Source organism: Sminthopsis crassicaudata, chromosome 6 (assembly GCF_048593235.1).
Source record: "Sminthopsis crassicaudata isolate SCR6 chromosome 6, ASM4859323v1, whole genome shotgun sequence".
NCBI classification, from domain to species: Eukaryota; Metazoa; Chordata; class Mammalia; order Dasyuromorphia; family Dasyuridae; genus Sminthopsis; species Sminthopsis crassicaudata.
The window spans coordinates 227,012,887-227,084,975 of record NC_133622.1 but is presented as its reverse complement, the minus strand read 5'-3'; positions in this window follow the sequence as shown (position 1 = coordinate 227,084,975).

Below are 72,089 nucleotides of genomic sequence, written 5' to 3'. Positions count from 1 at the left end.
AAATTAAGATAAGAGAATGCTAAAGTAATGTAAGGAAATTGAAATTCTGCCCCATCTGTAGAAATGTGGGAAGCAGCAACAAGTGTGGGGACCCCGCACAATCTTGCCCAAACTACTCCCCCACCCAGATTGGAGGAATGGGAATGCAGTAGGGGTCAGGCTTCATGTTCAGTATTCCCTGAGCCTGGACACCTGAAATTACCATCAAAGGGAGATCCTGTCACCAGTCACCTAAGCCATCAGCAGGTTCTGTTCAACAACTGCCTGGGAAGAATATGGGTACCTCTAGCAGCACCCCGCATGGTAGTGTGAGGTGAGAAAACCAGTCAGCCTCTGAATTTTCATAAGCCCACCATTCACTGTTTTAGTCATGGATAAATATTAATTATATAATTTATGACAAATTATTTTATCTCTGATCAATTTTCTCATTTGTAAAGAGAAATAATATTTTGTTGTAAAGATCATATCATTGCAAAAGTTCTTAGCATAAAACAAATGCTATATGAAACTACTATATTTTAAACAATTGCTTCATGTTTGATAACTTTACATAGGTTTTTAGATGTGCCCAACATACAATGTCAAAGGAATTTTTTAAAATTAATTTTATAATTTTAATATTTTGATAGTACATATGCATAGTTATTTTTTTTTACAACATTATCCCTTGTATTCCCTTCTGTTCCGATTTTTTCCCCTCCTTCCCTCCACCCCCTCCCCTAGATGGCAGGCATTCCCCTACATATTAAATATCTTATAGTATATCCTAGGTACAATATATATGTGCAGAACCGAATTTAGTTGTTGTTGTTGTTGTTGCTGCAAAGGAAGAATTGGATTCAGAAGGTAAAAATAACCTGGGAAGAAAAACAAAAAATGCAAACAGTTTACACTCATTTCCCAGCATTCCTTTTCTGGATGTAGCTGATTCTGTCCATCATTGATAATTGGAATTGGATTAGCTCTTCTCTATGTTGAAGTTATCCACTTCCATCAGAATACATCCTCATACAGTATCATTGTTGAAGTGTATAATGATCTCCTAGTTCTGCTTGTTTCACTCAGCATCAGTTGATGTAAGTCTCTCCAAACCTCTCTGTATTCCTCCTGTTGGTCATTTCTTACAGAACAATAATATTTCATAACATTCACATACCATAATTTACCCAACTATTCTCCCATTGATGGGCATCCATTCAACTTCCAGTTTCTAGCCACTACACAAAGGGCTGCCACAAACATTTTGGCACATACAGGTCCCTTTCCCTTCTTTAGTATTTCCTTGGGATATAAGCCCAGGAGTAGCACTGCTGGATCAAAGGGTATGTATAGTTTGATAATTTGGGGGGCATAATTCCAGATTGCTCTCCAGAATGGCTGGATTCTTTCACAACTCCACCAACAATGTATTAGTGTCCCAGTTTTCCCACATCCCCTCCAACATTCATCATTATTTGTTCCTGTCATCTTAGCCAATCTGACAGGTGTGTAGGGGTATCTCAGAGTTGTCTTAATTTGCATTTCTCTGATCAATAGTGACTTGGAACACTCTTTCCTATGAGTGGAAATAGTTTTAATTTCATCATCTGAAAATAATGTCGAAGAAATTTTAAAGGAGCTCTGGAGCCCACTAAAGAGATATGTCAATTTTAATCTATTTGAGGTGATAGTGTTAACTGAGATTTAAGAGTCTGGGAAATTTAGGAAAACAAAAAAGCAGTTTGCTACTACTTTAAAAACGCTGGCATCAGCAGGAGGAATACAGAGAGGGTTGGAGAGACTTAAATCAACTGATGCTGAGTGAAATGAGCAGAACCAGAAGATCACTGTATACTTCAACAACAATACTGTATGAGGATGTATTCTGAGAAGTGGAAATCTTCAACATAAAGAAGATCCAACGCACTTCCAGTTGATCAATGATGGACAGAGGTAGATACACCCAGAAAAGAAACACTGGGAGGGGAATGTAAATTGTTAGCACTAATATCTGTCTGCCCAGGTTGCATGTACCTTCGGATTCTAATGTCTATTGTGCAACAAGAAAATGATATTCACACACATGTATTGTACTTAGACTATATTGTAACACATGTAAAATGTATGGTATTGCCTGTCGTCGGGGGGAGGGAATAGAGGGAGGGGGGGTAATTTGGAAAAATGAATACAAGGGATAATATTATAAAATATATATATATATATATAATTAAAAAAAAAAAAAAAAAAAAAAAAAAAAAAAAAAAAAAAAAAAAAAAACGCTGGCATCAAACAGCCTGCTTTTGAGTCATCCAGAGTCAGACTTCTGAGTGTCCTGTCAGTAAAAACTGGCACCTCAACCTTTTTCCTAACTCACAAAAGAGAAATGGTTTGTGAGAAATGGAACATAACCAATTGGCAATTCTATTTGTTTAGAACATTTAATCAGAATTTAGGGAATCTCATTAAATAAAGTTGTCAATTTAAAAATCTGTTCTATCTCAATTTTAAGAATAGTCTTTTCTCCCTAAAACAAAAGGGAAATTTATTTAAGGGAAGAGAAATTACAGCTAAGACTATTTGGCTATTAGGAAAATTCTAAAATTGTTAACTAAGTTATTTAGGGTTATTGTCATGATGTTATATCTAAAATTGGTAATTACTGTGTGTGGAACAAGAGGGATGAGTGAAAGCCTTATCAGTTCACCTCCAAGTGCAACACCTTTTCCCCTTCACAGAATGATGAGAGATATCAAACAGTACAATCCATGAAAACAATAAGAAAGTTGGGATGTACAACAGTAAGCTCAGCCCCTTCTCTGGGATCTCTGTCAACTCCCCTTAATTAATAAGCTTGCCAGTTTTATTGAAATCATCAGGGTAAGTATGGACTTCAGCCCTGAGAAATGAGCCTGTTTAGGATCTGTAGTTTCTAAACAAGGAATGGATTTACTAAGAATCTATAAGCTTGTATAATGATTGATCATTTGTACCAGGATAAGTTTAAAAATATAAACATGTTAAACAAAACTTCCTATTTTAAATTAATGTATCTAGCCCTAAACTGCAGTTAATAGAATTTGCTATTAGAGATAAAATCTCTTGGGAATGTAACTGGTACTCTTTTCAGTTTTGAATTTTATCCCCTGATCATTAAATCAATTATCCACCATTCCAGAGAAATGCCATAAGTTACTCAGAGGGATTCTTTCCTGAACAGTCACAGGTGGATGTCTTATCTGGGCAAGAGTTGGAAGGACAACCTTAGCCTCTGTTTAAGGTGGGGTTCTTCTTATTCAGTTTCCAAGTTCTGTTTATTTGTTTCTCTATTGATTATTCCTGAGTCTAAGAGGTGGATGCCTTATCCTGTCATGTGTATATTCTCAGGCTTCTGAAGCCTGAAGGACCTGTTTTGATGATATTACAATCATGTTGCTGCTTTTTGCTCTTATAGCAAATTTCTATAATCAGTAATTAGGGAATGGTCAGTAATAGCTATAAGCCAAATACATGTATCCCATAGGCTACAATGGTTTTTGTACCTTAGATTTTAAGATGCTTTCTTTTACAAACCATTGCATAAAAACTCACACTTTCTTTTTGTCTTTGAAGGGGGAAAACCAGGGGAGCAAAACCCCTATCAATTAACATGGGTAGTCCACTCCATAACATGGAGGTAGCTCAGGGCTTCCATGACAACCCCCACATATTTGGACAGGCCCTGGCTATCCAGTGTGTAGATGATATTTGGATCTGTAGCCCATCCTGAAAGGCTTCTCTGGCTGAAGCCATAAAAAACCCTTAATTTCCACCTCCCTCCCCAAAAAAACACACACCCAGGGCTAAGAAGCATTTTTGTCTAAAGGCCCACATTCCCCATCAGTCTGTTAAGTATTTGGGCCGTAAATTAACTCCCACTTCACTTTTGCTCACAGTCTAAAGGAAGCAATCTTATCACTCCTTGAACCTTCCTCAAAAAAAAAAAACAGCTGTGTACTTTGCTGGCCATGGCTAGATTTTATACCTACTTTAATTATTGCCAAGTCCCTCTATGATTCTATTCCAGGTCCTGACATGATTCCCCTCAAATAGTGGCCTGGATGAGGCAGAGGCTTTTAAAAAGCTAAACTAATCTCTTGCCCCAGCCTTAGCCCTACTTAAAGCCTTTTAAGCTGTACATGGAAGGAAGGTGGGGCCAGGTCCTAGAGTCTCTACTCAGTCTCTGGAACCCTATCTCAGACCTCTTGCTTGCTTCTCAAATAACTTGGTGTCTTTGGGGTGACCCTTCTGCCTTAGAGCTACCTGCCAACATCCTTCTAATTGAGGAAGCCTCTAAGTTCACCCTAGGCCAACCATTGGAGGTTCTAACCGCTCACCAGGTTCAGAGTGTTTTTGTCCTTACAGAGTTTTAGAATTGGGGAAAGGAATAATAATGAACATCAATACTGACTCCAAATACGCCTTTTAGGATTTTGGCGGCTCATGGAGCTATATGGAAAAAGGGGCATTCCATACAATAAACATTATGGTGCTTGGACCATAAGTCATCTGAGCATTCTTTTCATTGTGTATAATGCCACACTATTCTACCCATTACTCCTATTTCTTTAAGAAGACAAGAGCAGGTATTTTAGGGAAATATTTTTTCATATTCAACCTAAGAAAAGTTGTCTACATGAGAGACATTCAGGGTAGCTTTGCCTACCTCCTCCTCAGTCTTCCTCTGGGTGGGAATCCTGGCTATTGTCCCTACTAACTACTATACTAAATTGACTTTTAACTATTCTTTTTTTTTTTTTTTTTTTTTTGCTCATATTTGTCCCTTGCATTTTTATTCTACTTGTGGTATTTGTTTCCTCCAGACTCCAAGCTATGAACTTCCATCTACTTGTTCAATGTGAATACCATCATTCAGCACCTCTCCACAAACACTGCTGCAACAATCTTCAAGTCATGTGCCTCTCCTACTCAGTCTGGATCCCACTAGGCAGGGACAGCTCTACACCCCTTGTCAGCATGAAGCAGCTTTAGAAGATGAGATCTATATCTCCTTGTTCCAAATGAATTTGGGGGTTCAAATTGCTTGAGAGGAGAAATGAAAGAGTATAACTTCTAGGGGAGGCAGCACTAGGGAGATCCCTCTGGCCTTACAGTGTATTGTTTTAACAATCTGTCCATCAATGATTATAAAAAATCTCCTGGCCTATGAATATAATAATAATTCTTCCCTTAGACTTTAGTGAAGATATATTAATAACCCTGAGAATCTCTAACCTTAGAGTACTATTGTTCTGATAATTTTGCCTGTCAATGATTTTAAAGATTTCTTGGACTTAGGATAGTCCTAGATCTGCTAGTCAGTGATAACCAAATTCCTGAGACAACTCCTCAGTTTTACCTCTAGGCCATAAAATTAGCATAATAATGGCACGAAGAACTGGTTAAATGTGTCTCCTTGATTATGATTCTTTGTTAAACTCTTTTGGAACTTGCTCCACTTCAATTGACATTACAATTACAATAAACTTTGCCCCTTGACTTTGAGATGAGTTCAAGCCTGCAAATTCTTTTGACACACCTCATGACATTGCTTGATTACCCCCAAACTTTTGGGGTCCACTTCCAACCTTAACACTTGGACTGTTATTAATATTTCTCTTAGTGACTTGAATGAAATAAATGATGAGATGTTTATGAACTGTGTAAATGGTACAAAGCAGAAAGGAAGATAGAGTTGTAATTCAAAATAGATTTTTACCAACTAGAGTGTTAGGTTAAATTCAAGATAGGATAAGTAAAGATAAAAGTGTAGTTTGTTTCCACTTATACACAAAAATCTCAATTTTATAAAGAGACATGATTAAGTAACAGTTACTTTGTTGTTGGAATTTTAATGTTTAGTGAATTTTAGTGAATGTGAATCAGCATGCTGTAACAGGCACCAAAAGCTAATATGATATGGAGGTACATAAAGAGGAAAATATATCTGGGGATATGGAAATTATAACACTACCATCCTCTGCCCTCTTTTCATTAGATGTGGAGTATTCTATTTATTTCTGAATTGGAGAATATTTAGAGAACAGCAGCCAGGATAGTGAGGGGTTTGCAACCACGATTTCAAAGGACCAATTGAAGGAACTGGGCAGATTTATTTATAAAAGACTCATAAGAGTCATGATAATTCTCTTCAAATAAATGAAAGTCCATCTTGTGGGAGAGTGGTTATACTTGTGTTATCTGAAAGCCAGAATCCAGAGCAATGGGTAGAAATTTGATTGAAGCCAGTTTACATTTGATGTCAGGAAATGTCTTCTAACAACTAGAGTTGTTAAAAATTATATTGGGTCACCAGTAGAGATATATTTTCCTTCCTTAGAAAATTTAAGTAGAGGGTGAATGATGAGTTAGTGGCTATATTATAGAAAGATTTGGGTTGGATCTGATGTGTGATTGCAGACTCTTGTGACTCTCAAATGCTTTTATTCTGTGAGAGGTAGTAGGTATCCCCCTCATATCTGAAGTTTTAAGTAGAGGCTGGATAGTTACTGCATAGGTATGTTCTAGATGAGAATTTAATTTAGCTATACAGTGTGGGGATTAAAATTATGCCATCTATAATAAAAGGGAGTGAGTCAGAGTTCTGTACCAAGGGCACTTTATTAAAGAATCTATGTCCTTTTAATGAAGGGGACCTGATATCTTACTCAGGATCTGAGATACCACCTTCTCTTGAGGCTATATTTTTATAGGATTACAGGTATGCTACATATAGAATGGCAATTTAATTGGTTAACATATAATTCATATGCTAAAACAGAAATACAAACAGGGTCACAAATTGGATGAGACTATCACAATCAGTGACCAAATTGACCATAAGGTGGTCAGTGATCATAAGATAGTCACCTGCTCCTATTGGACAAATGATTGGTCCAGAGGTACAAAAATATTTTGTGGGATTTTTCAAGTAGTTGTAATCTCTGCCCTGCTGGGTTTGGGCACTCTCACAAGGCAAAACAAAAGTAGAGGGCCTTTACATAACTTTTTATAGTTAAGCAAGTGAACTTAGAATCTGAAGTTCATGACTCTGGAGCCTTATAAACAGAAATTTGATATGATGCTATCAGATTGATTAATGCTGATTAGAATAGAGTAGGGGTCCAAATTAATTACTTCTCTCAGTGGGCTGGTCTAAATAGACTCTGATATCCCTTTTAAGACCAAACATTATGATTTTTACTTGAATATGAGTTTGTAGTTAAGATCAGATACATACATTTTATAAGCTGAGAAACAGATACGGTAGAAGATAACAGATTCTCACTCAAAAAAGTTTTCATTTGAAAATTGAATGATGGTTTTCCCAGGATTTTGCAAAGAGCACTTTCTCATCAATTACAGCTTAGGTCAGATTGCCTCAAAACAGGATTAAATTGGAGAGAAGCAACAGAAGGAGGCATATTAATATTGAAAAAGATCAGGAAAGTCTTCTTGTAGTAAATGGAATGTTAGTTAGCATTTGAAGAGATCTAGAAGTCCAGAAGTGGGGATAAGGAGGAAGAAAATTCTGGGAATGGGTAAGAAATTATAATTTGTTTTCAGTAAATATTTGATTTGAATACCTATCTTATATACCTATCTACACAGGGTCACATAAAAATTTCTTGAGTGAAAAGGAGTCACAAATGGAAAAAAAAAAAGTTTAAGAAGCCTTTTGTAGAGTAAGGTATAACCCAAAAGTCATGAGGAGGGTAGGTTTCAAAGAGCTTTGAATTACAAATATAATGTTATATTTTACCCTAAAGGTTATAGAAAGCTAGTAGATTTTATTGACTGAACAATGGGATGACATTGTCAAAGATGTTCTACAAATATCTATTAATATCTATGAAATATTAGATATTAAATATTAATATTAGATATTAATATTAGGTATATCAATATAATATATAATAATATTATATTAAGTATTAATATTATATATTAAATATATATTAGTATCTAAACTGAGAGCTGAGATGATGGAATTAAGGAGGTGGAGAATTGAGATAGGAAATTTTATCATAAAGATAAAATGATCATAAGATATCTCATTCTTATCTTCATTTGCTACTTTACATTAAACTTATAGATATTTAGATAATCCTATTAACCAACAGATTAATTAATCAACAATCATTAAGTAGATGCCTACAATGTACCAGTCACTTTACATTCTATATAGAGACAAGATGTTGATTAAAAGGTAAATTAATAAGTAAAAATTGTGTATCTCCTTTCCTTCATCCACATATTTATATAATAATTATTATTTTGGAGGAAGAAGTATAGGGTCCAGGGGATTAGAAAATAAAGCCTCATGTATGAGATATAATTTGTTTGACTTTATCTTTACTTGAAATTAGGAATTCTGTGTATAAATAGCAGAAGTGAAAATTGATTGTTTTTTTTTTCTTTTTTTCTTTTTTTTTTCTACCAAACATGATGGAAAATTTGTTCAAATGCTGAGAAATGAGAATCGGAATGTTGTATGTGAGGAAGAGAAAGAAAGTTATTGTGGTTGAACTTTGATGTGTGTGAAGAGGATTATGCTATATCAGGTTTGTAAAGTCAGATTGTGAAAGACTTTCAATGCCAATGCAAGTGATCTATATTTGCATGGTCACTGGGGTAATAAAAACCCCAAATAAGTGGAGGTCATTGTCAAGTGAAACAGAAGGACACAGTACTCAGATTAATGAAAGAAAAAAGACAGCTAAAGAATATATTCAATTAGAAAAGAAATCCAGCCAAATTGCCTATCAATCAAGTCTTAGTTCCATTTTAATATAATAAAATAGCATGTTCACTTTGGACACATGCAAACTTGCTTAAGAAAACTGATGTAGTTTCAGTTATAGTTAAACATATACTGTTAAGCAGTATGCGTTCAAATAAACACTTCCTAGCTTTTATCTTCAATGACCCATCAGTTTTATGAAATCGACTTTCTACAGTGATTTCCCCCATGAATTAGAAAAATAAAACATTATGTAAATATATGTGCAATTAGGAAAAAATATTAGCAATTATCTCCTAATGACTTGTATATCTCAATTTCAAATTTTATTATCATTTTAATATTATAACAAATACTTATGTTCTTCCATCAGGAATGTGACAAAAAGGTTTAAGGATTTAAATCAGCTGTCCACATTTTTCTTAAAAAAAATGTTTTTATGTGTTAACTTTTTTTGGTTGAAACTTTGTAAGTAAAAATACATTTGTTTTTCCCTCAAAAAAATTTTTTCATCCTGTCCCAGAGTCTATGTTACCTTAGAAAATACAGTAGAGTAAATAAATAAATAAACAATCAAACAAACAAACAAATAAATAAATAAATAAACTAAGAGAACAAGTTTAGATCTTTGGAGAAAGGAAGAATTTATGACCAAAGAAGACTTAGAAAACATTATGAAATCAAAATGGACAACTTTGATTAGATTAAATTTAAAAGTTTTTGCACAAACAAAACCAACAGAATCAAAATTAAAAGAGAAGTACAAAGCTGGGAAAAATCTTTCTAGCTAGTATTTCTGATAAAGGTCTCATTTCTAAAATAGATACAAAAATTGGGTCAAATTTATAAGAATATTAGCCATTCCACAATTGAAAGGTCAAAAATTAATGAACACGTTGATTTTAGAAAGGCCTGGAAGGATTTACACTAACTGATACTGATCAAAACAAGCAGAACCAATAAGGAGACTGACTATAAATCAACATGTGCTACGTTCATTTCTTTTTTCTGTTTTTTTTTTTTTAATCTCTCCCATGATTTTTCCCTTTTGCTCTCATTTTTCTCTCTCAACACAATTCATAAAGCAATATATATTAAAATAAATACATTTACTAGAAAAACAAAATACAGCAGATTTAAGTGATGTGTCTAACATACAAATTATATATATATATATACATATATGTGTATATAGATATAGATACAGATATATAGATGGATATGTACATGTATGTGTACATATACATATATATGAAATTTAGCAAAATTTAGCAAAAAAAATTATTAAAACATTGGGGGAAATGGTTGTATGCAGTGCTTCACACCTATAAACTAATGTAGACTGTTGTTTTCACATTTTTTTTTTTGGTCATTGTTGTATTAAAGAATTATGTCCTAAAAAATCAGTTGTAGTGATGCAATTTGCCTGCAAACAGCAGAATCTTTTGGATGCCTTAAAGATCAATAAGAATCTCATGGTGGAAACAAAGAGGCTATAGTTTATAATTTCATTTTATGCAGAAGTAATATGAAGTATTATAGAGAGAAAAGTTTGAATGAACAATGCATGTCATGGGCCACTTATCTGGATAGCCACGGATCGTGCTTTATATGCCATCTAACCAACACCAGAGAACAAAGGCTACTCATGTAAGCATCTTGTCATCTACTTTTCTACTATAATTAATATGCTTATATCTATCTATTCACTTTTAGAAAAGATACAATAATGAATTGTCTTATATTTTCATTCACAGTCTCTCAGACTAAAATTCTGACTCTGAGACCTAAACTCTCTTATGTAACACAACTCTATTAGAATCCAATATTTTTTGAGAATAAATACTTGTTCTCTTTTATATCTCTTAACACCAAGGATGAAGCCTAGAACAGAGTATGTTAATAAATGCCTTTTCATTATTTCACACTCTCCCTTCCTTTCATCTTTCACCCTCCTTTCCTTCCTTTCTTCATTCCTTCCCCCCCTTTCCCTTCTTTCCTTTCTATGATACCAGTGAAGAGAGACTAACACAAGTATATCTCAAACTACTCAGAGGACAGGAATAGACCTCAAATAGATGGCACCTAAAATGCTGAATTGGTTCCCTGTGATGTATCTATGGGAGAATTAGGACATGAAGAAGAGCCTAGTATGAGAAGATGTAAGTGAACTATATTTTACATTGGTAGAAGTACCACAAATTTATGAGAGCACTAACTACAACAGAGTTTTCAACAGAATTGTTAGATTACTGTCTTTATGTCTCTAGTGATTAGCCCAGTATCTAACAAGTAGGAGATGTTTGATAATGCTTGCTAATTGATCAGTACATAGCAAAAGAGTGCAAAGTATCATTTCTTTATTTCTGGACCAGTGTCTTTCACAGAGGCATACATAGTGACATAATATGTGCCTACAACCCAATGCCTTTACAAGAAACCAACTTATTTCACAGTAAAGTTTTTGGGAAAGAAATCCAGTATACCTTGGAGTGATGGGATTATTGGCTAGCTGAAGTTTGCTAAAGAAGTTGAATAATGACATTTATATATTCATTAGTGAGGGAGATAATTTTTTTTTCCATTAGTTAACACTTTAGTATTCAGATTAAAAAAAAATTAAAACAGTCATTTTAACTTTCTCTATTTTCAGTCTAAGTTTCCTAAATTCATCAGACCTTTAGTATTGGTAATCCCCTAATTATTTCACTAGTCATCTCCCTTGTTTAACCCTTTTTAAAGCCCACATTAAATCTGCTTTTTTTTCTATCCAGAAAAATTTGATTATATTTTAGATTAGCACTGATTGTTTAAGCAATTATTTCTCAAAGAATTTGTTTCAGAATGTCAATTTCTTAAGAAAATCTCCAAAGAGGACTTTAAAATGCTTTTCTGATAGGTTCCCTCACAATTTAATTGTAATTAAAACTTACGTGGAAAAAATTACTGGACAATACTTAAAGAGGTTACTGCCATTGACCCTGTTGTAGTAAAAGTTCACTCTGATGACTTATAGATATATTTATAGTTCTAAAAGACGTCATTTCAATTTAAAGACCTAGTGCAAAGAGGAAATTGTGATAAAAGTTGAAATCCAACAAACTTGCTAATTTTTTCATGCTCTACATAGAGAACAAAAGTTGCTTTGGCAATGCATTAGAGACATGGATCTATAGTTATTCATTCTATTGCTGACGTTTAGGAGTAGATTCAAGATGGCAGAATAGAGAAAAATTCAGTCAAGCTCTCCCAAAATTTCTCTCCAGACAATTTTAAAATAGCACTTCATATTGAACTCTCTAGTGATTGAGCCAACAAAAAGTCAGGATGAGACATTCTTCTAGTCTAAGATAACTTAGGAGGTCAGAGAAATCTATGACAAAAGAGTTAAGGCTATCCTGGAACCCATTTGAAAGAAACACTAGTGATGATACTTGTTGATAGTGACAGAAGCAGTGGCATCTTTGAGAGTTTTAAAGAGAGAAATCAAGGGAACCTGGCAAATGATTCGAAAGTAATTATAGAAAAAACCTATTATGGTACTGGATGAAGAATCAGATGCTATAATGCAATCAATTGTCTATGCTCACTTCTAGGCCATAATTTAAGGGCAGAGGAAAGCTCATTCAGTCGAGAAAAAAGTAGTAGTTCTGAGGAACATTACCATTTTTTTTTCACAAGGGATTTAGGACCCTGAGAAATGATGACACTTCTGGACTTAATAAAGCAAAGGGGCTTAGAAACAGTATCAAAAGTGATCCTGAGAGACCATGGCCCTTCCTGAGTAGTCCCCACATTTCTACCAATTTGGAAACATCAAAAACTGTGAAACATGCAGAAATTATTGTGAAAACAGCAGTTTATATGTTTTTAATTATATGAAATTTTCAATGTGGTTTTTCTTTGCATCTCTAATTGCTGGTTAGCAAGATATAGAAGTGTTGTTTATTTCTGTTGGTTTATTTTATATCTTGCAATTCTGTTAATTGTTTCTTTGAGATTTTTTTAGGTGATTCTCTAGGACTCTCTAAGTATGCCATCATATCAATGTCTGTTTTTATTCTTTCAATTTCTTTTTCTGATTTTATTGTTGTTATACCTTGCATTGCTATTATAACATTGAATAACATTGGTGATAGTGTATATTCTTGTTTCACCTATGATCTTATTGAAAAGGTGTGTCAAATTTATCCCCACTGCAGATAATGTTTGATCTTGGTTTTAAAATAAATACTACTTATATTAAGAAAGACTATGCATATGCTTTCTAGGGTTTTTCATAGGAATGAATAGTATTTTTACTAGAGACTTTTCTATTGATATAATCATAAAATTGATTACTTAATTACCTATGGTTCCTGTTAGCAAGATGTGGTTTCCCTTTTATTCTTTTTTAATTAAGACTTTTTTTTTGTTTGTTTTTTCTTTGTGTGCTTCTTTTAAATTCTTAACTCTTTGTTTGTATGTTTCAAGTCTGTTTCCTATAAACAATATACTCTGGCATTGTGGTTTCTAATCTAATCTGCTGTTTTTATTTTTTGGGGTGAATTCATTCCATTCACATTTATAGTTGTGATTACTAACTACATTTCCTTCTATTCTATTTTCTTCTGTTTGTCTTATTTTTTTATATATCTATGCTATCACTCATTTAAAGTCTGTTTTGCTTCTAACAATTGGCTTCATATCTGACAAGACTTCCCTATTTCTTTTGTCCCTTTCCCCTTCTACTTCTCTGTTGCATGGTATAGATTTTTGTTTCCAACTGAGTCTGTGCATATATTTCATTCTTTGAACCAATTTAAAGGTGAGTGAGGTTCAAGTATTGCCCGTCCCACCACAATTTTCTTCCCCCCCATAAAAAAATCTTCCTTGGGAAAGTCTTTTATGTGAGATAATTTCTTTCAGTCTTCTTGTCACATCCCTTTACTCTCAAATTATCCTTTTTTTCCCATCTATTTCTTTTTAAGTGCTGCTCAATATACTTTTTCTTCTTTACCCTCCTGATAGATCACTTTCTTTTCCTCTGTCTCTCTCCCCTCCTCTTTTCCCCAACCTGACCTATTCTTTCCTCTTCTTCCCCTCGGTTTTTCTTTCTTTGTCTAAGATTATTATTATTTTATTAATGTGTAGAATGCCTAAAAGTACATGACAATTCAGATGTGTAATTATTTATATTGTTAATGAATTTTCATGGAGACATTAAGAGGTGAAAGAACTCATCCCAAATTACGTAGTACCTAACATCTTCAGAATGTTCTAACTCCAAGATCAACCTGCTATCAATGAAGTTCTGATACATTTCTACAGCCAAAAATGCATACTTAAAATAAGTAAAATTATCAGTAGTTGATAGATGATAGTTGGGACACAACAATCAGTGTGTAAGCAATGCACACACACTTCAATATGTATATTCAGAAAAAAGTTAATTAATCTATATATCATGTGTCAGATCTTAAAACCTACTTCCATCAGTCTATATTTTCATCTTTATCTTCATTTTTTTTTCTTTATCTAGATTTTCTCCTCTACTATCAAACAGATTTCTTTCTGCTTGGGGAAAGGGAATGCATGTCTAAAATTCCAAGCTGTAACTTTTTCCAGAGTGGACACTACTATGACAGAATAAGTGATGCTCATCATCCTCCTCAATTGTCATCTGCCATCCTCCTTTTCATTCAGAACCAATGAGGAAACAGATTGGTGAAGTGCCCTTGCTCAGTGTCACAGTAATCAGAGCTAGGATTTAATGCTAGATTTTCTTGTTCCAAATTGACTTCTCCTCCTTTATACCACACTGATCTTTCTTTTGTTCATCTTCATCTTTTTCTCTCCTCTAACTTTTTTTCTTATTCCTTCTCATCCTTTTCTGTTACACCCTTTTCCCAGGACATTTTTGTGTTGGTGGTGGTTGTGGTTGGCTTTTTATTTTCTGGGAACTGATTGCATAAAATAGGCAGAATACCTTTGTTCCAAGTCTCCTGGATGCATCCTTGACTGCATCCTGTAATTGACATAATACTAGAATTCATCTGATTGAATTTGACCACATTTCATAATATATCCAGAATTTGGAGCCGTAGTAAAAGTAATATAAGTGAAAATTGGATGCCTAGTGTAATGTGAATTCCAAATAAAAATAAGAAACTTTTGTCATATTTATTAAATTGGTAGTTCCTATTTAACACATGGTTACATTGACTGGATGACATTACTTTTCTGTAAATCATATTTAGCCTTGTTAATAACTTTTATAAAAATGAGTTAAATAACTTGAATTATGAGGAACAGTTCTACTATGGCATATGAGTGCATTGCCATTAAAAACTCATAAGCCCCTACTGGTAAAATAAACAAGATCTGAATTCCCTTTGAAAGAATACATTATGTTTTCTTCTGAATCTGAAAGCTCAAGATACCTGGGAAGAAACCTGACCTTCAAAGCTTTCCAACTTAATTTCTCAGTCTATAGAGGATGTATTTGGTTAGGACGCCACACAGATGAGGTTTCAAAATGTTAGAAATTTCTCAAATTAAACCAATTCTCCTACTGAATTTTCTTTACACCAATTACACAAAAGAAATCAGCAAAAAGTCCCAGAATTATGAAGTTATGGGGTAGGATGTGGGTAGACACTTAGTATTTCTGTTTGGTTCATTTTTAAGAGGACAAATAATCTTGAATCAATATTTTATTCATTTATTCAACCAATAAACATTTATCCAGTATCTAATATATGCCAGTCTCTGTTATGATCTGTATTTACAAAGACAAAGATAAACAATTCCCTGAATTACAGGACCTTCTATTATGTTGGGAGGAAACAATGGGTATGAAGATAAATAATTCAAAATATATGCATAATATTATTTTGAGGATTAACTGGGAAGATAAGCAAAAAGAATCATAAAGGAAGGGTCATTTGACGTAAACTTTTCAAAAAGCTTGATATTCTAGTCATATCAGTTTACCTCTTGTTGGGGACAAAAATAGAAGTCATAAGATTTGGAGCTCAAAAGGGTTTGAGAGCAAAAAATCTAACTCAGGCCCATAAAATTTAAGTGACTGGCCCAAATTAGAGACAGTTAACAAATAGCATGCATTTTCTCTGACTTTAAATGGTGAGTCCATGGATGTTGCTGAATTAAATTTAAAAAATGATTAATTTAAATTAATTTTTAAATGTTTATGTTTGGTTCTAAGTTTTCTCCCTTTCTCTTATTTTGTTTTTGGGGGCATTGTGAGGCTACATATATATATATATATATATATATATATATATGAAGTTATGTAAAACATGTTTCCACATTAGCCATGTTGATCAAGAAATAAAAGGGGAAAAAAAGAAAGCAAATATGCTTCAAGATATATTTTAATCCATCAATTCCTTCTCTAAAGTTAAATAGCAGTTTCATCATGAGTACATTGGGATTGGTCTAAATCATTGTATTGATAATAGTATTTAAGTTTTTTACAGTTGATTATCAATTATTGATTATAATATTGTTGTTACTATGTGTTCTAATTCTGCTCACTTTACTTTGCATCAGTTCATATAAGACTTCCCAGATTTTTCTGAAATCATTCTCATCATTTTTTTCCTTTCATGGTAGTATATCTTACCAAACTATTACACATTTCTGGGGGTGGATACAAGATGAGGCAGTGAAACCAAGAAGCTACTTGATTTCTCCCAATATTCCTTGAAAACCACATGAAACTCTGAACACTCTGATGGAATGGAACCATTCTCCACTACAAGACAGATTGGAAAAACATCAAGAAAGGTCAGTCTTACTGAGATGAAAGGGGAATTCAATCCAGCTCAGAAAGAGTCTGGGAAAGCCAGTGAAAGGATCTTAATCACAGCACATCAGCAATTAAGAGCCTCAGTCCTGGTTTAGTAGAACAGTAAACCAGTAGCTTACTCCTCAATCCCAGCTCAGAAGGAAAATTTTGAGAAATCAGGATTTTTTTTTTTTTTTTTGGAAAGAGCAGATAAAGCATACCTGCACACACATAGGGATCCTGTGCTCAAAGCCGAGATTCAGAACTACATAGGAAATTTAGAATAAGACCTCCTTTACCCCAGGAGCAGATTTGGACTTTAAAAGTTGAAAATAAGAAGAAATATAAAAAAGGGAAAGAAAAGGAGCAAGAAACAGAAAAGAATCTTGAGCATAGACAGTGTCTATGGTGACAGGGAAAACCAAAATACCAACTCAGATGAAGATAAAATGTTCACAGAAATAATCTCAAAGAAATATATGAGCTGGTCTCAAGTCCAAAGAGCTTCTTGGAAGTGCTAGTAAAAGATTTTAAAGGTACATAAGAGGAATAGAAGAAAAAATGAGAAAATAAATGAGAGGTATGCAAAAGAGAGTCAACAGCTTAGAAAAGGAAGGCAATTCTTTAAAAGATATAATTGGCAAAGTCAAAAAAAAAGGCACTAATCAAAAGAAATCAATTTCAAAACCAATTTATTTTAGCATAATTAGAAATATTTCAGGATTGGAATTAACTAAATTTAAAAAGAGATACAAGAGCTAATTGAAGAGAATCACACATTAGAAACTAGAATGGGGCAAATGAAAGAGAGAAGGGGGGAGGATAATAGAGATAATGGGTGGGTTTTTTTTTAAAGCACTTCTAAGAGAAGAGAAGAGGTGATAGGAGAAAAGATAGTGGGTGAGGTGGCTTAAAAAACCACTATTAAGGATAGGATGGAATGAAAGAACAAAATTATTTACAGGGGGAAAATGAGATGGAGGGAAATATAGAGCTGGTAATCATAACTGTGAATGTGAAGGGGATGAACTCTTCCATAAAACAGAAGTGAGTAGCAGAGTAAATTGAAAAAAAAATCCTACAATATGTTGTTTACAAGGAACATATTGAACACAGAGAGACACATAAAGAGTAAAAATAAAAGGTTGAAAAATAATTTATGTTTCAGCTGAAGTGAAAGAAGCAGGGATAGTAATTCTGATCTCAGATAAAATGAAAGTAAAAATAGATCTAATTAAATATATTAGGAAGGAAAGTACATTTTAATAAAGGGTAATATAAACAATAAAGTTGTAATGATATTAAAGGTATAAGCATAAAATAGTAGCGTGTACAAATTCCTAGTGAATATACTAAGCCAGTTCCAAGAAGAAATAGACAGAAATAGAGAGAAGAAATACAATATTAGTGGGGAATCTCAACCTTCCTTTCTCAGAATGAGAAAAATTTAATCACAAAATAAAAAAAAAAGAAACTAGGGAGGTTAATACAATCCTAGAAAACCTATACAAGATGGAGTTCTGAAGAAAAATGAATGGGGACAGAAAGGAATATACATTTTTTCTTGGCAGTACATGAGACCTACAGAAAATTTGTCTAAGTACCAGGGCATTAAAAAACCTCACACTCAAATGCAGAAAGGTCAAATCGCAAAGCAAAATATTATATTCAAGAAAATAACCCCATACAAATTATGATCATTTTTTATATTACTGACAAAGCCCAATAGCAAGAGATAGGAAGAGAAATTACACTTAAAAAAAAACTATAGACAAAATAAAATATTTGGATTTCTATCTGCTAAAACAAATTCCAAAACTATATGAATACAATTACAAAATACTTCTCACATAAATAAGGTCAGATCTTAAAATGGGGAAAATATCAATTCCTCTTTTGTAGGTTGAGCTAATACAATGAAAATGACAATTTCTGTTTCAATCCATCTACTTGTCTATAAACCTAAATATAGAAATATAGCATTCATTTATCTCAACTGATTCATTTTATCAATGACTGAAGGCTGGACAAATTAAGATACTTTCTCAAGGTTATTGGAGAAGGATGTTTAAGATATAATATTTGAACCCAAATATTTTGATTCCAGTCAGTTCTATTATATCATATGTTTTCATGTATAACAAGTATAATTATTATTATCTTACTATTTTAAGACAAACTTTTCAGAAAAAATGTTGCAATAGAAAATATATTAGGTTTCATTTCTAAGGAATATTTGAAGCTTAGAGAGGGAATATGTGTGTATTGTGTCTCTGTGTTTGTATGTATATATGTACATATACACATGTATGATATTGCATTTGTTCTAATTAAATATAAAAATAATTTGTAATATCCATTAGTATCCATTCTTTATGAAATTTTGAGCTTCATTTTTTTTCTTCCTTCTATTTCCCCTCCCCAAGTTGGCAAGCAATCTGATATAGGCTATACAGGAAGAATCATATAAATATATTTCCACATCTGTCTTAGAGCATTGTTTGCTGAAAAGAGATAAGATATTCATACTTGATCATTGTATAATGTTGTTATTACTATGTATAATGTTCTCCTGGTTCTTCTCACTTCACTTTGGATCAGTTCATATAAGTCTTTTTTTTTATTTTTTTAATTGATCTGCTCATTATTTCTTACAATACAATTTTTTTAGAAAGGGTGTTTGTTATTACAGTATTGGAAGGCAAGTAATAAAAAACAATTTCCATTTTGTAGTTGAAGAAACTAAGCACTCCAAAGGTGAAATGATTTGTTCCAAGTTGCACATACATGCACACACATGCACACACACACACACACACACTCATATCCCTCTATTGGAATTGAAATTTTGATGTGGTTCAATATTCCCTCCTTCCTTATTACAGTACCCCAGTATCCATATTTTACATGAATCTATTTCCTTTCATTGATACAGAATAATTTTTAAAAATTTATATTTACATAGAGTATTGCAACTTTCATCATGAACAACACTGTATGTATTTAAGGTATAGGTACTTTTACCTATACTTTATATAAATACCTATATATAGGTGTACAAGATACCATATATTTGAGGTATAGGTACCTTTTTATATAGGTACTTATATAAAAAGTATAAATAGTACTTTTTATAGTACTTTTATTCAGGGTCACAAGTCTAAAATATATATTTGCAGGAGTACCTACTTAGAACTTCATTTGTATAGTAACCCATTTTTGATTAATTTTTGTGATTATTTGTTATGGACATTGAAGGATTAATTATCTTGCTCTCGACCAGATAGATATGAGTTATAAGTTGGACTTGAATTCTGGTTTTCAGGAACCTTAAGGTCAGCTCTTTAACTATTGGAACAATCACTTTCACATTTATTTATATATATAATTTGTGCATTATCACACACTTCATTGTATATGACAAAACTATATAAATAGGTAAAATATATCCCAGATCTGGCCCAAGATGGTCCTCAAGAGCCATCTTATCTGACTCCCTCAATTTTAAATGAGGGCTACTTAGCCTGAATTAGTTTAAGCCTAAGAAATCTATTGTATTTTTTTTCAACTACACATAAATATAATTTCCATAATCATCCTTTTCTTTTTTAATTTATTTTTATTTTTTTATTAATTTTTATAATTATAACATTTTCTTTGACAGTACATAGGCATAGGTAATTTTTTTTTACAACATTATCCCTTGTACTCCCTTCTGTTCCAAGTTTTTCCCCTCCTTCCCTCCACCCCCTCCCCTAGATGGCAGGCATTCCCATACATATTAAATATCTTATAATATATCCTAGCATAATCATCCTTTTCAAGATTTTGAGCTTCAAATTTTTCTCAAATATGGCTCCAAAAGAAAATTAAGACCACCAAATTCATCCATTGAACCCAGTTCTTCCAAATCCATTAAGACAGATTAAATAAAACTTTCAAAATGAGTCATATAATGTAGGTACAGTTACAATAAGTTATCAGAAACTATTATTTGCATTTTCTATGGTAATAACACATCACTAAAGGAAGGGAGGGGCATGTGCAGCTTCTGAAATAAGATTCCTTACTGGATGACCATGACCATATGTCAACCTATTCTCTCTTCCTTTTCATGATGATATCTTCTTGGTTTCACGTGTACTAACAGAAGCACCTAGGTAACCATAGGCATCCATATATCCCAACATGTGAAAAGTGATTGCATGAAATGAAGAATCAAATCAGATTGTCACCTCCTAGCCTGGGTGCATCTTACATTCCTTAGGTTTTCTCCTGCCCTGATTGACACTCTGTATACTAAATTGCTTCAGTGCTTGAATTTCTTTCCCTGATTATAGCCTCAAGACACCCCCTGATAAATGAGTATGTTCTAATTTCCAGAGGCAAACATTCTGATAATTAAAAGAACCCTCTGTTTGTGCAATCCTTATTCAGCAGTGTCACAGAACTGCTTTTAAATTAGGCTTGGAGCTTTAAAATTTATAGGCTTATAAATACTGTTATCCAGTTTCATGTCTGGAGTTATAAATCCTTTTTCATTCCATATCTCTTATTTAGTTTTCAGTTTACCCAGATTTCCATATCCTTTAATAGGCTTCTATTCTCTCAGAATTACTGATTGTAGGGTCTGTTTAAAACAAAAATATGCATCTGAAAGAAACCTAATTAATGTCACTGAATTCACCTAGCAACAAGTTATGTTTAAATCATAAATCCCTGTTCTTAAGATGAGGAGGTGATAAGTAACTCATTAGAAATAAAAGACTGACAACATCTTGAAAAAAAATGGAATATGTATTGGAGAGAGTACTGTCAGTCAGTTAGTCAATCAGCATTTGTTAAGTGCTTTCCATTTTTTCTGAAAACCTTAAAGTTCTAAATAAATGCTACTTATTTTTAGATATTGTGCTAACAGCTAAAGATATAAAGTAGGGCAAAAATAATGCTCCTGGGGAGATCACTTTATAAAACAGGAATCTGATGAAGAGTTAGAGCAAAGTGGGACTGTCACTAAGCAGCTGGGTAGAGCAATGGATTGGAGTTGAGAAGATTCATCTTTGTGAATTCAAATCCAGATTTGCTCACTATCTGTACGGCCTTTGTCAAGTCATTTAACCCTGTTTTTCTCAGGTTCTCCATCTTTAAAATGGCCTGGGGAAGGAAATATAAAACCACTGCAATCATTTTGCCAAGGAAACCCCAAATCGATCTGCAAATTTGGATATGACAAAAACAACTGAACAACAAGAAAAAAGACTTCTCTCATTCTGGATGCTATGTCTCTTAATGCAGTTGAAAACTGTATTTCCAATCATTCTTTGACTCTCACATCACATTTTCACTTGACATATTCAGCATACAGTCCACAAACATTTCAATATATGTATTTTAAGATGAGTTGCTGTCTAGCCATGATTCCTTTATCTTCTATTTCTAAAGCTGATTTTTATAACCTTAGTTTAACGATGCAATTTTGTTAGATTCAGCTCAGTGCTCTAGACAGTTAAGATCTTTGTGGATCTTGACTCTGATATCCAACATGTTATCAGTCTCACTCTGTTACATGTCACCTTATCATTTAATAGGCATGCTGTCTATGCCTTCATCCAAATCATCCAAATCATTGAAAAAAAATAAGTAATATAGAACCAAGAACAGATTCCTGTGGCACCCATACTAGAGAACTCATTTCAGGATTATATTAGATCATAATATAAGGTAATATGATATGAGGCAGCTAGGGAGTATGGTAGATAGTGACCTATCTAGAATTCATCTTCCTGAGTTCAAATTAGATCTCAGATATTAACTAGCTATGTGAACCTTGTCAAGTTATTTAAATTGTGTTTGCCTCAATTTCCTCATCTATACAATGAGCTTGAGAAGGAAAAGGCAAACCACTGCAGTGCCTTTGTCAAGAAAACTCAAAATAGTTCAGAGTCATATATATGACTGGAAAATGACTGAAGAACAACAAGAAAAATCTCATAGATAGTGAAAATTCCAAAGTAACTCCTAAATTATGAACCTGAGAGTCTGGGAAAGGTGGGGTGGAAGAGGGCAAAATTCAGAGGAAAAAGATATTTCAATTTTGAACTGCTATCTACTAAAAATCCAGTTCAAATACTTTGAAAGACAGTTTAGGGATCCCAGATTCAAAATCAGCAGATTGTATGTGACAAAATAGGTAGATTTATGAATTATCAGCATAGACATGATAATTATATTTTTCTGTATCTTTTCCTGGGTCTTCATCTAGATCATACCCTCTACTATTATCACTAGGTATTTCTCTCAGATTCTAACTTGGGACCTCTTCTTCCTTCATATCATTTCACTTGATGATCTCATCAGTTCCCATTATGAACCATTATACCCATTTCCTGAGAATAGTAATAGATATGTGATGTAGAACTTGGGCATTTTGATTTTGAACTGCTATCTACTAAAAAAAAGTATACGATGGAAATGAAAACATACTAACCATTCCAAAATGGGATCATAACACTTAAGTGGAAAAACAGCTATGGTGAGTAGTCATCATTTCATTTAATTTGTTGCTGTTTATTTTCTATATGCAAATGATTATTTGTTGTTTTAAAATTTCATAATGTATGTGATTTATACATTTATCTACATATGCACATTTGTGCAAGAATATGCATTTATCTACATATATATGCATGGATGCAGGCTAAATTTCACCTATATGCTATATGTATATACACATACACACACAAACATATGCATACAAAAGTTTTTACATTTATAATTTTCTCCCTGAAGAAGTATCCTTTAAAAATATGACAGTATTATTATATGATTTGACTATATCACATTATAAGAGTAATAAGAAAAAGAGAAATAACTAAAAATAATTATCATATGGTATTTTAAAATTTTTTACATATATTGAATTATTTGATCCTCTCAACAGTTTTGAATGACATGTGATTTTATTACCCTGATTGAAAAACTACTGATCTTGAGAGATGTCAAATAACATACTAAGTATGTTTTCAGAAAAAAATGAACCAATCATGAAGAAATATTAAGAAAAAGCCAAAGGAGCGCTTTCATAGATATACAATGTCAAGGGATCCAAATGTATATCATCTTAAAACATCTCCAAACACCTGCATGGAAACTAGCAACTTGGCACATCAAGAAGATTCACTATGAAAAGTTCATTAGGGAACCATAAAAGGACCATGCAGAAGAGTGCTGTAAGGATGGTTTATGATCTGTATCACTGGGGAGAGTCATCACATAAATGGAGAAGAGAGAGAGAGAGAGAGAGAGAGAGAGAGAGAGAGAGAGAGAGAGAGAGAGAGAGAGAGAGAGAGAGAGAGAGAGAGAGAGAGAGAGAAGGATGAGGATGAGGACGAAAAGGAGGAAGAAGAGTGGAAAGAGAAAGAGAGGGAGGGAAAAAGTGAGGGAGGAAGGGAAGAAAAAAGAAATATAGAGGAGGATGTGGCAGATAGCTATAATTGAAGTCCAGTAACTTCTCAGAGGAGAAAAAAATGGCTACTTATGATCCTTAAAAACTCTCCCCAACCCTTTGACCTAGCAGAATTTCTACTGGGCTTATATCTCAAAGAGATCTTAAAGGAGGGAAAATGACCTAAACATGCAAAAAATGTTTGTGGCAGCCCTTTTTGTAGTGGGAAGAAACTGGGAACTGAGTGGATGACCATCAATTGGATAATGGTTGAGTAAGCTGTGGTATTGGAATATTATGAATATTGTTCTGTGAGAAATGACCATCAGGAGGAATTCAGAGAGGCCTGGAGACCTACATGAACTGATGCTGAGTGAAATGAGCAGACCCAGGAGATTATACATGGCAAAAAAAAAGATTATACGATGATCGATTCTGACAGACATGACTCTCTTCAACAATGAGATAATTCACATCACCTCCAATGATTTTGTGATGAAAAGAGCCACTTGCACCCAGAGAGAGGACTGTGGGAATTGATTGTGAATCACAACGTAGTATTTTCATTTTTTTGTTGTTGTTTGTTCAAATTTTATTTTCTTTCTCATTTTTTATGGTCTGATTTGATTTTTCTTATGCAGCAAAATAAGTGTATAAATATGTATGCATATATTGTATTTAAAATACATTTCAACATGTTTAACATATATTGAACTACTTGCCATCTAGAGAAGGAGTGGGGAAAGTGGAGGAAATTGGAACACAAGGTTTTGCCAGGATTCGTGTTGCAGAATTGTCCATGGATATGTTTTGAAAAATAAAAAGCTTTAATAAAAAATAAAATAAATGAAAAAAAAGTTTTAAAATTTAAAAAAATAAAGTTTAAAAAAAAACCTCTCCCCAATAAGCAGGAATGTCTCCTTCTTTTGAGAGGTGAGGAATCTCAAGATTTTAGAGAAACTATTAATCCTTATTCAGACAATACATTTACAATACATATGGTTAGCACACACCTTTCATCATCTTTAAATATTTGAAAATATTTGTCATAAGCAAGAAGGATATGAATGAAAGAAAGCAAGTGGGTAATATATACTTTATATAAAAGGCAACATTGTCCTTTAAATTCAAGATATCAAAATGAAAAAAGGTTGGGTTTCTTCTCACTGAAATTCTTCAAGTACATGTTGGGTACCACTTGTTAGAAATATTGTAGTGAGAATGATTTTCCAGATAGTACATTGATCTAAGTATGCACTGAAATCCCTTCCAGCTATGAGATTTTGTGATCCTGTGATATAGTTGGCTAGTGGCCTATACTTGAAATGCAAAAAGCAAGATATCCACAACTTTTCTTCCTTGGTAACCCTGCCCCATATAATAATGTCTGGGCTAGCTCTCTGCAGGGCCTCAGGATCAGTCAGGGTCAGGATCAGTCAAAGTCCTTGGTCTTTAGGAGGAAAAGTGAAAGAGGCAGGAAAGCTGCCACATGGCTTGTCACAGATGGATCCTGGAGTCTGGAGTCTGGAGCCTGAAGTCTTCCCTGCTGAGCGTGCTGTGGTAGAGAAACTCTGTCTCTCCCTCAGCCCTCCAATCCTTCCCTATGATTACCTCACCATACCACATTCAGCAGGCACCAATCTTGAGGAGAATCATCACATCACCATATCATCTAAATATATATTTATAGAAGCATTATATCACATTGAGTAGGTACTTAGCCTTAAGTACTCTGCTGTTCTGGATTCAAGAACACCTTTTCAGAGTTCTAGCCTTCAATACCATATAACTTCACTTCTTTTTTTTTTCTTTTTATAATTTATTAATTTTATAATTATATTTTTGACAGTACATATGCATGGGTAATTTTTTTTAGAACATTATCCCTTATATTAACTTTTCCAAATTTCCCCTCCCTCCCTCTACTCCCTCCTCTAGATGACAGGCAATCCCATATATATATTAAATGTGTTACAGTATAGCCTAGATACAATATATGTCTGTAAAACCAAATTTCTTGTTGCACTGTAAGAATTGGATTCTGAAGGTATAAGTAACCTGGATAGAAAGACAATAGTGCAAACATTTTACACTCCTTTCCCAGTGTTCCTTCTCTGGGTGTAGCTGTTTCTGTCCATCATTGATCAACTGGAACTGAATTAGATCTTTTTTGTGTTGAAGATATTCACTTTAATCAGAATACATCTTCATACAGTATCGTTGGTGAAGTATATAATGATCTTCTGGTTCTGCTCATTTCACTCAGCATCAGTTGATGTAAGTCTCTCCAAGCCTCTCTGTATTCCTCCTGTTGGTCATTTCTTACAGAACAATAATATTCCATAACATTCATATATCATAATTTACCCAACTGTTCTCCAATTATTGGGCATCCATTCAACTTCCAGTTTCCAGCCACTACAAAAAGGGCTGCCACGAACATTTTGGCACATACAGGTCCCTTTCCCATCTTTAGTATTTCCTTGGGATATAAGCCCAGTAGTAGCGCTGCTGGGTCAAAGGGTATGCACAGTTTGACAACTTTTTGGGCATAGTTCCAGATTGCTCTCCAGAATGGTTGGATTCTTTCACAACTCCACCAACAATGCATCAGTGTCCCAGTTGTCCCACATCCCTTCCAACATTCATCATTATCTTTTCCTGTCATCTTACCCAATCTGAGAGGTGTGTAGTGGTATCTCAGAGTTATCTTAATTTGCATTTCTCTGATCAGTAGTGATTTGGAACACTTTCATATGAGTGGATATAGTTTCAATTTCATCATTTGAAAATTGTCTGTTCATATCCTTTGACCATTTATCAATTAGAGAATGGTTTGATTTCTTATAAATTAGAGTCAGTTCTCTATATATTTTGGAAATGAGGCCTTTATCAGAACATTTAACTGTAAAAATATTTTCCCAATTTGTTACTTTCCTTCAAATCTTGTTTGCATTAGTTTTGTTTGTACAGAAGCTTTTTAATTTGATGTAATCAGAATCTTCTATTTTGTGATCATTAATGATCTCTAGTTCTCCTCTGGTCATAAATTCCTTCCTCCTCCACAGGCCTGAGAGGTAGACTATCCTCTGTTCCTTTAATCTATTTATGATCTCATTCTTTATGCCTAAATCATGGATCCATTTTGATATCTTGGAATATGGTGTTGTGTGGATCCATATCTAATTTCTGCCATACTAATTTCCAGTTTTCCCAACAGTTTTTTTTTTTTCAAATAATGAATTCTCATCCCAAAAGTTGGTATCTTTCGGTTTGTCAAACACTAGATTGCTATAGTTGTACCCTATTTTGCCCTGTGTATCTAATCTTTTCCACTGATCGACTAGTCTATTTCTTAGCCAATACCAAATGGTTTTGGTGACCACTGGTTTATAATATAGCTTTAGATCAAGTACAGCTAGACCACCTTCATCTGACTTTTTTTTTCATTACTTCCCTTGAAATTCTTAACCTTTTGTTCTTCCATATGAATTTTGTTATTTTTTTCTAGGTCTATAACTTCACTTCTAACTGAATTATATCAGTGCATATAATTATGATTTGTTGTTTTCTGTATTTTTAGCAAAGCATCCACTTTTCTAATGATACTGGGAAGAGCATCAAAAATTGGTTTTCCTTATACCTGGATCCATTTAAACTTGATTTATTTAATGAAATTAACTTTTAATGAAATAAACTTAATTATGTAATGAAAAAGAATAAAATGGAAATGAAAACATGTTAACTATAATAAAATGGGATCATAATACTTAAATGAAAAAGCAGCTATAACATAATAGTCATAATTTCATGTAATTTTTTTTTCTGTTTACCTTCTATATGGAAATGATTATTTGTTGTTTTAAAATTTCATAATATATGTGATTTATACATGCATCTACATATGCAACTATGTGTAAGTGATCATCAATAAGATGAAAAGTTAAACAGCATAGAAATATTTTACATATATAAAAATAGGATCTATAAAAATTGATATCAGACACTATTTAACATGAACCAAAAGTTATAAGACAATTATTATCACTTACAAATGACCTCTGCAAGATATTGCCCAAATCCCAACTGAAGCAATTCTAGAAAAACAGTTCCCTCTTATGTGTCTTTACATTTTTATTTTTTTAACTCGGCATAAAAGATATCCTATATTGCACCATTGCTGAATTTTTCTAAGACCAGGCTATGAAGTTTTTTTTTTTTTTTTTTTTCTGATCAATAATACTTTGCATATATATAACTTTTTTCATTGAAGTTTCTAAGAAAGGTTTATAAAGAGCAATTTGCCTAAACCCCTGTGAAGTATCACAGAGGATGCTTCGATAATGAAGTACCCAGCAGTGCAGTCAATGTGAAGAATGGGAACCTAGGACAGGGGCGTTTTAGGAAATAGAAGGAATAGTTTGGTTTTTTACCCTTTGATTCTCTCATTGACCTTTCATATAAAGCTGGAAAATTTATCAACTTTCTATTTCTTTTGCCTCAACTAATTCCAGCTGTTTGCTATTTCTTGTTTTTGTTCAGTCATGTCCAATTCTTTGTGACCCCATTTGGAGTTTTCTTGAGAAAGACACTGGGTCATAAATCTTTTTTCAGGTGAGAAAACTGAGGCAAACAGGGTGAGATAACTTGCCCATTGTCACACAACTAATAAGTATCTGAATCCAGACTTGAATTCATGAAGATCAGTCTTTCTGATTCCAATCCTGACACTTTATGCTTTAGGATAAAGTCCTAAATCCTTGCTACTGCTTTGTCTGATGTAATCTATCTTATATATCTAATAGAGTATCTAGTAGTAATGACTAAAATTCATTAATAATTTTCTAAGCAGATATTAATATGAACAACAATCTATACTGGACTCCTGAGAACTAAATTTCATTATTAGATCACAGTTTATTCCCTATCTAATACACAAAGAAAGTATTTACAAGGTGCTTTACAAAAATTCTATGATTACTAAGTGTCCTGGAGCCAGATCAAACCAGCCCACAGGAATTGATTATTAAATTTTCATAAAACATCCACAAAGTATTATAAACCAAGGATTGTTTCATTTCTTTGATTGTTCAGACTTTTTTTTTAATGGAAGAAATATTAAAAATGCAGATTAAATTAAAAAATATTGTACATATATTCCTCCACCACTATATCTAGTTATTAAACATTCAACTCACAATTCCTTCCATGTGACCATTATTCTAATTAAAATATTGTTCTCCAAAAAGTAGAGAAAGGTTCTGGTGCCCTGACTACATTTTATTAGTTCCTGATTTGGCCCATCTAAGATTCTTACTACTTTCTATTTGTAATAGTTGTTTGTGGTACTGCCCTCTAAGTTCTAATTTCCTGTAAGAGAGAAGTCTTTTTTTTTCCCCAAAAAACTAATTTTCATAGAGGAGAGTTTAGACATATCCAGAACCCAAAGTAGGAATACCCTTTGCTCTAGTCAGTTTATCAGATTCAAAGGTTTTCACAGGTTCTCTCCAATGACTCACTCAGGTTGGTGAGTCACCCATATATTGGGGCTGGTATTTCTTTTTGAGTTCTATTATTGATGTTTATAAGATCGAAAAAGGCTTTCCACCCACAGTGATAATAACAGTCAATTTTCACCAAAAGTAAGAGGAAGACTGTTCACTCACATGCCCCCAGCAGCACAATCAGACAAGAAAATAGGATGGATGCTTCCCAGGGGGAAGACAATGCAGTTGTTAGGAGTGGTTTCCTGGATGTAAAAGTGGGAGTGATTTTAGAGAGAATTTCTGAGAGAGGAAATAATTTTGTTGGATGTCTTTTTGCTAGAAGAAGAAAGAGGTATGGAAGATACTTTTTGGGGGTCTGTTGGGTAGTTTTGTTCACATGTCAAGGGAATAAAGATAAGAAAAGAAAAGGGAAAAAAAAGCAGTAGATTACAGCCAATGTATCTGTGTAAATATCTGTATGAGTAAACTGGAACAACATTTTAATAATTTTATTTTATGTCATTTTCTATCTTTAGAGTAGGCCTTTTTGTAGCAAAGGGTATAAGCTATGGATCTCTCTGTAGCGTTACATTATGAATAATGTATTAACCTGGATTCAAAAACAGCATCAAATTTCTATTAGCTAGACAAATCACTTAACTAATTTGGATCTTAATTTTTTTTTTAAAATTTTAAAGTGAGGAGAATAGTAGTATCCAATTAACAGTATTCTTGTGTGAATCAGGTAAGATAATATATTTAAGATGTTATGTGAATCTAAAATAGCAATTTATACTCCGAAACTTTTAGTAAAATTTTAAATTTTAATGACTTTATAACTATAAATGATATAAACTTACTGAAAGAAACAACTAAAAGGTTACCTGTTTAAAATTTTAAAACATGGATTTTTTTGTTATCTTGTAATAAATTTATTTATTTTTTAATTCACATTACTTTATGAATCATGTTGTGAGAGAAAAATCAGAGCAAAAGGGGAAATCCAGGGGAGAGAGAAAAAAAAATAGAAAAAAGAAGTGAACACAGCATGTATTGACTTATATTCAGTCTCCATAGTTCTTTTTTTCTGATGAAGATGTCATTTTCTGTCCAAAGTCTGTTGGAATTGCATTGGATCACTGACCCATTGAGAAGAACCAAGTCTTTCATAGCTGATCATCACACATTCTTGCTGTTGTTGTATACAATATATTCCTGGCCCTACTTGTTTCTCTCAGCATCAGTTCCTATAAAATTTTCCAAACCTTTTTAATATCACTTTATTCATCACTTTTTTATAGAACAATAATATTCCATTATCTTCATATACCACAACTTGTTCAGCCATTCCCCAGTTGATGGACATCTACTCATTTTCCAATCTCACAAAAAGAGCTTTTACAAACATTTTTTGCATATGTTGGTCCTTTTTCCTTCTTTTAAGTTTTCCTTGGCATTCAGACTCAATAATGGCACTGCTGGGTCAAAGAGTGTGGACAGTTTTATAACCCTTTGGGTATTCTCCAGAATGGTTGGATCATTTCACAATGCCAACAACAATGCATTAGTTTCCCAGTTTTCCCAAATCCCCACTAACATTTATTATTATCTTTTCCTATCATTTTAGCCAATCTGAGAGGTATGAGGTGATATCTCAGAGTTATTTTAATTTGCATTTCTCTAATTAATAATGATTTAGAGCATTGTTCATATAACTGGCTTTAATGCTCTCCTCTGAAGATTGTCTGTTCATATCCTTTGACAATTTATTAATTGAGGAATGATTTCTATTTGGATAAATTTGACACAGTTCTTTATATATTTTAGAAATGACACCTTTATCAGAAACACTGGCTATAAAGATGTTTTCCAGTTTTATATTTCCCTTTTAATCTTGTTTATGATGGTTTTGTTTGTGCAAAAACTTTATAATGTAATAAAAATTGTCCATTTTGCCTTTCAAAATGTTCTCTAGTTCTTTGGTCATAATTTTTTCTCTTCTTCAAAGATCTAGTAGATAAATTATCCGTTGTTCTCCTTATTTGTTTATGGTATCATCTTTTATGCTCAAATCATGCAGCCATTTTGACTTTATTTTGATATGGGAAGTGAGATGTACGTAGATCTGTGCTGAATCTCTGACATTATTTTCCAGTTTTCCCAGAAATTTTTGTGAGTAAGTCTTTTTAAAATTTAAGATAACCACTATTGTGTGTGTGACTATAAGTTTCTGAACTTTATAAAACTTTTCACCAGATATTGTTCAATGCTTAGCACTGAATTTTTAATTCTATCCTTAGAATCAACCAAAGGATGACGTTTTTATGCATAGATGACAGCACGATTCTACAAGAAAGCTTAATGGAGATATATTAGATAACTGAGATGACAAAGTAATCCAATGGCTCAAAAAAATGTCATCTAGAAAATGAAATGAAAACTAGAATTTATGACTGAAAATTCATATTTTTTTCAAAAAGTCAATAATTAAATACTAAATTATATTTTTGCAATTTTATAACTTTCATATATATGAAGTTATGAAAGCTTAAAGTTGCAGTAAGTTTTGGGAAACATAAAACTCTGCCTCCACTTTTTATCTTCCTCCCTCCTTCCCTCCTTTCCTTCCCTTCCTTCCTTCCTTCCTTCCTTCCTTCCTTCCTTCCTTCCTTCCTTCCTTCCTTCCTTCCTTCCTTCCTTCCTTCCTCCCTCCCTCCCTCCCTCCCTCCCTCCCTCCCTTCCTTCCTTCCTTCCTTCCCTTCTTTCTTCTTTCCTTCCTTCCTTCTTTTTTTGTGTGTACACCAACTGTATAAATATATACAATTGGTAAGTAGATTTATTCTCTAGCAAAACCAAATTTGTTTCTCTCCAAGAAATCATATTCTTAGGAAAACATTAATAGAATTAAACTCTGTACTGATCCCTTGGGAAATGAATTGTCTTTATTATGGCTGACTATGGGAGCCCTTTTAGGTGGATTTCTGCATTGTTTATCAACTCATAAGTGTGATTTTTGTTTTCTGCATTCTTGCTATGGATAAAAGGAAGAGTATCCTTGCATCAAACTTTTATAGAAACTTGGAATAATTGAATGGTATCTAAGAATTTTATATTTTTATTTGTGGAGGCCTGAAAAAGAACAAATTTCTAAAGGAACATTTCTAAGGTTGTATAAGCAACACAAAACAGAGTGATTTTGTGAATTTTTAAAGGATTTGATACCAACTTGTAGAACTTAGTTATAAGTCACTCACTCACTCACACACACAAACACACTTTCAGATACATACACATACACACAAAAAATGATTCATATATGTATGAGATGTAGAGGAAGGGAGGATTGGCAGAAATTTGTGATTTCATTAATATAAGGAGAAAATTCCCTTCGACATTATATATCATCAATTGTGGATATTTTTAGAATTCTATAACTTACTTCTTAGGCAATGATTCACCTAAGGCTGAACCTTCTGAATTAGAAGCAGACCTTTTTTATTAATTGTTTAATTATAATTTTTGACAGTACATATGCATGGGTAATTTTTATAGCATTATCCTTTGTACTCCCTTCTGTTCCGAATTTTCCCCTCCTTCCCTCCATCCCCTCCCCTAGATGACAGACAATCCCATACATGTTAAATGTGTTATAGTATATCCTAGATACAATATATGTGTGTAAAACCAAATTTCTTGTTGCACAGGAAGAATTGGGTTTAGAACATAAAAATAACTTGGGAAGAAAAACAAAAATGCAAACAGTTTACACTCATTTCCCAGTGTTCCTTCAGTGGGTGTAGTTATTCTGTCCATCAATGATCAATTGGAACTGGTTTAGCTCTTCTTTATGTTGAAGATATCCACTTCCATCAGAATACATCCTTATACAGTATCATTGTTGAAGTGTATAGTGATCTCCTGGTCCTGCTCATTTCACTCAGCATCAGTTTTTGGAAGTCTCTCCAAGCCTCTCTGTATTCATCCTGAGAAGCAGAACTTGAGGTAAACTTTGCTGAGGCTGAGGCCAAACTTCTATTCCCTACATCCCCTTCGTTTTTTCCAGACTTCTGCCAAACAATAGCAATTTCCCAGAATACCTTTTCCCGGAAGGCCTTCCACATTGATTAGATGGTTCTGACCAGAATTTCTGTTTAAAAATGGCAGACAAGTAAGCCTTATAACTTAACTTTCTGAGGAAGGTACCTTTGTCTTTGTCTTCCTTCTCCTTTATAGATTCTGATCATGTTAGTTCCAATATTAGAATGTAAACTCTTTGTTGTGAGGGGCTGCTTTTCTCCCTTTATCTATATTCTAAGGGTTTAGTATGCTTAATACATTTCATAGTGAAAAAATAGTCACTATAATAGCATTTTTTCTTCATTGCTGTTTCCTATGCTAAATTCTACCTAAATACATTAATATATTTTTTCTCAATTCATCTTTTTTTAATCAATTTTTCTTCTTCCTATTTCATCCATTCAAAAAACAAAAAAGGAAGGAAAAACAAATCTCCTGTTTACAAATAAATATAGTTAAGCATAACAAAATCCTCCATTCACCATATTCATTTACCAGAAGGTAGTTAATCATGAATTGTTGTTGTTCATTGTATTGATCAGCTCTCTACTTTTTTTCAAAGAATCTAGGTAGATTAATCCACATCTTCGGGATCATATAGAAGAGACTTGTCTACTTTGTAGAAGTTTTAAAGCAATTTAGCCATCCAGGCACAAGATAGAGCCAGCCCAGATTATTAAATGAGTTAGCCTTTATGTCTTAGAAATCAGCAAATGCTATGAATCAGAGCTTGACTTATTATTCTATTGTCTATATTTAAGAAAGTTATGGAGAACATGTTATTAATGGAGATTAAATTTCAAAATGTATATGCTGGTCACTTTTTTCTCCCTGGAAAGCTGGTTGTTAAAATTTTACCAACAAACCTTGGGAAATATTTAATCTAAGCCCAGCATTATGAAAAATTCTACTTTTCTTCACTATTCCATAATCCATTTTGCTTGGTTGAAATGAACTCATTTAATTCATGATTAGAAATTTTAGATATAACCCTTGAATTGCAATTGGAGATGGATGTACTACATTCATAATTCATCCATTCATATACCCATTCATTCACTCATTTATTGACTAATATTTATTGTTGGCACTTTCTAACAGTTCTTTTGGAACCATAATTCTTTTTGTTTCGGTTTAAAACTGCAGCAAGAGAATGAAATAATATAAAAGCCTGGTTTTGATTTGCTGGTTCTGACTTCACTCAGGGAAGCATTCTGTCACTTTCTTTCTAAACACCTTTAATGCATTTACATCACCAATGATATCCAAGGTCATCTGTCTCTCTACAGTCTCTCTTCTGACAAGATTTTTTCCCCCAGCAGTTCAGCCAGCGGTGAACAGTGCTAAGGCTCACACCTCACCACTATAATTTAAAGTGTTAATTGGAAAAGACTCCTCTGACCTTGAGATTTCAGTTATCCAATGATTTCTGACAGTAAGAGCCATCCTTGTCTTTCCAGATTAGTAAACATAGAAGTAAAATAGAGGTGGGGACTAGGATGAGAAATAAAGAGAAAGAGAATATAGATAAGGAGGAATAGGAACAAAAAAAATATGAACAAGTAATTTAATGAAAATAGATGATAATTAGTCATTCCACTTCTAGTGGGTTTAAATTAAGGTTCAAAGTAGTTCTGAACAAATGACAGAGTCTGTGTCCAAATTTTAGACAAAAAGGAAACTGTGACTTTTATGATGGAGAGGATTAGCTAAATCAAAAAGCACTAAGGATGAAAAGAAGGGGCTATGAAACTTCTTCTTAATGTGGAGGTCACACAGATGACCCCCCAATTCTGAAAGTCAAATCTTAATGTGGGTTCAAAAGCAAGAGCAAAACCCTTTTAACATGTAAGGGAATAGGAGGGGAGCAACCAATCAATGAAGCCAATAGAGAATGGGATGACATGAAGGGTGCTGTGATAACATTGCCCTCTGCTGGTAATCCTGTCTTGATTAAACCAAGTAATCCATGGTATGGTTCCGTACCTAACCAGGAGGCAGGACTATGTAGATTCAGGAGAGCTTGGAAGGAATTAAGAGGCATCCTTACTACTGCTGGGATTTAGTTTAGAACCCTAGCATTCACTCTAGGTGGCAATAACCTTTGAAATTCACCAAGCAAACAGGATTATTGATGAAACTAATGAGAAAAGTTGCCAGGCAATGGACTTCAGAGATCAGCAAACCCTTTAAATCCCTGAGAATGCTAGAATACTAGCTAATGATTTGGAGTACTTTACTCCTTGAGGTTTAAGGGGATAAAACTCATCTTTGTGTGAGTGTTTTCCACAGTAAGGGTTGCGGAATGCTCAGGCTTGTGAAGTTGATGCAGTAGCTGGAACCTGACTGAGAGAGATCTTGGCTAGGCTTGTCTGTGAGTTTCAGGCTCTTAGTGTACTGTGGCTAGAAATTCTCCCTGATATAGAAATGTAATAATTATTTTGGTCATAAACACCACACATTAAGTAACATAAATTCGGCAGAATAACTATAGTTTGTTATTGGGGTTGTGATTGTTTTTATTTTTACTTGTGTCTGTGCAGAAATCAAAAGTCTTTCTCACAGGTAACTATCTAGCTTGAGCTTAGACATTTTTAGTATTCTCAAATACATGACACGTAAATGAATTTGAGCCTGAATAAAAAGTTATTCAAGTAGATGAGCTCACTGTTGTCTAGTTAGCCCATATCTGAGCTCACTGTTGTCTAGTTAGCCCATATCTGAGCTCACTGTTGTCTAGTTAGCCCATATCTCAGCCTATAACAGTGGTCCTCAAACTTTTTAAATAGGGGCCAGTTCCCTGTCCCTCAGACTGTGGGAGGGCCAGACTATAGTAAAAACAAAAGCTCACACTCTGTCTCTGCCCCTCAGCCCATTTGCCATAAACATCCTCAGTGGGCCACATCTGGCCCACGGGCTGTAGTTTGAGAACCCCTGGCCTATAATATGCACAGGCAGATGCAATAGTGTGTATGTATATGTTTATGCATACATATACATATACATATATGATTTCTTTGTACTATATTTTGACCAAAATAATATTTTGTTTCCCTATATGAGATAGAGCAGTTGTATTCTCTGATGATATTTGATTATCCTGTAGTAACACTTGTTTCTATTAAACCACCACAACAGTCCCCCAAAAAAAGGTTCCTTTTGAGTCTATGAATTTTGGACATGGCTTGTGGACTTCTATTTCCCACAGTGCTTGGGTTGACCATGGGATATGGCAATCATCAGGTGAGACATTGATGGTTATGGCTGTGTTACATAAGGCAAGAGATATGAAATATAGCAAAAGCTATAGAGATTATGAGAGTCCCATTGGGAGAGGCTATCAATGGGGCTATCGTAAAGGTTCCCCAAGGTCGGCAATCACTTTAGTATCCTTGTGATTCTGGAACTGAGGAGTGAAACTTCTGAGATAATAGGGAACCTCTGTAGTTTATTGGGGGTAGGTAGGTAGCACAATGTATAGAGTGCCAGATCTGAAGTCAGGAAAACATGAGTTCATATCCAGCCTCACACATTTACTAGGTGTATGACTCTGGAGAAGTCATTTAACTCTGCTTCAGTTTCCTCACCTATTAAATGAGCTGGAGAAAGAAATAGCAAACCACTCCACTATGTTTCCCAAGAAAACCCCAAACAAGATAAAAAAAGAGTCAGAAAGAACTAAAATTAATTAAAAATAACCAATAATTTATTGAATAGAATGCTGACCAAATAAAACAGGTCAATGATGAGTGAAAATTATTTGCATTGGGTTACAAACTCATAGACTAAATTATAAATATTCTGGGATTGACATTCCTCATTTGTAAAATAATTGTAAGTGAACTTACATTCTCTCAGATACCTTCTATCTCTAATCTTCTGTGAATCAATAATAGTTTTGGGATCATTCCATCTGAGAGCATTATGAGCCATTCATACATCCTAATGAATTCATTTAACCAGATACCTTACTTTTTTTTTTAAGCTTTTTATATTTATATATATATATATATATATATATATATATATATATATATATATATATATATATATATATATATATATATATATATATTTTATTATATATATATTTTTTATAATATTATCCCTTGTATTCATTTTTCCAAATTATCCCCCCCTCCCTCTATTCCCTCCCCCCGATGACAGGCAATCCCATACATTTTACATGTGTTACAATATAGTCTAGGTACAATACATGTGTGTGAATATCATTTTCTTGTTGCACAATAAACATTAGAATCTGAAGGTACATGCAACCTGGGCAGACAGATATTAGTGCTAACAATTTACATTCACTTCCCAGTGTTTCTTCTCTGGGTGTAGTTATTTCTGTCCATCATTGATCAGCTGGAAGTGAGTTGGCTCTTCTTTATGTTGAAGATTTCCACTTCTATCAGAATACATCCTCATACAGTATTGTTGTTGAAGTGTACAGTGATCTTCTGGTTCTGCTCCTTTCACTCAGCATCAGTTGATTTAAGTCTCTCCAGGCCTCTCTGTATTCCTCCTGCTGGTCATTTCTTACAGAGCAATAATATTCCATAACCTTCATATACCACAATTTACCCAACCATTCTCCAACTGATGGACATCCATTCATCTTCCAGTTTCTAGCTACAACAAAAAGAGCTGCCACAAACATTTTGGCACATATATGTCTCTTTCCGCTCTTTAGTATTTCTTTGGGATATAATCCCAGTAGTAGCGCTGCTGGGTCAAAGGGTATGCACAGTTTGATAACTTTTTGGGCATAATTCCAGATTGCTCTCCAGAATGGCTAGATACCTTACTTTTAATTAGCAGAAATCTGTTCCCTAAAACAATGAAGAAATCACTTTTTGTTGTTGTTTGGTAAGGAGAAAGATTAAGGTAGAACATGTAAATACAATATAGAGAGGGAAGTCTTGTACGAGAAACCACATGCCAGGTCTATAGGCAAACAATATCTTGTGGACATGGCAAGGAAGTATCAGGTGGGTTCAAGATGAACAAAAAATATGGGCTGGCAATACAGAAAAGTTTTTTTTATCCCCATGGACAATCTAATCTATTTAAGATAAAACCTTTCTCATATTTCAAGTTTGTTCTGTTATTAGGAAAGTATGTATTTATCTTAAAAGGAGTATTATTTAGTTCAAGACAAAATAGTCATGTTTTGTTTTTAGTTTTTTACAAGTGCCATGGAACAAAGCTAACTGTAACGTCAAAGGAAATACAGAAACTGTATTACAGATAAGTTCTGACATTAATCAGTTATGTAACCTTGTGGATGTGCCATGATTTCTTTGAAATTGTTTCTTCCACATCTCTAATATAAAAGGAAAAGGGTATGTGAACCTCCTTTCAATGGGAAACAATATGGTATCGTGAATAGAGTACTGAATCTGATGACATGAAACCTGGTAAGTCTCCTTCTGATACTTATTATCTGTATAATTATGGGTAAAACTCTTAACTTTTCTGAAGCCTCAGCTTCCCCACTTGTAAACTGGGGATAATAGCATCTTTCCTGCATACTTATTGGACTATTGTCAGCCTGAAGGAAAATGTGAGAGACATATACATGCAAACATACAAATATGCACACAGAAAGAGAGAAACAGAGACAGAGAAAGAGATACAGAGATAAACACACAAAATACATACATTCATACATATATGTGATATGTGTATGTGTGCATATAACTATGCAAATCTTAAAAGCTCTATGTGAATGTCAGCTTTTGTCATTGATTTCCATGATTCTTATGATTGTATCTCATGTTGTGCAAAATGAGGAAGGAAATTGCCAAAATATGTCTTTTAAGAGTTCTGTTCCTTCCAATTCCTATGAGTATTTCTGTTTCTGCTCTTAAACTTTTATAGATGCTCCTAAAATGTTCATTTTGCTAACCTCTGGCTCCAGATTGAATAAGAAGATTTATGAAAGTGCCCAACATTCATATTGCTGATGGATGTTTTCCCTGTTTAATGATCACTCAAGCTCCAGGTGTAATAAGCCTAACTTTAGCATCACAAGATCATTTGAGCTTTGATACCATGAAATTACATTTGTGTCTATCTGTATATGTGTTTTAAAGAAGTTATTGTATTGTCTAATTTATCATTACCAAATGGGAAACCATAAAAAAGATCATTCTCGTTTTGATTTATACCTGCAAGCCAAGGGAATTAGATGAGTTTTGAAGAAAATTCTCAAAATTAGGCAAGGCACCCAGAATGAAGATAAGAAATGAATTGTGTTCACATCTTTAAAGTGTATCTTGTTCACTAACCCAAAACAGTGTTACTTGTCAAAATACTTCTTCCCTCCTTCCCTTCTTTCTTCCTTCCCTCCCTTCCTTCCTTCCTTCCTTCCCTCCCTCCCTCCCTCCCTCCCTCCCTCCCTCCCTCCCTCCCTCCCTCCCTCCCTTCCTTCCTTCCTTCCTTCCTTCCTTCCTTCCTTCCTTCCTTCCTTCCTTCCTTCCTTCCTTCCTTCCTTCCTTCCTTCCTTCCTTTCTTCCTTCCTTCCTTCCTTCCTTCCTTCCTTCCTTCCTTCCTTCCTTCCTTCCTTCCTTCCTTCCTTCCTTCCTTCCTTCCTTCCTTCCTTCCTTTCTTCCTTCCTTCTTTCCTTCCTTCCTTCCTTCTTGTTTCTTTCTCTTTTTTTTTTTCAGTTTTATATATAATAGAATGCTTGAAAACCTTCTACAAAGAAAAGATTAAAGGCTATCTCTGAATCTTGTCTCCATTTTAAAGCTGTAAGCACAAAACTGTTATGGCTCTTAGGACAAGGGGAATTGATCTAAGTTAATTACTTATTGAAAAAAAAAACCTTTAAAAAAGAAAACAGCTTATATTTGATTTTCAATATGGTACATATATTTCAATATTATTTAAGAAGGAGTATATTTCAGTTGGAAAAAATTAAAGAGATAAAGAACAAAAGAAGGAATGAGGCAGAAGTATGATGATGAAGGTAGGGTTCTGGACTTGAATTTAGGAAAACCCAATTCCAGTCCTGAGTCAGGCATTCACTATCTCTGTGCCTCTGGAAAAATCACTTACATTTTCTAAGTCTGTTTCCTCATCTGTAAAACTGCAATTGAAAAATCATTGAAAAATGTGTAAAAATGAGAATCATCATTATGAAAAATTAGTAAACTACTATCCACCAAAAAAGAGCTAGAAACAATGGAAAGAAGTTGCAAAGAGTCAGACCTTATCTTTATCTAAAGAAAAATTTCAAATGTGCTTGTTGAATAGTCTGAAAAAAATGCATGCTTGATAAAGAAACTCCAATTATAGCTTGGATTTGTTGATCACTGATGTCCCTTCAAATTGTGATATGCTGTAATTTTGAGATAGCAAGTATACTGAACTATTATTATACAAAATCAGCTTCCTAAAATATTATAATAGGTAGTGTTTATTCTGGTAGAAGCAAATTAAATGTGACTTGCTAAGCAATACAAAATAAAAAAAATATTTTAAAAATATTAATGAAAAATAAAATATTTTGGTAGATATATAGCTGACAATAAAACTTTGGAAACTTTAGTTAGTTAAATTAGATTAAGTTTTACTTATAATATGTATATTTAACATAATATAGTCAATTAGATTTTGGAATTCCCAAAAGTTATTAAGAAATAATTTAAAATGTAACAATATTTACTTTTTGATAGAATGACTGGATTTTTATATTCTCCTATTTTATCTATTTTTAAATGAAAGAAACATAACTATTAAGTATGATATCATAATCCATAATTTCATGGTAGTCTCACCTTTATTACACTCTAATATATTGCCTCAAAGTCCAGTACTTTATTATCAATTGTTTTCTTATTTTTAATGTATCAATAGAACCTAATAGATAAAGAAAAATCAGAAATTATAGAACTCATTTACCTAGAGATAAATGATAAAACATAAATTGCTTAGATACAAACATTGTATTTGATAAAAATAGTTGGGGATTTTAAAATTATGTGGTAAAAAAGAAAAAAAGAAAAAAAGAAAAGAAAGGATTAAATGTTACACCATAGAGACAGCTAATTTGGGATAAAGACTAGAACTATGACTTCATCAAAAAAACAAAAACAAATAAAAAAAAAAAAAAACTCCTGAATCAATTCTCTCTATTGAAGCCAGTTCATATCTTAATTGTTACTTATAGTCTTACATCACATAGTCATAAAAAATTTGAAGTGGGTTTATGATCAGAATAATAAATTGCACACCTTAAAATTTATATGGCTGACTTTTCATGCACCTTTAACAATTAAAATCCACTAATAGAACATTGAATGGAGAAAATTACAAAAAGTATAAAAATATCATTTTGATTAAATGAAATTAAGGAGTTTTGATGCAATCATAATTAATGCATCTAAGAAAATAAAACTAAAAAAATGCATCCAATATTTTGATAAGGGTCTAATATTATACTCACACACATAGTATGTAATTATATGCTTTTAAATGTATAAAAAAAACAAGAGTATAAATTAAATATCTTTAAGCTTTCCCCTCCTGCAGAAAACTGATAAAGATAAAAAAGATGGGAATAATCAGTGTTGGAGGGTGTGTGGGAAAATCGGGGATATCAGTTTATTGTGGATAGATTTAGGGACCATTCCAATCATTTTAGAACACATTTTTATATTCTAAAAAAGAAGTAAATAAAATGTCCAAACAATCCATAAAAGGGATATGATGTTTACCCTTTGCCCAAAGGAGTTCTATGGCAAAAAGAAAAGTGCCAAGTGTGTGTATGTGTGTGTGTGTGTGTGTGTGTGTGTGTGTGTGTGTGTGTATACAAAAGATGTTTTGGTATATATATATATATACGTGCGTGTGTATATGTGTGTATACATATATATATATATATATATATATATATACATATGCCAAAAAATATTTTATAACATTTTCAATAACAAAAAAACTAGAAACAAAGGAGCTTCACATCAACAAAGGAATGGCTAAACAATTTTAGCACAAGAAGGTGAAATTTTGACTCATAACACAAAGTATCAATATATTTCTTTGTATACAGGATTGATTGAATAACTATCAAATGATCTGGTGATTAAATTTGAATATACTGTTTTTGGCCTAAAAACACCCAAACCAAAACTAATCAAAATTAATAACTTTAAATACACTTTTGTTGTAGGCATAAATAATAATTTGGATTCCAAATACCTGCTACCATTAATTTGAAATTTTCCATTTAGAAAACTATGATATTTCTATTTATTTATTCCTTTGGTTCCTTAATTTTTTGGCTTTCCTTTCCATTCACTTTCATGTAGATTACTTTTTTTATTTCCAAGAAACCTCTAACTTACAATCAAAGGGAGTCTCTGTCTTTTTTTAGTGGGGAGTAAGTAAGAATTATAATCACCTAGAGCACTTCTGGGATTCAAAATGGCAGAGAGATGCACATAATATAAAGGGAAGGAGCTGGAGCAAAATCTATTATGCTTCATCTGAAGTTTTGAAAAAGAAAGGAAAAAAAAGAAAAGAAAAAAAAAAGAGTAGTATCCTGATCTCAGGACAAGGAGAAGCAAAAATAGATCTAATTAAAACAGATCAGTAGGAAGCTACATCTTCTTAAAAAACAATGAAGTTATATCAATACTAAATATATTGGAATTTTCTTTTTTATTTCTTTTTTATAAAGCTTTTTATGTTCAAAACATATGCATTGTTTTCAATATTCTTCCCTGCAAAACTTTGTGTTTTAATTTGTTGTCTTCCTCCCTTCCCCACCACCTCCCATAGATGGAAAGAAATACGATATATAAACATGTATAATTTCTTATATATATTTTGACAATTATCATGATACACAAAAACAAAATCAGTTCAAAAAGGAAAAAAAATAAGAGAAAACAAAACTCAACAAATAACAACCAAAAATAGTGACAGTACTATGTTGTGATCCACATTCGATGTCCACCTGTCTTTCTCTAGGTAAAGATGACTGTATCACAAGACATTTGAACTAGCCTGAATCACCTTGCTGTTGAAAAGAGCCAAGTTCATTAGAATTGATCATCATGTAATCTATCTAGTTGTTGCTGTATACAATATTCTCTTGGTTCTACTCACTTAACTTAGCATTAATTCATGTAAGTCTCTCCAGGCCTTTCTGAAATCATCCTGCTGGTCATTCCTTATAGAACAATAATATTCCATAACATTCATATACCATAACTTATTTAACCATTCTCCAACTGATAGGTATCCACTCAGTTTCCAATTCCTTGATACTACAAAAAATGCTGCTACAAATATTTTTGCACCTATGGGCCCTTTTTTCCTTTTTAGGATTTTTTTGGGATATAGGCCCAGTAAAGATACTGTTGGATCAAAGAGTGTAGCTTCCAATTTCTTAAAGGAGAACTTAAAAAATTGCAAATCCATAACCAAACAAGAGGTAGAGAGCAGCATAAAATGTAAAACAATTTTGATTATATTAAATTTAAAAACTTTTGCAAAAACAAAGCCTTGTAATCAAAATTAGGAGGAAAAATAGAAATTTGAGAAATAATCTTTACAATAAGCATCTGGGATAAAGGTCCAGTTTTCAGATATAGAGAGAACTAAATCAAATATATGAAAATGCAAATCATTCTCTTACTGATAAGTAGTCAAAGTACACAAGGCAGTTTCAAGTACCTTAAGTCATTTTTGATTAGAGAATGCACCACAAAAAAAAAAAAAAAAAAAAAAAACTCTAAAGTATCACTTCAGATTGGCAAATATAACAAAAAAGGAAAATAATAAATGTTGGAGAGGATATAGGAAAATTGGAATACTAACACATTGTTGGTATAATTGTGAACTGATCCAACCATTCTGAAAAGCAATTTGTACCAATAACCAAAGGGCAAGAAAAATGCAGAATCTTTGATCCAGCAATAACATGACTAGCTCTATATGACAAATAGATCATAATAATAGATTTAAAAAGAAAGAAACCACATGCACAAAAATGTTTACTTTTATGATAGGAAAATTTTGGATATTGAATGGATACCCATCAAATGGAAAATGTTGAAAATATGACAGATGTTTGTCATGGAATGCTATTGTGCAATAAGAAATGATGAACAGACAGATTTCAGGAGAAAAAAAATTGGAAAGACTTACAAACTCATGAAAAATTAAATGAGCAGGACCAAGAAAACATATACCATATTAGCAACATTATGTGATAATCAACTATAAGTGATTCAACTGTTTTCAGCAACATTATGATCCAAGCGAGTATAACATATATCAAATTGCCTACTATTTTAGGAGAAGAAATAGGAAGGGAGAGAAGTGAGAAAAATTTGGAACTCAAATCATAAAAACAAATGCTAAAGGTTTCTTGATGTGTCACTGGGGAAAATACTATTTAAAAAAGAAGAGAGGAAAAAAAAGAATCACAATAGCAGATTTAAGCTTGATAATTGTACTCTATACAAAGAAATTGCTTCTAAACATTCTATTGTTCCATTTGTTGACTTAAGCATTCTAACTCTCCATTAGGAGAACTGTGTCTCAGATTCCAGTTACTGTTCCTCTCTCATTTCTTTTGCCTCCTTTTTTAATTAAGCCAGCAATTTCCATTGCTCCTGTGGATATAGGATGCGACTCTTTCCACATTTTATAAAAGCCTATAACTTTTAATATCATTTTGTGAAAGTCTGTAGAATTTCTCCTGACATCTAGAAGTAATTTTGGTGACTTAAATTAATAAGAGATTAAGAAAAAAAGGCTTTTTTATCATTCACATCTGAAATTTCATTACTTTGTAATTACTAATGGAAATAAAATTCATTGGAAAACAAAAACCCAAATGATATTTTATTTGCTTGTGTGCATAAAGAATTATGTAAACTATATATATTTAGAAATGGCAGTGCATATTAATCAATAAAAGAAGATATATTAGCAGAGAGAAAGCCCCTATAAATATCCTCGATAAATGCATTATTCAGTAAATGAATTAATGACTATTTGCTACCATTCCACCTGAGTCTACTTGTAGAATGAATGTACTGCATTTACTGCTATTAATAATTGAAATCAGTGAGTTTATGGAAGGCATTTTTTTTGCCTTTGGGTAGGGATGTCAACAAGAAATAAACACAGGATTTGTTTTGGAAAGCTCTGCAATTTGTAAGAGCCTGGATTGCTTATTGATGATCTGACTGACAGAATTCCCATTTTTCAGTAGTTTGAGGATAAGGGAAAGAAAGCAAATATGCAAACAGGAGATGAGAGTCAGGCAACAAGACTGAAATCTCTCTTTTCAAAAGACATATGCTTTGTCCTCAGCAGTAGCAGGAGAGATTAATAGGATCTGCTGTAGTGAATACACATATCTTTAAGAAGGGAGAGAGATGTATATTTAGGCTCTACATTTAAAAAAATGGACTTTCTTAAACTTAAGTTTTATTCCAAAGTAATAGATTTTTCTATAACCAAGAAAAAAGAGAGATTACTAATCCCTGCTTACCTCTCATTTTCCATTATCTCATTTTAGTCAAAATGTAAGTCATAGTCTCTAGTATTCTCTCTAAAATATAATATTCTCTGTTGGGTTTCCTTGGGATCCCTGGAGGCAGTCTTCATTTCAGTTCAGTAATCACCCCAAATGCAACCAGGTGTTAAAAGTCCAAATCCTTTATTGTGTTTTTCTGAGTCTTGTCTCCTTTCCTGCAGCCCAGTTACCTTTTTTATAGTCCAGAGTCCAGGGGTTCTCAAACTGTGGCCCGCAGGTCAGATGCAGCCCACTGAGGACATTTATGGCAAATGGGCTGAGGGGTGGAGACGGAGTGTGAGCTTTTTTTTTTACTATAGTCTGGCCTCCCACAGTCTGAGGGACAGTGAACTGGCCCCTATTTAAAAAGTTTGAGGACCACTGGTCCAGACCCTTTATTATTTCCTTCCTGGGGTTGGGCAGCTTTCTGGAGAGCCTTTCAATCTAGCCTTGGTTCCGTGAGCGTGAGCTCCCACCTGCCTTTTCTGGCTTCTAAATCTCCCCGACTTTCAAGAGATTGTGCTTCAGCCTCTAGCCACAACAAAGGTGGAACATGGAATGAATCCGTCTCAGCCTCCAAGAGCTTCTAGGGAGTGTGTGTCTGGCCTTGAGAGCTTCTTGCTTATATGCCCCACACTGAGTATATACCAATCATTAATTCACTTGGAAACCATTATTTGTTGTAGAATTAAATCAGTGCTAAACTAGATTGAACCATGTCTCCTCAATTCCACTTAGTACCTTGTTTCAAGTTCTGTCCCATAACAATAGTCACCTATCTCAGAGCTATTTGTTATTTTTTAACATTAAAAATTCCATTAAAACTACCCCATTAACAAATATAGTTAGTAGCTTTTAGGAGTGTAGAATAGGATTCATTTAAAAAATCCTTTGCTATCTGAATATGCAAGAGGAAAGTAAACACCCATCACTAGCACCAGTGAGCAGGAGTTTCTCCTATGGTCCCAAGGAAGGAATTTTTCCTGTCATTGTAATGAGGTCCTGGATAATTAGGTGAGGTTGGCAGAGAAAGCCTGAAGTACAGATAAAATTACTCCATGAAGCAAACAAGCCCTAGCACTGATTGGGAATCACCTCAATTTTATAGTCCCACACTCTATGGAAGTCTTAGGTAACCCCAAATTACTGTATCCAATCAGAAAACTAAGTTACGATGTCAAACCCTGAGGTTAAATTTATGCTATAAATCTGTCTATGACCTGTGCATTCTTTGTTAAAATCCCTTTTTAGCCCACTATGCTATGTCTCATGGAGTCTTTTTTTCTCATCTTCTCTCCCATGCCTTTCCTTATTCCAACCTTTCCCCATGCCTCATGTTATCTCTCTCCTAATTACAGCTAACTAACTCTTTCAGGGTGCTAAACTTCTCTATAGATTTAGCCTGCCAGGAGAACTCCCACCTCATAGTATATTTCCCTTCTCTTGGTTAATTGTAAGTTTCACTGGGGAACTTATCTTTTCCATTGCTAATTGCAAAAAATACTTTCCTTGCTAACTGTATGCTTTACCAAACCATTCCATATTTACCATTCCTAGTGTCTATTTTATCTCTTTTATCCATAACCTCTTCTCATAAATAAATGTACTTTTGGCAAGGAGAAAGCCCTTGTGAGTTTTTCACATGGAAATTGCTCTCCTAAATATCATCATTTGGTTCTCCCTTCAATCTCCCCAATAGCATGAAAGAGTAAGGACTACAAGCACTGGAAGCAGAATTGTCCAGGGACTTACACAGAACTAACAACAAGAAGTGAAGAACAAAAAGCAAGTTTTCTAATCAGCCTATCAGGAAAAACTGGGAAAGGAAGTGATATTTGAATATTTGAAACAGACTACAGTCAGTGACAAATTTCTCAGTCAAAGAAACATTAAGAGTTACCATTCATCTAGAGATAAAGACTGAGCTCATACTTTCACAATTGTCCATATTCCTGTTGTGGGAAGTAAGGACCAAACCCCTCAATTGGGAATGAAAAACAAATCTCTCTCTCTCTCTCTCTCTCTCTCTCTCTCTCTCTCTCTCTCTCTCTCTCTCTCTCTCTCTCTCTCTCTCTCTCTCTCTCTCTCTCTCTCTCAAACTAGATGTATGAAAAATCCAGAGTTGTGAAGTCCTGGCTTCATAATGTTTATTAGCAAGTCTCTGCTGAAAATCATGTTACTTTACTTTATTTCAGATGTCTAAAATAATGAATTTAGGAAATGAATAGTCCAGAATTATAAAGGGACAGTAAGAAGAGACAAGGGGAAAACCTTTTGAAGATGAAACCATTTCTTCTTTCTATCCACCTGGAGCTTTGCACAGTAGTCTGTCCAGAACAGGTCCTTACTAACAGTAAATTGATGTTAGAGATCATAGGAAAATAGATTCAGAGCTGCAAAGGAACTTAGAAGTCATGGAGTCCAAACTGCTCATATTGTAGATTAAACAATCAAGTATCAGAGAGGTTACATAAATGACATTGTCAGGGTCATGCAAGACTAGCAAATATCTAAGCTGAGATTTCAGCTCATATTTTCCTCATTCCAAGTCCAGAACACAATTCTACCATATTGCTTCCAAGGAAATTGAATTTGGGAAATTATTTCTGATTCCAATTTTCCCCTTGCCTTCTTGCATGGAATCGACTGAATCCTTTAAGATATTTTGGTTTTCAATCCTTCATCAGCAAAACTTGTATCATATTAATTGCTCTCCCTTCCTTCCAGGATTATGGTGAAGATCCCTCAAAATAATGCAAATATATAGTTATTCTAAGTGTAAACTGGAGTCAGTCAATAAACATTAAAGGTCTATAATATAACTGCTCTAAGAATCCAAATAAAAAAAAAAAAGAAAAATATTCCCTGTCTTGAAGGAGCTTCTAATTTTAGTCAAGTGACTGACTAGTTTATTCACCCTATTTCCAGATCACAGGGACATCTCCACTGAGCTTATGACCAGAGTTTCAAAATGTAGTATGCTTCCTTCAGTGCCCCACATTGGGCGCCAAAATGTAATGTTTGGGCTAGCTCTCTGGAGGATCTTGGGATCTGCCTTGATCTTAGTGGAGGAGTGCAGTAGGCAGGAGAGCCACTAGGAGGATTGTCAAAGATGGAATATCTCATTTCTAGTCCTCTCAGCCCTTAAATACCTTATTGTAATTACATTATTATCGCATACTTGATTATATCTAAACTAGAGAACCATGACATCACCATGCTAAGTACTAAGTATATGTATACTAGAGAACCATCATGTCATTAATTCCACTGAGTTAATACCTGTTGTAAGTATCCTTGTTTCAAGTATACTTCTCCAGAGCTATGACCCTTTATATTACCCCACTCCATCTACATCCTTACAGTTTGGTATCTAACAGAGAGTATTCACTGCTAACAAGTTCATCAGGAGCCCAAGACCCAAGACCCACATTATGATATATCATTGGAGAAACATTTAAATATATAACAAAGGAAAAGTTCAAAATAATGATTTTCCATTTGTAATATTTTTTAAAAATCTTGTAAAACTAGCCTAAAATAATAGCTAGACTTTTCCTGACAATATGTTTTAAGTACTATTTTAGCTACCAGCTCTTTGTTGTTATTTCATTATATATCCCCATCTCACAACAGTAATAATTCCTGTTTTGTTTTTTTTGTTTGTTTGTTTTGTTTTGTTTTGTTTTGTTTTTCAAATTGATCACATAGATCAGGGATGTCACAGCTCACAATGCCATGGATTTAGAATAAGGAAGATTTAAATTAAAATCCTGCCTCACATATTTACTAGCTATCCTATTGTGCATAAGTAACTGTACATAAGAGAACTGACTGTTCTTAGTTTCAGTTTCCTCATTTGTAAAATGCAAATTATAATAGTACCTCCATCAGAGGGTTGTTATGAGAATTAAATTGAATAGAATATGCAAAGTTCTTTGCAAAATTTAAAGCATTCCATAAAATTTATTATTGCTATTATTATCAATTATTTTATTGTTAGTATATCATAACCCTTTAGAGGCTTGATTAAATTTATGAACCTCTTCCAGAATAATGTTTTTAAATACATATTATTTCATAGAATGTTTAAAAAGTAAATTATATTAATATAGTTATGCTTTTTTTAAAAAATCATTTTTATTGTACCTCTGTGTATGAGAGAGACAGAAAAATAGAAGAAAAAATTTATTAATCATTTATTATATGGTAAACAGTATTTAAATTATTGAGACTATAAATCCAACCAATTAAGACATGTTGTGTCATCAAAGAATTTATGTTTCAAAGGAGAAAAACAGCACTGGAAATAGAATGCCACTGAAAATAACATTGTAAGCTTTAACATGATCTTGGTAGATTAGACATTGCTAAGGATCTTCCAAAAAGCTAATATTACCAAATAAATTAATCAATCATTATTTTATTGTTGTTAAGGGATAAGTGATCAGAGAATTGGTCTCTGAGCCAGGAAGTACAGAGTTCAAGTAATATCTTTGAAATACTTTTTGTTTTGTTTTGTTTTGATATTGGATGTCACTTATACTCTCATTGATATAGGTAACAGAGTAAAAGCTGCAAAATAGCACCTATTTGCATGGGTGAAGGGAATTTTCCCATTTGAGATATTCCATATACCAATTAAATCATAGGTCTAAACCTAATACCACCTTATACCCCCAACTCTATACTTGTTTGTTTTTTTTGTTTTGTTTTGTTTTGTTTTGTTTATTTGTTTGTTTGTTTTGACTTACTTTAAAATTGGTAGGTGGTAAAGTACTTAGAGTTCTTTGCATAGGAATCAGGAAGACCTGATTAAAAATCTCACACCAGGTTCTAAACACATAACAAGTACATGATAAAAGGAGAAATAAATCATCTCTTTTTAATGTCAAGGAGGCATAGTCTATGCTATCACTGGCTTCTCCAAGATTCCAGAAGTGAGAAAGGTCATTTTTGCTAATGGATGTTCTACAAGTAAATTCTTACATGCACATATGTTAACCAATCATTGTAACATGAAGGATTTCTATTTTTGTTCCACCTCATACTACATTTACCCCACCAACATCCAATTACAGGAAAAATTGAACAGAATTACTTTGCTTTGATCCACTGTTGAGATGTATAGCCATCAATTACCTTATACATATTTATTTCCTCTCTTTGGTGAGATGACAAAGTGGTTGAACATTTGGCCAAGAACTCTTTTTTTCTTTCTCCTAATGGAAGGAGGTTTTCATTCATTTTCCAAACCTTCCCGGTTAGATGCTTCTTTATCCACGTTGACCTAAAACATAAATCCTGTTCAGCTCTAAGGGGACTGTGATAAAAGCATCATCTCATACTGAATGACCCTGGGAGAAAGTAAAGGTAATGATTTAATTTGACAGTGGGGAAGACCAAAGTATCAATAAGTCAGACAACACTTTGCTATGTTGAGATATGGTTTTAAGACCCCCCTAAGAATAGAAGAATTGTCACTATGATTCAGCACAGTGATTCATCTAGCCTATTAATGTATATCTACTATAAGTACCTACAAATATTTTATGTACAGTAGTTAGACAATGCATTGTCAAAATTAAAAGGTATAGTATAAGTCCTAAACTATTTCATTTATTTATAGGAAGAATCTTCATCTATCCTGTGGAACACAACTAGTATCTACCAATCAATAATTATTATACCAGGCAGGGTTTAGATAACAATGTTAAAATAAATAAAATTGTTGAAGCCAATATTGTTGATAGGAATTTACCTTTCCCAAACAATACTGGATCTCTGAATATGTATTGCATACAAGTGATTGTACTGCATAAAATCAGAATGGAAATTCTGCAATTGGAGGGTGGAGGTGGTGTGTGTATGTATTATTATTTTTTTCTTTAAAATATCTATTATTTAGCAAAATATTATGTTGCATTAGTTGAATATTAATCTTATAACAGTAGATTTGCAGTTATAGAGGTGATTTAATTATTATAGAGATATTCAAAGTGAGTAAAATAATCCTATCAAAATAATTCAGTATTTTCTTCTGTAAATTATTTTCTAAGAAAGTTGAATGGAAGACAGGAAAATTAAGTGACTTGCTCAAAGTCTCAGAAAGCCAACAGGTATTAGAGGCAATGGTGGAACCTGAGTTTTCCCTCTTTAAAGGCTTTCTAGACCTTATGTGCTGTTGCTTTATAATTATTAAACAAATAAGTGAATGAATGAATGAAATTACAGACAAAATTAGATTTTTCTTGGAAAAGCTTATATGAACTGAAGAAGGCAAAGTGTGATAGAACCATGAAAATAATAAATGTAGAGATATAAACAAAATAAATGAAATTTTTTATAAATATTCTGACCAGGTTCAATTTTGAAGAAAAAAAATATACATTCTTTTTATTTTCCACTTAATAGTATTTTTTTCCAGTTGCATGTTGAGATAGCTTTCAACATTAAATCTTATATGATTTGGAGTTCTAATTTTTATTAAAACTTTTTAAATTTTCAGAATATATCCATGGATAATTTTTCAAGATTAAGCCTTGCAAAACCTTATGTTCCAATTCTCCCCTTTCCCTGGCACCTTTTCTAGATAGCAGGTAACCCAATATATGTTAAACATGATAAAAACATGTTAAATCCAATATATGGATACATATTTATATATATTTTACTGCAAAGAAAAATCAGATCAAAAAGGAAAAAAGAAGAGAGAAAGAAAATAAAACGCAAGCAAACCACAACAAAAAGAGTGGAAACACTATGTTGTGAACCACCTTCAATTTCTACTGTCCTCTCTCTGGGTGTAGATGGCTCTCTTCATCACACTATCATTGGAATAGATTTGAACCATCATTGTTGAAAAGAACCATGTCTATCAGAATTGATCATCTTAATAATAATCTTGTGGTTGCCATGTACAATGATGCCTGGTTCAACTCATTTCACTTAGCATCAGTTCATGTAAGTCTCTCCAGGCCTTTCTGAAATCATCCTGCTGATTGTTTCTTAGAGAGCAATAATATTCCATAACATCCATATACCTTAACTTATTCAGCCATTCTTCAATGATGAACATCCACTCAGCTTCCAGTTCCTTGACACTATAAAAAGGGCTGCCACTAATATTTTTGCATTTGTGGATCCTTTTCCCTCCTTAAGTTATTTTTTGGGATATTAGTCCAATCGAAATACCGCTGGATCAATGGGTATACACACTTTGATAGTCCTTTGAGCATATTTCCAAATTGCTTTCCAGAATGGTTGGATCATTTCACGACTCCACCAATCGAATTTTCCCACATCCCCTCCAACATTCATCATTGTTTTTCCCTGTCATCTTAGCCAATTTGAGAAGTATATAGTAATACCTCAGAGCTGTCCTAATTTGCATTTCTCTGATCAATAGTGAGAAAAGAATTTTTTTAAAATCCCCCACTTTTCTTTGAAGTGTGGGGACAGGATGAAGTATAGAGATAAGAATATAATGATATATTCTATATGTTGTCAAACAGAATGTTGATTAGTCTCATTAATCTGCCTAACCATCTCACTGTACCATTTTTTTCTTAATTTGCAAAATTAGTTGAAATACATAGCTTACCTACTTCATCAGGTTGGTTTAATCAAAAATTAAAATGATATACATAAGAAAAGATTAAAATGACAAGTGCTAAGTCAGTAGACAATAATTTATCATATATCAGGTGGTGCTAATTTCTGGGAGTGTAAAGAAGGCTAAAAAATCATTTTTTTTATCTCAAGGAGATGACAGTCCAGTGGACAAACATTAAGCAAATTTTAACAGTGAGAAAATAGGCCCAGATGGCCAACATCATTGAGTTTTAAGAAGCCTATGGTGGAAGTTTTATAATAATAAATGTACATGTATGCATGGGTGTGAATTTATCTGTATGTACTTGCATCTACGGGGGGGGGGGGTGATGTATTGGAAGGTCCAATTTCTGTAATAAAAAGTTCTCGTTCTCAGTGGCAACATTGCCACTTTAATAGTTTTCTCCCAGAGGACAATTAATTTTACTTTCTGAGATTCAGTATCCAAATTTGTCAAATAGCTTATATTAACTACCTCAAAAGATTATTAGAGTGGGCAGTTATTTATAAATTGTGAAACCCTAGATAAATATGAGATATTATAATTAATATCATCTTTCATCATTAGAGGATGAAGCTCCTATAGAAATGGAAAAATAATGATTTGGATATAATTCTCCTTTATATTTAATATTTTGGAGACCATTGCAGTGGTCAAAAAATAATTGGATGCAGTTGTTGAATAAAAGGATTAGGTTATTATGATTAATGGTATATTCACTCTCCAAAAGCATTTTCCACACAGACTGAGCAAACAGCAAACATCTAGGATGTTAGTGGATGATAGTGATTTCGATCCTATTCCCTTGGTCATCTCTAAGTTATGGGATTCCTGTCCTCAAAATTGAAAATTTCAAACTGAAATTCAAGCTCATACAACAAAACCCCCTGGTTAGTGACCATCCCCATTCTGACATAGCCCCCAAATTACTTTTTATCATGATGTGATCTTACCATTCTCTTTTTCAACTCTAGTTCATGGAAAGGTAATTAAATTACTCCATGAATAATCAGCCTTGTCAGTTTCTTGACAATCTTTCTTGACAATCCAAAACTACACTCTATTTTGCTATATGTTATCTTTCTATATTAGAAGGTAAGAGCCTTGAAAACTGAGATCTTTAATTTCCTTTTGATGCTATTCCTAGACTTTATTATAGCACTTTGACTAAATAAATAAATAAATGTTTCATTCATTAATTTATTTAGTCATTCATTCTTCAGTCTTTCCTTTCTTCCAGTGTTTTCCATATGATTTTAATCTTCACTTTTAGATCTCAAGTACTATGACTATTTGATATGGAAACATCTGTTAAAAACATCCCTTAAGAACAGGCAGTTTTCTGACAAAGTAATCAAATATATGTATAGTTATATGAAAAAAATGCTCTAAATCATTGTTGAGAAGAGAAATGCAAATTAAAATAACTTTGAGCTACTATGTCTCATCTGTCGGATTAACTAACATGACAGAAAAGAAAAATGACAAATGTTGGAGGACGTGGGAAAATTAAAACACTATTTTTCTGTCATGTGAAGTTGTATATTAATTGAACCATTCAGGAGAACAATTTGGAACTGTGCCCAAAGTCCTATAAAACCATGCATGCCTTTTTACCAATGGTCAGATACTACTATTAGGTCTGTCTGTATTCCAAAGAAATAAAAAATAAAAATTATAAAAATAAAAAATAAAAAATATATATTTATACACAAATATTTATAGCATCTCTTTTAGTGTTGGCAAAGAACCATAAATGGGGGTAATGTGCACCAATTGAAAAATGGCCAAACAAGTTGCTGTATATGATTATGATAGAATACAATAATGACCAGAATGCTTTCAGAAAAACATGAAAAGACACATGAACTTATACAAAATGAAATGAGCAGAATAAATAAAACATTGCACACAGTAACAGTAACAGTGTTATGTATGATGATCTACTATGAATAACAGCTATTCTCATCAAGAAAATGGTCCTAGACAATTCTGTAAGACAACTTATTTTGAAAGGTAGTGCACATTTCCAAAGAAATAAGTAGTAGAGCCTCAATGAAGATCAAAGATACATTTTCTTAATTTTTTTCTTTTTTATGTTTTTTTTTCCCCACAAAGTAACATGTAGAAATGTATTTTGTAGGACAACAAAGAGAAGCTACGTCAAATTGCTTTTCTTCTCAAATTTGGGGGGAGATGAGGGAAGGAAAGAATATGGAGAATGTTTAGGGAAAAAGAATGTTAAAAACAAGAATGTTAAAATTGATTTTACATTTAATTGTGTAACAAAATATTGGATGAGAATAAAAAGCAGCATCCTTAAAGTTTTATGATTCATTTTTATATTCAGGTGGTTGTGAGCAACAGTTCAATCTCTCCTCATTGTTCAGTTACAATGTAGTTGATTGATTGAATTTTCTAGGAAATTTGTATCTGTTTTAATAGTATTAAGATTTATTGACTATTGGTCCATGAAAAAAGGACAAACTTCTGGTTAATATTTCTAACCACAATCCTGTCTTGTGTACTGTATAGCACCTTGTATAGGTGCTAAATTATTTTTACAATATTAGGAATGTATAGAACATTTGTCACCATTTACTAGTATAAAATATAATAACATCTAAATCTAGGCTCTTTAAAGATATTTTTCTATAATGTCTCTAATTGAACTTTTCCAAAATTGCTATCCTAAAACTATTTCCAAATTCAAATCTGCAATGTATAGTTCTCTTTCTGTTATTTTTTATCCACAAATTGTTGACTGTATTCACATAGAAGGATAATACTGATACTATCACTGCACCACCAGCACCATCATCATTATCATCATCATCATCATCATCATCATCATCATTATCATCGACATTAGGAAAATTGAATAATACCTCCTTTCCCAATGTGTTCAGTTAATGAAACCACAAAAAAAATCCTGTACATTGTGATCTTCTTATAAGTAAGAAGGAACTTTCCGATGGAATTAGACAATACGTAGTGATTGGCTAAACAAAGATAGATCATACATCTGGTGATGTTAAAAACAGTAAAACTTCTCTAAGAAGAGATAATATATATATATATATATATATATATATATATATATATATATATATATATATATATATCTTGAGAAGAATTTACTCTTTATCTTTTTTTTTCTTTTTTTTTCTAGAGAAAAGGGATGCTATGTTAGCATCCCTTCCCTAAGATTTTATGATCAGATGATAACATCTGAGCATAAAATAAAATAAAATCCATCTTTTGAAAAGCAATTCAAGCACAGAGCAACAAGTACATATGGTTTTGATCTATTATAGTACAAATAGCTCAATTCAAGACTTAAACAATTATTTTTAAAAAATTAAGAAAAAGTAATTATAAGAATAAAAACAATAAGGTAATTGAAGAAAATATAATAATAATAATAGTTAGCATTTAAATAAGGTGGTGAGGTAGCATAGTACTTACTGGACCTGGACTCAGAAGGAGCTGATTTCAAATTTGGCCTCAAACACTTACTAGCTATGTGACCTTGCTCAAGTCATTTAGTCCTATTTGTCTCAGTTTCCTTGTATACAAAGTGAACCAGAATAGTAAATGTCAAACTTCTCCAGGATCTTTGTCAAGAAACCCCAAATGTGATCATGAAGAGTCAGATATGACTGAAAAATAAATAGTGTTCTGAGTCAATATGCAATGCAGAGAGATCCTTATATATGGTTGAATGGCCCTATTTCTATTTCAGTTTGACATCATTGACCCAGTATAGTAATTTCTGATGCCTCAAAATTCTGAGTCCTTTATTATCCTTTAATCCTTTCAAGTAATTATTGGAAGTGGTTAGAGTAAGCCACACTATTCTGAATCCTTAGAGCCAATGATATCCTAGTCTTAATTTTAGTAGTACCACTATAGTATATCAGAAATCATCAGGGATTGGTAATTTAATGATTCAAATCACAGCTCAGCATATTTACTACTTTGAAACTTGGGCTAGTCACATACCCATGGATTTAGAACTAAAAATGATCTTAGACAATATAGTTCAATAATTTAATTTTAAAAATGAGGAAACTGAGCCCAGAGAAGTCATATATCTAGCAAATAGCAGAGCTGGATTTCAAACAGATCATCTTTATTAGAAGGACTATACATCCTCAGTCTAGCATGTCAAGATAAGTTCCCTTGGCAAGATAACTTTATTAATGTGAAAGGTTTAGACTAAATGTTCCTAATTTGACTCATTGCTTCCTCACAGGAAATATAGGAGAATAGTGAGACCAATGTCACTAGTATATTCACAATTCAAAATACTATAGAAGAGACTTTTATTAAAAGGAAGAAAGGAAAAAAATAGCCATTGAGTAAAAGCCTTTTTCCCCTCCCTTATTCCTCTTCTTCTTCCCCTCCCTCCCCTCCATTTCTCTTTCCTCCTCTTACTTCCCTTTCTATCTTTCCCCTTACCTCACTACCTCTCTTACCTCCCTTCCTTCCCTCCTTTCATCCCTTTTTCATTCCTTTTCTTCTATCCACTCTCTTCCTATCCCCTCTCCTTAAATTAGTTAAGGATCCCCAAACTCTGAAAAGAGAAAGTATTCTAGTTATCCTATATCAAAGGGGAGAGAAGTAAAGGACTGAATGTTGGATATTGAAAAAGAAATAAAATAAAACCCACAAATAATAATAATAATAAAATAATAAAATAATAATAATAATAATAATAATGTTAACAACCACAATAAAAAATTGATGAAAAACAGCATTTGTATCATCTTAAAGTTTTCAAAGTGTTCTACATAGCATAACTCAGGCTTTTCAGAAGCCTATTTAATGTGTGTGTGTGCAGATAACCATGGCCTGTACATTCAGGTTCCTTCCTGTCATTTGGATGAGCCCGACACTATCTTTGAAAGAACCAGTTATTCCAGATTGCTCTTCCCATTTACAGTTTTCCTCAGCAGGAAATAGCTGTGCAATTATAACTATTCAATTGAAATTGTAGAGGCCCCAATCTGCATGTCCTCCCCCCCCCACCTGCTCCACACCTGGCCCCCTTTTCTTTCCTTTGCTTCTCAGGAGGTGGTACAGTGCATTGCCTTGCTGCTCTCTGACCCTGTTAATGAAATTCCAAATTCAGTGCCAATGTTCTGAAAAGCTCAGCCTATTAGATCCACGACCTAGTGCTCCTTGGGATGCCCTGGGATTGCCAGTGACAATTCGAATAACCAGCTGCACTCTGAAACCAAAATAGGCTATGCGGGAGAGAATTAGCTGGGGGTTTAACAGGGTATTTGAAGGCCTGATGTGCAAATGTGTCACTGATTAATTCATGGACACATTGTATTTGACTATTCCCATCCCCAGTTGCTAAAATGTTTATTGAAAAGATTCAAGCCTTCTTAGCAAAGGGAACAGCTTTATCAAAAGTATTCTTTTCTATTTGTTTGATGGCCTTTCCATCATCAAGGAATGATAAAATACTTTGGTTCAGTGGAAAAGGGGTTAGATTTGGAATCAGAAGCCCTGAAAGTAAAAGCTGAAAGAGGGGATATGAGTTGGTATATCAACTCTGATTATTTTCTACCAGGGTGACCTTGGAAGCAAAAATTATCCACTCAGTTCAGGTCTTGAACTATAAAATGAGGGGACATAGAACTAGATGTACTTGTTTTAATACTGTCTGTCTCTGTCTATATCTCTATCTCTGTCTCTTTCCTTAGCCTGTCTCTCTCTCTCTCTCTCTCTCTCTCTCTCTCTCTCTCTCTCTCTCTCTCTCTCTCTCTCTCTCTCTCTCTCTCTCTTTATATATATTACATATAAACTTTAAAAAAGGTTATCTCTCTGTTTTCCTACCAGGAACTTCTCCCACCTGTCTTTTAATTCCTCTGGCACTTTTCACTTCTGGAAACTTTCTTGTCAAGAAATTCTAGTTTCCTTAGATAATATTAGAACATACCTATCTATGACATCAGAGGTAGGGAACCAATTAGATTTACCTTAGCAAAGCCTTCCATTTTCTATGTAATATCTGGACTTATGCATTTCCCAATTCTAATAAACCAGATCCTCTTAAGTATTTCCTCACTTTCTATGTAACTGACTCAGATGATACTAATACTGATCTGGAGATCTGTAGGAAAAAGTGAATAGTCTTAGCAGATTTGTTTCATGTATTTAGCCATTGCCATTAGTCCCTTTCCATTGTATCCCACTGAATCGTTTCAATAAAAATTCCCTTGGTCTTATGAGCAGAAAAGTCCTGGTAAGAAGATTGAGAGATAACGAAGCCAGGTGGAATGCTTTACTGACTTCCATGGATTTATAAAAAGTCTTGCTGCATTTTGGCTAAATGCTTTTTAAAAGATATATAAACATGCCCAAGTATTACTACAGGGCCAGGCCACCTGAACTGTATAAAAGGAATACTAACAAAGATGAAATTGTGGATGTTACCAATATAGTTATGACTTATAATGTATAGATTCTAGTTGTTCCCTTTATGCTGTTTATTTTCTAATTTAAATTAGTAAACAAATTTCCATTTTCCATTATATTATTTATTCCTGACTAGCAAAGAATTCAATAGCTTAACATATATATATATATATATATTTATATATATATATATATATATATATATATATATATATAAATTTTTATAAGTAAAGGCAAATGCCTTTCTGTGAAAATCTTTGAAAAACATATGCAAGACCAAATGAACTTGTGTAGTATCTAGGATTCTGCAAATGTGTCATAACATTCATGAAACCAAAAGGTATATCTAAAAGTCAATTTGTTTCCATTCAAAAAGAATGAATCAAGCACTTACTATTATTTCAAAGACTATCTTAGGAGCTAGGGATTCAAAAACATAAATAGTCCTTTCCCTCAATGCTACTAGTCTAAAACAAAATTTGGTGAATTCAGTTCTGTCTATATCTGAAAGTGCAAAATCTGAAGAAGAGAAAAATGAGAGCTACCTTGTCTTGTCTTTATGCTTTCTTTCCCCCACTTCTGGAAACAACTGAAATGCATCTTTTACTTTAACAAGCTTTTCCTGAAAACAAAGGCCCATATTTCTCCCACCTGTTAACCATGAAGCTTAAATGCATGCATACATGAATACATATAGATGTTCTGAGAGGCTATAAATTTCTTTTAGGCAGGGACTACATATAAATTTCCCTTCTACAATATGGATTGTTATGTGCGTCTGCAACAAAATATTTGTATACATGAAAGTTGTGTGCGTATGTGTCTGTGTGTGTGTGTGTGTGGTTGTCAAGCTTTGATTTCATTGACATAGGGATATGCACTTGAAAATATACTAACAAGCTATAGCTTCAGATCATGTCATTCATCAAGTTAAAGCCTTAGCTGTCAAATGATACTGAGATGTTAAATGACTTTTCTGAAGTCATGTCGTAAAATCCAAATGTACATAAAAACTAAATAGAAGTATTTGGGGCTGGGAAAACATTAACAGTTGGTAGAAGAGGTAATGAAAGACATCACAACAGAGTGGCACTTAGTCTGAGTAACTTAGGGTTTCTGAGAAGTACAACAGAGGAAGGAGTAACTTCTAACTATGGGGAGTAGTCCGGGCAAAGGCATGGGAAAATCTTGGGTAACAATGAAGTCAGACTTGTAATAAAATGACTTGAAAATATGGAAAAATCAGTAGGTGATAAACGTTAATATTTTTTCCCTTTTTCAATATGTTAGGTCAGAGAATATATGAGATGGGAGGGCCCTGTTGGGGAGCTTATAAAAAGAGAGCCTGACATTTTTTGCAAATAGAACCAGATGAACTTGAGACCCCACAGCAGTAACAACAGTGATCAATGTGGGAATGAACTGATGTTCCTATTCATGGCTTCTGGAAATTGGTCTTGTAGGTACGACTGAATCAATGAAGTCCTGTCTGTGTGTTTACCCAACCCTAACACATTCTCTGAAGCAGCAATCTGTATTTTCAACTCCCACCTAATATTAGCTTGAACAAGTGAAAGAACAATTTCCTGAGTACAGAACCTGGAACAACAGCAAATTAGAGAGGCCAGGAAAAGCAACAGAAGGCATATTGATCCAGGTAAGCAGAAGGGGAAGAACTCAAGCATGTGATTTGCAAGATTCTTGCCTTGGAAATTACATATTAAGGTGGACTTTTTCAGGGTGCCAAGCCCTCCCACATTCATAATAATGGTAAGAAGAAAGCACCATGGGGTATGAAATAGGAAATAGCACAAGGGGTGGTAGTCTGATACAATGCAAAGTAGCCAAAGGTCCTGGTTTTTTTAAATTCACTTCCATTACTTACTAGCTTTGTACTGTTGGTAAATAGTTTAGCCTCACTGGGTCTAATCTGTAAAATGAGAGTATTAGACTAAATATCCTCTGATACTATTTGCCCATATTCAGATGTGTTCCTAAATCTCATGCAAGTCTCCAAGCATGATGCATGAATCATGCCAGATCCTCATGATATCACAGAAATGACACTTGAGCTCCTGAGAAGTGATTAATCACCCAGATGATGGTGAAAGGCTACCTATTTGTGACAAAAGATAATGGGGATGGTTACCCCCTGAACAAGTGAATAATTAGTGAGAACATAATAACTGACTTCAAGTATTCAAAAGGTTTCTATGTGGGGGAGAGATGAGAAAGCATAGAAAAATGGGGAGAGGGAAGATCTCTAGGTGGTGAATTAGAGAGGACATAGGTTTAAACCTTAACCTTAACTATCTCTATGACTTTGGATAAACAGTTTAAATTCACTGGGTCTTCTTTTCTCATTTATAAAGTGAGAGTGTATATGATGATATCTAATGTTTCTGCTACCTCTAAATCTATTTTCTATGAGAAACTCAAGAAGAAAGAATTGTAAGCAAAGCAAATTCCAAAGCAAATTGCAATTACAAAAATGACAAAGGGAAGTTTTGTGTAAACCCATCCTTCCCTAGAGCAGTGCAAAAGTTCGCACAAGTCAAGTTCACACAGCCACTACATGTCAAAAGGAGAACTTAAAATTATATGATCCTGGGTTGGTTTAAGACTGGCTTTATGTTCACTTCTATATGTGATCTCTCTGACATTTTATAAGATCTTTTTCTCTAGATTTTCATTTTCACCTCAATTTTATTTCTATTTATAATATTCCCACCTTGCTTAGAATAATTCTCCATATTACATCTTTGTAAAATGATTGGATTTAAGTGAAGGTTAAAGCAGACACTGGGCAATAACTATGAATTCAACATACCCATAGATTTACATTGAAAGAGACGTGGGCTATATTGAATTGCTTGTCATCTGGTGGGATGGAGGAGGAGAAAATCTGAAACACAAGGCTATGTAAGGGTCAATGTTGTGAAATTATCCGTATATATATTTTGAAAATAAAAAGCTTTATAAAAAAAAAAAGAGATGTGGGCAACTTTTCAATTATTCAGATAGCAACCTATCATCTATGCTTGTCCATTGCACTCTTGTTCAAGGGCAGCCACATAGTTTTTACAAGGGTTCCACCCAAAGAACTGCACTTTTCCTTTCATTCTCATACTATAGAGATATCAAGAATAGAAGAACTACCCATCATCTGACCTTTTTATGCTCTCTAACTCACCCATCTTCTTTCCCCCCAACTATAGATGCCTTTAATGGAATCTTTCATACTCCTTATACAATTTAATTCTTTATTCACAGAACATGGGAGCATGATTACACCCACCTTAAGCCTCTCTATTTTTCTTAGAGTAACTTTCAAAATCATTTCTATGGAGACTGCTAATCTCATTATTAGCAGGTGGGAGAAATATGGGTCTTTGTTTTCAGGAAAAGCTAGTTAAATTAAAATCGGCATTTCACTTGTTCCCAGAAGTGGGGGAAAGAAAGCATAAAGACAAGACAAGATAACTCTTATTTTTATCTTCTTCAGATTTTGCACTTAGTTCAGATATAGAAAGAATTGAATTCACCAAATTGAATTCAAAAATAACATACTTGGAAAAGCAATATGGATAGTGGATGGGGAACTGAACTTTCAATAAGGAAAACCAGCTTAAATTCAACTTCTTTGTTGTCATTGAAAGCAGGGTGGTGAAGGGATCATCGAAAGTGAAATGGCAACTTGGGAAAAAGGATATTTTAAGGTGAGAAAACAGCTAAGAGATAGTAGCAATGTTTAGAGAGTCAGGAGTGAGGGCAGGAATGAAATAAAATACAAGGTGTTGGACTACATGTTCATCCTGTCATTGCACTCAAATAGATTATACTTAATTAGGAGACAAGATAATAAATACTTGGATTTAAGATAGATATAATATGATGTAAGCTAAAAAGAGGAAGAGACATAAAAAGAGAGAGAAAGACAGAGAGATAGACAGAGTAGATATTGGACAGCCTTCACAGTTAAGTTAGTCAAATAACGAAATCTTGAAGTATTACACAAATTGTTCAGATGGACAAAGGTAAGGAGGAGAAAGACAATTCCAGGCCTATAGTCACTGAAATGAACCTCTTTATTCAAATCTGAGTGCTTAAAGACTGTTTGACTAGTAAAGCATCTCCGGAGACAATAATTCCAGAATCCTGCTAGATTCAAGGAAGAATTTTAACCTACTTTTGCATTCATGTATTATATTCCTACTCAGGACATTTTTTATACAATTCAAGAGCTAAGGAGAAAAAGAAAACATCCATTTCGATATGTTATCTTTGAATCTCATTTACAAAGAGTGGAAGAGTACAATAAGTCTGTGGGATTTGATTTGGGACTTTATAGCAATGATTCAAATCGAAATCTTACAAAGCTGGCTTTGAAGAGAGTATTTCCAGAAAGATTAGGAATGGGCAAAGACAAGTCAACAAGCAATGCCTACTTTCCCCATATTTTTCTAGTAAAAAAGTTAGGCTCTCTACTTTTAGATTGTCAGATTGAGGGAAAGCTCAATAATCGAATATACACAAATGTGTATATATGCATATATAACATAACATATTCTACATACAGTGGTCCTCAAGCTTTTTAAGCAGGGGGCCAGTTCACTGTCTCTCAGACTGTGGGAGGGACAGACTATAGTAAAAACAAAAATTCACACTCTGTCTCCTCCCCTCAGCCCATTTGCCATAACCCGGCGGGCCCATAAACGTCCTCAGAGGCCACATCTGGCACACGGGCCATAGTTTGAGAACCCCTGACATTTATATGCCTATATGAATGTGTAAATCTATCTCTGTGTCAGTGTCAGAACATTTTAATAGTTCAATGATCGCTTTCTGGTAGTACTGAAGACACAACTACTAAAGATCCAAAAAGTCACTAAAGGTGGAACTAAGTTCCTACAAAGTCCTTATTACCATCACATGGTTTGCTATTTGAAGCCTCCATGATTTTACTGTTGAAATTGTAAACATAGGTGATGCATTCTCATCTCTTTGATGCTGAACCCTAAGGGCCATGGGACTTTCCACTGTTTTGCAGCTGAAATCTTCTTGATGTGCCATATCCCACATGAGAAGGGTAAGTTTCATGATAGTAAGGAGCATTTTTTTTTTTTTTTAGTGGCAGTACCAGAACTTAGATTTGTGTATGGCAAGCATTTAATAAATGCCATTTCATTATTTGATTCATTTATTCATTAATGGATGCAAGCATTCAGAGACCTCAAATAATTTATAAAACTATGTCAATTTAACTAAAGATTTAGGGCAAATAAAAATCATGATATTATTGTACCTCAGAAAGATGCATAAAATCCATTCAGAGTATTGGGAAGACTTATGAGCTGATACATAGTTAAGTGAGCAGAAGTACAATATTAAAAAGGAAAACAACATTAACCAGAGTTCTGATCAATGTAGTAACCAAACAGAGGAGTAGAGGTAATGGAAATCTTTTTAGACTTGACAAAGAGGTAGAGGACTACAGTTATGAGATATTAATATATTTTAAAAATAAAAATATATTAATACACTTAGAAAAAATGATTCATTTTGTTTAAATATGGTTTTAAATTCCAAGTTCTTTGTTAGAGGAGCTTGATAAAATAACAATTATATTCAGAAAAGAATAGAAAAAATAGGAAAAATATCAATTAAAAGGGAAAGTCTGGAGCTAATTAGTTAAAGGAGGGAGGGGAGTCCCAGAACAAGAAGGGTGCTTAAATCAGGACTTTCCTAACATATAACAGGAACTAAAGCCAGTTTAAAAAAAAAGGATTCTGAGCCAATCTACAATCCAGTATTTTAAATGCATTCCTCTCCAGAAACACTCAAAAAAGAAAAGCCAAAAAACAAACAAAAAGAAAAAAAAATCTTTCTTCTTTCTTTTCCTTTTGCCCTTCTTCCCTCTTTCTCTTCATTCTTTTTTGCATTTGCTTTTCATCATTCCTCCTATTTTCCTTCCCTCCCTCCTTCCTTCCTTCCTTCCTTCCTTCCTTCCTTCCTTCCTTCCTTCCTTCCTTCCTTCCTTCCTTCCTTCCTTCCTTCCTTCCTTCCTTCCTTCCTTCCTTCCTTCCTTCCTTCCTTCCTTCCTTCCTTCCTTCCTTCCTTCCTTCTTTTCTTTTCAAATTGAGCTTGGACAATACAGAGTTTGACTTTTATCACTGACTTTGGCTTTAAAAGTCTTTCTCCTTAGAGTTTAAAATGATTTGGTAATACAGTTTTGGGGTGAAAATATTATTGTTGAAATGTCACATGTGATATATATGGGTGTGAGTATTAGCATGTGTATGTATGTCTGTATGTATGTAAAGGCTTTTATTCTCACATGATAAGATCTGATTTCCTAATATTCCCTCTTCTCATAATGACAATGGAAGATCTATGAGCCTTTGAGTCCCTAAGCTCAGACAAATTATTGAGTATATATGGGATGTTCCTTTAGATTGTAAGAAATAAACAAGTCCATCTCTAACATTTTTAGCAAAGCTTATGTCCCCTATAATTGTCAGCAATTGTCAGCAAATTGATCATTTTAACATTGGGGGGGGAAGAGATGGTAGGTAATAACTTGTGTTATTCCCCTCTTCATAATCATTATTTTAGAAGAACTGACTAATAATTTTGAGTGATAAATATTTTTCTGTAAATTTAATATATGTAACTAGAATATAGCAATATAAGAATAATTGTCTTAGTTTGCTTTAAATAATTATTATCTATTCTTAGCTTCATTGATTAAATAGTGTTTAAAGGCCTATATTTCTATAACAAACTAGGTATCATATTTTAGAATGCCAGACAGTATTGCTTCTGGCTCTCTTGGATGTACCTAGAAATTATTTTGTTGTTTACTTAAAGGCATAATATCAATTGTCCAAGTACCTCTACATACTTCTACATTTTATTACATATGTAATATCACTGGCTTATTTCTCTTTAATTTTTCTCTCATAATGAATAATACTTTTGTACTTTCAATTAAAAAGGTAGGGATCACATGTTAAATAGGTGACATATGCTCAGAAAATCATCATGTAAGCTAATATATTATAAAGCATTGGTGATAATTTGCATGATTTGACTAATCTTCCTCATTTCTTCAAGAGATATATTTTAGTACTTTACATCGCATCATGAAATAAGTCTGTTATTCTCATCAATTTGGATGTAGTTTGTGACATAGTCACCCATCCATAATGCAAAATTCTTGCCTGTGTCTTCCCAGAAATTCACTATAATGGGTATATTTAATATTCTTTCCTTGCTTTCTCTGGACACCATGGTGGTGATAAAGGGTTTCTATAATATATACCTTGTTCTAGTCTCGTGACAAGCTCTTATCACAAAGTCTGGAGTCAAAAAGACCTAAATTCAGTTCTAGTGTCAGACAGACTCATAAGCTATGTTTCATTTCAATATAAATTTTCCATTTCTTCATTTCTTGAAATAAGAGTGTTCCCTGACTTTCAAACACACAGCAATGCTGTTAAAATATTGGTATTCAAGTGATGATCCTTTTTTTTTTTTTTTTTCTGGGAGAAATTTTAGGCTATTACAGAACATTTGAAAACATTTATAAATCTTATCTTCTATCTTCCTGTTTAATTCTGATCATAATTCATCTATTTGAATTGTCATTCTAATATATTACTACTAAGGGATAAGTTATTTGGAGTGACTATCTTATTGTATACCATAATTTGGAAAGTAAGAATTTTTCACCCACTTTTTTTTTCTTTATGGATAATACTGTAACCTATTTTGAATGTTTAAGCAACAGATTCAGAATTCTCTGAGAGATTTGGGGGACTGATTCAATCAGCATCTCATTACCTTCAAGTAGAAGAATCCCTTGATCCAGTCAGATCCAATCCAATGCAGTTGAACAAACTTACATTAATCAATTACTATCTGGCACTCACTGTGCTAAATTCTGGGAATACAATTATTGTTAGGAGAAAGATAGTTCTACATCAAGACCCTTTTAATCTAAAAGAGGAAATAATACATAGAAGAAGAAGGAAAGGGAAGATAGGACTCCAAGAAGTTAACAATCCATAGAACATCTTTTTCCTTGAACTTGAACCAGTGAAGAAGGAACCATATGCAAAATGAAATGAGCTGAGTACAACTTCTGCCCTCTATAATGAAAGGTACTGGAAGGAATTCAGTAATCCTCCCTCTAGTACTCCAATCAGAGAGAAAAGGATGAGGAAAGAAATGTCACCAATCAAAGTTTGAGTTAATAGTAAGATAGTAATATTAAAGATGTTGAGCGCAATTTGGGAAGATCATCTTGTTCCTAAGATTTGAACCTAGGCAAGACAGAAGTTGCAAAGTGGAGCAGATAGAGATCTATTCTTAGGGCAGAATCTGTAACATAATTTCTCTGCAAGTGTGATAAATGCCTTAGGCAAAATTATCTCTCCTTATTTTATGACATGGTTGAAATGAAGGGCCACAGGATTTTTAGCAAGGTTATGTCTGTTCTGTTATAAGTTGGAAGTGATCTTGAATCATTTTATCTCTAGATAGGAGATTTTTTTTTTTAATTGATCCCCAAAGCTATTATTTTGTTTTACTGAATCAAATTAATTTTTCCATAGTCCACAAACAATAAACCTAGTGGGATTTAGAATAGCTTAAATCTTTCAGTTAATTATATGGTGATAGAGATATGGTCAGTTGGGGAATATCACTTACCAAATAGCCTTTCTATTTCTTACTAAAGTCCTCATCAAGTCTGATGTTAATGTGTTTGTGAATATTATTCTGAAAATGTTTAAATAGATGGAAAATAGCTATGTATAGCAGTCATTGTTGATACTCTTTCAATAACTGCCTCTTTTTAATAATCATATTCTAGATAATTATCTCCTATATTTTGTCAGGCTGTGTGTAAGAGCACTGACTAGAATCAAGAAGACCTAAATTAAAACCTCACATCAGTTTCTAACTAGTGTCAACAGATCATAACTTCATAAAATGTACTAGAAAAATAAATTTATTAGAAGAGAAATGAACTCTCAAAAGCTCACAATCCCTACAGTAGTTTGCATATGTATTACCATAGGACAAAGGGAAGGGGAGAAAGCAGGAATCTCCACTCAAAGGTAGCACAGGAAGGAAAAAAAGATGCAGTAAAGATGGGAGAAGGAGGAAGGAGGAAGGAGAATGGTAAAAGCTACATTCTTTTCCCTTGGGAACTTCTAGATCATGAAAACAGGATGGTCTGCTATTCTACAAAGGTCATAGTTGCCCAAGCAGTTTTCTCAGGCCAGTGTAGGCTGATTAGTTCCTATCTTAACTCTGGAGTATACATAGAGAATCCATCTTGGCATTCAAATAGTCCATTAAGTCAACTCAGGGGGAGCTTTGTCCACACATGCAGAGTTCCCTAATATGGGTTTAAGGTTTCCAGAATGTAGGGCAATTCAAAAAGACAAGTCAGAGTACCCCTTAACATTAATTGTCCCTGAGAAAGTCACATGTCCCTTCTCAGCCACAGTTTTCTACACAACAAAATGAAGACAATAAATACCAATCACATTAGTTTCTTATGAATATCAAATGAGATAGTATATGTGCAGTACCTTGTATCCATTTAAATGCTATACAGGTTCTAGCTATTATTACTATCAGACAGAAAGTTGGATAGATAGCTAGTCCTGAAAATTTTTTTTGGACCTAAAATTAAGAAAATCTAAGTTCAAATCTGTCCCCAAACTCTTACTAGTTGTATGATCCTGGAAGAGTCATTTAATCTCTCTGTTTTCTGTTTTTTATACATGAAATTGATTTAATAATCACAACTATTACTCAAGGTTGTTGTGGAATAATAATTACAAATGAGATAATAATTACAAAATGTTTTACAAATTGTAAAATGCTACATAAATGCTAGTTACACTGAAGAAAAGGGAGGAGAAGAAAACAGAGAAGGAGGGAAGAAAGAGGAGGAGGAGGGGGAAAGATGATAAGGAGGAAGGAGAAGAAGAGGTGGGAGAGAAGGAAGGTAGAAGGGAAAAGAAAAGATTACTCATAATAGTAACTTTTCTCTTTTTTCTTTCCTTGTTCTTTCTCAGCAAGTCTGAGAGAGACAATGGTTTTAGGATCTAAGTGTGTCAGTTGATGGGGAAAATAAAAGTTTGCAAAAAAAATCTTTGTGGTTGTTTTAGTCCCTCCTGATTGTTGTACTATTCCTTTTCCATTCTTAATGTCTCTCGGTGACTTCGCTTAGCTTGATCTTTTCTCCCATTTTCCTTAAACTGGTTTTGTCCTCCATTGCTTCTTTTTTGTGTTAAGATGAAGTATTGTTCATGTTTTCTTTTGGGGAGGGCTTTAAAGTTTTGCAAAGCACTTTATTTTTCCCCTTTTTTATTAAAGCTTTTTATTTTCAAAACATATGCATGGGCAATTTTTTTGATACTCAATCCTTGCAAAACTGTGTGTTTCAAATTTCCCCCTCCTTCACCCAATCTTGTCCTGTAGATAGCAAATAATTCAATATATGTTAAACATATTAAAATGTATGTTAAATTCAATATATGTATACACTTTAATACAATTATCTTGCTGCACCAGAAAATTCAAAAAGAAAAAAAAGAAAGAAAATAAAATGTAAGCAAACAACAAAAAGAGTGAAAATGCTATGTTGTCATCCACACTCAGTTCCTATTGTCCTCTCTCTGGGCGTAGATGGCTCTCTTCATCACAAGATCAGTGGAACTAGTCTCAATCATCTCATTGTTGAAAAGAATCACCATCAACCTTTTCCAAAAGAATTTTCTAACAAATTTGTATGATAAATTGGTGATGTCCCTTGTACTATAGCTCCGTATTAGGAGAAAGTCCAGTGTTTACTAAGACCCTTTAAGATGTTTTTGGTGTCCTTGTTTTGGTAAATAATAAACTCTTATGGGAAGACACGGAAATCTCTATGGTTTTTCTTCTTTCCTTAACATAGTGCTGTTTTTATTTTTTCTTTCCCCCCAATTATAGGGAAAAACATTTTTTTTTGTTTTTGTTTTTTTAATTGTCGTTAGTTTATTTATTTTTAATATACATTGCTTTATGCATCATGTTGAGAGAGAAATTTCAGAGCAAAAGGGAAAAAACATGGGAGAGAAAAAAAAAGCAAAAAAAAATGAACAAACACAGCATATGTTGATTTACATTCATTTTCCTTAAATCTTTTTTTTTTTTTTTCTGGATGGAGATAGTTTTCTGCTCAAGGTCTATTGAGATTACTTCAAATCTTTGAACCACTGAGAAAAATGAAACTTTTTACTGCTGATCATTGCACATTCTTGCTGTTATTGTGTATAATGTATTCCTGGTTCTGCTTGTTTCACTCAGCTTCAGTTCATGTAAATCTTTTCAGGTCTTTCCATAATCAGCTTGTTCATCATTTTTATGCAACAACAATATTCCATTATCTTAATTTATTACAGTGTTTTCAGCCATTCCCATTGATGGGAATCCACTTCTTTTCCAATTCTTTGTTATTACAAGAAGAACTGCTACAAACATTTTTGTACATATGGTTCCTATTCCTTTCCTTATGATTTCCTTGTGATACAGACCCATATAATGGGGCTGATGGATTAAAGGGTATGCACAATTGTATAGGCCTTTGGGCATAGTTCCAGATTGCTCTACAGAATGGTTGGATCATTCTACAATTCCATCAACAATGCATTAGTGTCCAAGTTTTCCCACATCCCTTCCAAAATTTATCATTATTTTTCTTGTCATCTTAGTAAATCTGAAAGTTATGAGGTGATACCTTAGAGTTGTTTTAATTCACATATCTCTAATCAATAGTGAGCTACAGTATTTTTTTTTTCATATAACTACAAATGGATTTAATTTTCTCATCTGAAAATTGTTTGGTCATATCCTTTGATCATTTATCAAT